At 40.1% G+C, this 72,089-nt stretch overlaps 2 protein-coding genes across 3 annotated transcripts; both read right to left on the reverse strand.

Annotated features, from left to right (window-relative positions):
* Positions 1–2,233: 2,233 nt before the first annotated feature.
* Sdr16c5 (short chain dehydrogenase/reductase family 16C member 5) lies at positions 2,234–21,830 on the reverse strand. 2 transcript variants are annotated; one of them, XM_090338839.1, is made up of 7 exons: positions 21,711–21,830; positions 17,241–17,587; positions 13,106–13,237; positions 9,380–9,479; positions 8,386–8,530; positions 7,335–7,460; positions 2,234–3,595 (listed from the first exon to the last, which is right to left on the reverse strand). In XM_090338839.1, exons 2-7 carry the CDS (start codon positions 17,571–17,573, stop codon positions 3,505–3,507), a joined length of 927 nt encoding a protein of 308 aa, XP_090194965.1. In that variant the 5' UTR covers positions 17,574–17,587; positions 21,711–21,830; the 3' UTR covers positions 2,234–3,504. The 2 variants fall into 2 exon arrangements, with proteins under 2 accessions (XP_090194965.1, XP_090194964.1); XM_090338838.1 differs by having other exon boundaries at positions 21,691–21,830.
* A 16,861-nt stretch (positions 21,831–38,691) lies between these two features.
* On the reverse strand, positions 38,692–51,765 carry LOC150058755 (short-chain dehydrogenase/reductase family 16C member 6-like). The gene is made up of 6 exons (XM_090338638.1): positions 51,445–51,765; positions 49,779–49,910; positions 45,109–45,226; positions 44,601–44,745; positions 40,802–40,927; positions 38,692–38,818 (listed from the first exon to the last, which is right to left on the reverse strand). The coding sequence occupies exons 1-6, from the start codon at positions 51,763–51,765 to the stop codon at positions 38,692–38,694; spliced, it is 969 nt and encodes a 322-aa protein (XP_090194764.1).
* Between the last annotated feature and the right edge of the window lie 20,324 nt (positions 51,766–72,089).

The raw sequence follows: 72,089 nt of genomic DNA on the forward strand, positions 1-72,089 counted from the left end.
TCCAGGATATTGAAACAAAAGCCATATAATGAGTGATTGTTGTCCTTAATGTACTATGTTATCTCTCATCTCTTTTGCTGTCCCTTGGTTATCTCATATTGTTACAGTATCTCACTTTTTTATCTGATATATTGGATTTATTTGTATTTGGTTATTTGAAATTGAATAGGGCAGGGGGGGGGGGAAACCAAGATGGGGGAGGGAGAGGAGGGTAATGGGGACCAAGACATGTGAAAGGGTATCAATATATGTGAATTAATGCACCATCTATCTGGCAAATATCATGTAACCCTTTTATTAATTACAATAAAATATATATAAAAATTTTTTGTTATGGGTGTTTTAAGTTGTTGAAAGGAGTCTATTTTTATGATGATTATCATTTATCTTTTAAAAGAATAGATATGGGATAATTGAGAAAGAATCATGTCAGATATTTTGTGGGGGAACACAGTAATATTCATGTAATGGAAAGCTTGGTTTGGTATGGATGAGTTGTTCATGAATGCACACGAGAACCTTCAATGGATCTGTGAAAATTCCCATAGGCCAGACTGTTGAAAGTAGTCTATCTTTTGAAAACCCCACATGAGCTTGAGATGGATGTGTATTCTTTTATTGTCGGATGGTATATTCTACAGTTTTTAGTTATATCAGCTGATAGTACTGCTGGATGATCTTACTGGTTTTATGGTGATTCTGTTTACGGTTTTTACTTAGCTTATTTCTTATATAGCCCTCTTTCTGTTTAAATGTAGATCCAAATTTCAGAGCTATGTAATTTGCTGTCTTCTAAAGAACTTCTTTGAACATTCGTTGTAAGGTAAGTCTACTGGTGATAAATTCTTTTAGATATTTCTTTAATCTGAGAAAGTATTTTTCCTTTCCCTTTCTTTCTTTTATTTTTTTTTTTTATTTTTATTTTTTTTGCAGTCATGGGGCTTGAACTCTAGGCCTGGGTGCTATCTCTGAGCTCTTCAGCTCAAGGCTAGCACTCTACCATGTTGAGCTACAGCACCACTTCTGGTTTCCTGGTAGTTAATGGGAGGGAGATAAGAGCTTCTCCCTCTCAGCCCTTTCTCTTCTCAGAAGGGAATAACTAAGATGGGAGACCCCCTTTTCTGGCCTGCTTGTGCATTTTTCACTGAGAGCAAAAGGAAGCCTGAACCTCCAAGGTGATGTGTTAGGATGAGGGGCTCTGGCAGATGATTAGGACTCAATTAGAGCATGAGGACAGGCTCCCGATGAGGAATTCTCATCCTGGTTTGATTCTGTCTTTCTCTACATTCCCTGAGAATAAGCTATGTATGGACACAGCAAGAAACTAATTTGTAAGCCATGGAGAGTCCAGGAGAAAATAAACCAGTTAGACCTCTCTCTTGGAACTGTGAGAAATGAATTCTTCCTATATAAAGCACCCACCCTGTGGTATTTGGTTATGGTAGCTCAGAATGACTAAGACAACATCACGATGTTAAAACCACAAGAAAACCAAAACAATAACAAATAAGGTCCCACCTTTCTCCACAAAGAATCTTCCTACTAGCAAGGACTCTGCTTAAATTTTGAGCAACACGGGCAGTGTTTGGTCCTAGGGCTGAGTCTGCTTCTGCACCTCCCCTCCCCCATCCCTGCATCCTTTCAGCCTGGCTTAGGTGCATATCTCCATTATGGCTTCATTAGATTACATTCCAATGTTGGTATTGACACTTGCTCACCAGGATAATTAAACACCTTGTTTTTTTTTTATCACCTTCTAGAATCCTCTAATTTACATGTGGTCTCTTCTCATAGGAACTCTGCTTCAAGTAACTCTGAATTTGTTTAGACAATTTTATAAAACCACAATTGGGTTTCAGGCCTTTGGAGTACCCCAGCTGAGATGCACTCCAATTAGAAATAATTGCTGTTAATGTTATGATGTGCTGATGCCTCCCCCACAACCTTTGTTCTACCAAATCCCTCAAGAGTCTCTTCTTTATTCTTCAACTAAATAGACAGCCCCGGAATGTATGCTCATAGAATCATAATATGGGAGTAATATTGTGCTTCTCTCTTAATTAACCTTGTTAACCAAGGATTTGGGAACTTCATTTGGTTAGTCTAAAAGAGCCTTTGATCTTGGTAACCATCTACCAAGATGCTTCTGGGAAATGAAGTGCCTTAAGTTCTTTGGCATACACCAAATTCCATTTCATTCTGAGTCATGACACAATACCATTGTTTGATGAAATAACGTTTGTGTAGTGTTTATCATGGTGCTGAACAGAGTAAACAGTTACCGTCATTAGCATCATAAGACAAATTTTAAGGCTGAGTGGAAACAAAGGAACAGAAATTACACAGTCAGTGCCCAGTATATTACAGATCCCATACTGGAAGAGACCATTGTTTCCTAAGAGCATCTTATCTTCAACACATCAGAGTCTTGATTCTTTTGGAACACAGTGTCTTCCAAGGCCCCTTATCACAGTATGCTCCCAATCAAAGTAAGAGGGACAAACAGACTGCTGTTTCTCTAACTGGGCAAGTGCCCCCACCAGCCTGGGAAGGAGTTCCAGGGATATGGTAATTAATGTATTTTTCTTAATCTTGCTTTTATAGTTAATCTCCAAAGCATGAAAGCAGTTTGCCAGTTGATTAAACTGTAAGAACACAATTACTCAGAGGTGAGGGCAGCTCTCATGAATACAGATGCGTGAAATTGCTCACGCTGTGGAGAAATACCTCTACACGAAGTCCAACTTGAGCTATTAAGTTCGTACCAACAAGTAACCACGTGAAAGATTAAAGAAATTGACTGGTAGCAGAAAATCTAACTCTATAAAAAGTTCATTTCTAGAGTAAGAAGTAATCATTCTTTGACTTCGTGGTAAACAATGTGATCCCATCTGAGAGTTTGGTGTAAAATCATTGTCAAGCAAAGCTCCCCAATCCGCCTTCAACAAGTGCCAATTGGCACATGCTGAGTACTGAGGATATGGAGGAGCAGTAAGCCTGACGAAGCTGCTCTGGAAAGAAAGGCACAGTGGATGGGCCTTTTACAGCATCAGTGGTCCAGGTCCAAAGTTACCAAAGCTGACAGATGGCAATGAGACATCCAGAGTCCTTTTGGCAAGACTTTCCTCCTTGCAGTAAGGCAAACCGTGCACCCCATTCCCCATACAGGCTCACCCACAGCCCTTCCCATGGCAGTTACCTCCCCAAGAGCCAAAGCCTTAAGACAGCTCATACAAGAAAAGCCCACTTCTCTCTCACATCTGTTGCAAATGGAAATAACAAAAGGGGGCTATCTTTATTATTATTAAAAAACAAACAACCAAAAATGAAAACAAAACTCAACCAAAAAAAAAAAAAGGAGATAGTAGTATTATTTTCAAAGGCATTGGTACTCTAGTCCAGGCAGCAGAATATAAATGGTAGTTATTTTCAGATACATTCTATCTTCTTTGAAGTATGAAGTGGCATTGGGTATCAGGTAATTATTGGCCGTATAACTTGTCTCTAGGTTTTCTTTTTCCCAGTGAAGCCATCCATTGCCTGGAAGATGCCCAGATAGTCACCTATAAGCAGTCCCGTCTTGATGGGTAAGAAACTAGAGAACACAAGAATAAACTGTCTTGGTTATTATTCATGAAAGCAACTTTGACAGCTCAGCTGAAAACTGTGACTTCCTGTCACAGATGAAGTCACTCATTCATGCATGCATCATACATTGTCAGGCTACGACTATGTGCTCCAGGATCACTGGTCTGGTTCCATGCAAGATAAATATGAGAACCCCTTACTTACGGTCTCTCTAGCTCTTCTGGCTCTACTTAAGTTTTTCAATTCACTTCTCATTTCCATTCCCAAAATATCACTCCCTTATTTATCTGGTGACGAGAAGGAATCTTTACATACAGGTTTGGAAGAATATGCATTTTGGCTGCAGTGCTAGCTCAGGAAACTCATTTAGCTTGCACACCTCAGTGTACTCAAATGTAACACAGGGGAATCCATCTTTCTTTCCTGGGGTTTATGTAAGCATGAGATACAATAGTTCCCCAGGCTTTTAGTAAGACAAAACGAAGGCAGTTAATCACCTCCATCTCCACTTGGCCCTCTGAAGGCCACAGATTCTTGGAACCATCAGACAGGGGCCCTCTCATCATGGTGATCTTGACATCAACTCTGACAGTGAGGAAGAGGGCAAGAGGATCTTGTATTCACTGTCCATTTTTGTGGACACATCAGGATTACTGGGTACATCCAGCCCTCCCTAACTTATGGAATCTGTTCAAGTGTTGACTTCTAGGGGAGTCTGCCCAAGTACTACACTTAAACCTTGTTTTTCTCTGAGCCTTCTGAAATTCTCTGTTCTGGTTTTATTTATTCATCTATCTATTTATTTATTGGGATATGCTAGGTCCTAAGGCTTGAGTTCAGGGCCTGGCCACTGTCCCTAAGCTTTTTTTCCTCCACTTGAGCCACAGCTCTATTCCTGGCTTTTTGGTGGTTAACTGGATGGAGATATGAGTCTCATGGAACTTTCTGCTCAGGCTGGTTTCAAACTACAATCCCCAGTTATCAGCCTCCTGAATAGCTAAGATAATAGGCACAAGCCATTGGCATCTGGCTCTGGCCTAGATTTCTTCACAATACTTACAATCCCCGTGTATTTTTTCTCTTGTAATTTTTTTGTGTTTCTTCCTTGCTACTCACCTACCCAAGAAGATAGTTTCCAAAATGACTGGGACTGTTGTTGTGTCTTGTTGTTTGCTGGGACCTCAGATCCCAGGATTGTGAGGGACAAACAGTACTCTCCTGTTTGCTGAATGATTGTTTGATGTGATCTCCTTCTCTAAGCCTCTTCCTGATTCCTCTAGACTTCTCAGGTACTATCTAGCCTTCCCTCCACCATGGCCTAGGATATGGTATGAAATGAAAATAAGAAATTCAGTGTTCGTGTGTGAAAATGGAACTAGCAGGTGACTGACAACTTGAGGGCTGGGTGGGGTTGGAAGTAATGGGAGAGGATGATAGAAAGGGTAATATTGATCAAGGTACATTGTACTCATAAACTGACATATTGGATTGAAACTCCTTTGTTCAATTAGTTAAAGATAATGATCATGTTTACAATAAAAGAACATCCCATGAAAATAACTGTAACCTCCATAGTTATTCAGAGTAGAAAAATTAAGCCTCGTGTATTTGAGTTGGCTTTGTTCTAATACCACTGAGGTAGGGATATACACACTATCCAATAAAAAGAGCACAAACCAAGCTGCACACTAACATATAACTGTCTCTCCATTGTAGAAGAGAAAACTGAGGTTCAAGGAACACAGAGGATGCTGAGTCATAGTATTTGTAAACACCAGGACCAGAACCTTGCATTTGAAACTACTGCCAATGACCCTTTGTCCTGTCTCATGAGGTTTTAGCCAGCCATGCAGTGCTAGATGAAGCCTGGAAAAAGATAGGAAGTGAATGACTTTTGGTTCATTGGGCAAAGTAGATTAGCTAGAGCTTATGAGGAAAGAAACCACCATAGGGCCATGACTATTAGCCACATGGTAATCATGAAGTATAGTGGCCATGGTCAAATCACTGGAGATCAGTTACTGTCATGGGGAATGAAATTATACATGGAGCTGTGGACAACGAGATGAATTCAGATGGGGACGAGACCAGTTTCAATTCACCGTGGGGCAGTGGATTGACAGTGGAATGTGCTTCTTTGTAAAGGAGAAACCTCTACGGGGAAGTAGAAACAGACAGACCTTTCACAGTCTACAGCATGAGCATGGGAACCAGTGGAACAGTTCAGTACCACCATCCCCCAAACCAGGGCAAATGCTCATACGCTACAGCTGATAATTTCCTTTGGGAGAGCACAGAAGGCCAGCAACAGTATTTCTTATACCCCCTACTTATTATTCTGCTGTAAATCAAACTCAGAACCTTAAGCATGTTTGGAAGTGCTCTACCACTGAGCTATAATTCTAGCTCTTTTTCTTCTTTTTCTGTTCTGGTCCAGGACCTTGCTAAACTCAGCACTGTCCCTGAGCTTTTGTGCTAATGCTAGTTCACAGGTCCACTTCTGGCTTTTTTTGGCTCTTGATAGGAGATAAGAGTCTTGTGGATTTCCCTTCCCAAGCTTGTTTTAAACCCTGATTCTCAGATCTTAGCCTGAGTAGCTAGGGTGACAGGGTTGAGCTATTGGTGCCCAGCTTCTAGCATTCTTTCCTTTTCCTTTTCTTTCTTATTCAGTTATTTTTTTCCCCTCTCTTTTTAAGAGATGGGATTTTTTTCCTCTCAAGTTCTCTAATCTTACAAATCAAATTATCTACTTACTGACAACTTTACCTATCTTGAAATTTTTTGAGGTATCTACATGATTGGTTTTGACTTTGAGACTTTGTACTTGAAGAAGTATGGACACAGTACATATTCCAAATGATGTTGATTCTTGCTAGTACTGGGGTTTGAACTCCAGATTACACTTGCTCAGCTGAGGCTCTACCACTTAAGTCATACCTCAGTTTGAGTTTTTGCTAGTTATTCTGGAGATAGAATACCATCTATAAAGACTGTCATGGCTGGTCTCAAATTATAATCTTCTGGACCTCAGACTACCGAGTGGCTAAGATTATAGGTGTGAACTACTGGTTCCTGGCCTAACATGATTGTTTTATGATAGATACAAGGAAAAAAAAAGACAAACAAATGAAAAAACCCATCTTGACTGGGCGCTGGTGGCTCATGCCTGTAATCCTAGCTACTCAGGAGGCTGAGATCTGAGGACTGTGGTTTAAAGCCAGCCCAGGCATGAAAGTCCATGAAACCTTATCTGCAACTAACCGCCAGAAAACCAGAAATTGGGCTGTGGCTCAAGGGGTAGAGCACTAGCCTTGAGCAGAAGAGCTCAGGGACAGCGCCCAGGCCCTGATTTCAAGCCCCATGACTGACAAAAAGAAAGAAAGAACGAAATAAAGAAAGAAAGAATGAAAGAACGAAAGAAAGAACGAAAGAAAACATCTTAAAGTCTTTGCAATCTATCCACAGCTCATTCTGTATGTAAATTCACTTCATTTTGATAATGATGCAATATCTAAAAGGATAAGTGGCGGGCCAACCCCTTTTTCTGGACTCAGGGACCTATTACAGTGCAAATTTGAGACTGTGTCAAGAAACAGGTCCAAATGAATTCACCGTGTATAAAGGTCTTCCTCTCTAAAATTCATCAATTCAACAGACATAAATATTTACTAAGTGGCTATTCCTGGTGGGACCTGAAGGAAGCCATAGACTGGTAAATTGGGCTAGTAATAGAAGCTTATAGTTACCTTTTCAAAAACAACAAGAAGTATAAAAACTTTGGCAAATACAAGTACACCTTTTCTTGCAGGATAGCTTCCACTATCTTTTCTACTGCGTATTCAGGTTCCAGAATTGGTAACAGAGCAGGACACCTAAAATATTAGTAAAAGAACTCAATTTAATAAGAATAATTTTTTCCAAGTTAGGGGTTAAAAGGTTTTAAAATATCACATTTCTTTTTCTTTCACAGCTGATCTCCTTTTAGATTTTACTGCTTTATGATTGGTGTGGTAACAAACATAACAAAATTTGAAGTGGAAAATGATTCTAATTAATACCAGTAATCATCTATGTAAAACCATAGTAAACAAATGGTCAAAATGTTGTAAAGCAAGGCACTGAAATCCAATTTCCTGCCTTTCTCTATGGGGTGCTGAACTGGGCATTTATGTCTGCTAGAGATGCAGCATGTCCCTTGGCCCCCAATGAGATACAATTGGAGGGTCTTTAGAAACTCACTGGCTCATGACTGTAAAACACTCATGTGTATGCTTAGTGTCCTTAGCAGAAGAGCCATGAGAGAAAGCGATAATGTCTCTCTTTTCTCTTACCTCTCCGCTCTTCTAAGTGGGGCAAACAATCATGAGAAGATGGCTTCTACCAGACTCTGGATGTAGGACCGACTCTCAGCCTCCAGAGAGACCATCTCTTGTCTAAGCCACAACAGGGCATGGTATCATGGCATAGAAACCTTAATTAAGCTTTTCTTCAATGATTTTTTGGTCTTCTTGGGACCACCATGAATGGCAGAGAAAAGCAGTGGCCAGAACAGCCTGGGAGATAAATAAGCAGATCTGGGGCTACAGAGTGCTTACTAATTGGACATGTATTGATAAGCGATTTATATTCAACTCAACATTGTAAACATAAACATGCAGAATAAAAATTCTGAAACCATTTAAAATATCAAATGCAATCGAATAAAATATTTTCTAAGCAACTTTTAAGAGAGAACACAATTTAATAGATAGCCAATCATTTTTTACTACATTTCTTTGAAATCAAAAGGATACTTGCCCAGTAGTACAACCTTCAAACATTCCAGTTTTTATAAAAAATGGACATACGATTGTAGTTTTGATACCCGTGTGGTTTTGGACATGTGTTTCTAGAAACATAGATTCGGCAAATCCAAGGGCTGCAAATTTACTTGCACAATAATCTGAAAGAGACAAGTAATGCTAATGTATAAAAGTGTACATGATTTTTATTGCATTCTGCATCCTTATGCTTTGCAGATAATGGACTTTTTTTTTACAGAAACTTCACACTAAGCAAATCTACTGGCTCCTTTTATCCAACAGCCTTGGCAACTGTCAGCACTGTTTTGTCAGGACAGCGTTCAGTGTATGTATATATATGTGCACGTGTATACATGTATGTATATACATGTATGTATATGTATGTGTATACCTGTAGTTTGGCCAGAAAAACCTTTTTCCAAGTGTTTAAAGCAGAAAAGATTGCAGTTGTTAGAGATTAGCACCATTAATAGGACATCAAGTACCTTATGCCAAAAGTACAAAAGAGATACCCTGAGGTTATCTCAGCAATCTCAGGCCTTGATAGGCCTTACTCACACCAACCTCAAAGACTTGTCTGAGAAGTGAGCCAGCACACCCTGCAGACACAGAGCCGTCTAGGGAACTGCTTTCTCAGCTAACCAGTGAGAGTCAAGGTTCAAAGATCCTTCAAAGTGTACCTCTTTGCTATTCTCAAGCCAATAAGTGTCACAAAGGAGATAAAATTGACCCCCCGACTCCTTTTCTGCAGATTTCTTGGAAGAAAGAAGCCTTCTCTAAATTCATACCAAAGACCACTTCATGGAATCTTCAGGAAGAGGAACAATAAACAATGATTCCCAAAGGTACAATCTGGCTTCCTGTAAATTTATTTATCTGACAGGAAATAAAGGTGTCTAACTTACCTTTATTCACTTTTACTTTTAGGGTATTATGCCAACAGTGATTACTCAGACCTTCTACTCAAGATAACAGGGAAGTTCTCTTACCTGCTAGCCCGTTTACTCCAACTAATCCAGCTGAACTTGAAATGCATACCAAATGTCCATGGTTGTTAGCGACCATGGCAGGAAGAAAGGCTTTGTAAGTCTAAGGAGAATAAAGAAAAATATGTAACGTTGAATAGCACATTGTGTGTTCTTTTTAGACATTTCTAGGATTATTGTGATTCAAAACATTGTACTAAGTTCATAAAAGTATCTGCAGGTATTGGGCTATACAAACTTAAAACATGTGGAAGACAACCATTTTAATCTGTTTAATGTGCTAATTTTCCCATATAATTTCTGTATTATTAAACATAATTTATGCAGATTTATGGTTTGCTTCCATTTTGCTTTAGCAACATACTATTCAATGTAGTACAGGAAAATTTTAGGTGTGACAGATACCATCCAAGGAACAATACCAGAACTTAAAGATAAGATAAAGTGTATATTGTTATTGTCTTTTTTCCCAATGCCCTCTGCCTTAATTTCCAATTTTAAAGTTTTCTTCAACACTAGTCACAGGATATCTTGCTATTGGCTCTTGATGAAAAACAGCACTTTGCCCTCAGCTCATCTCTACTTCTTTAAATAATGTTTTATTATTTTAATTGATAACACAGAGTATTTTTTAGGAAGACAGAATGCAGGCTATATCACAGTCCCATAGACCACCTTCATTGGTTTTTGTTGTTGTTGTTTGTTTTGTTTTTTGGTGGTGGTACTGGAGTGTGAATTTAGGGCCTTAGTCTCACCTTGGCTTGCTTGGCTAGTTCTCTACCACATGACCCACAACTCCAGCCTAGCTTGTTGCTGGTTAATTGGAGTCTCCTAGAATTTTCCTTCGGATCTCAGCTTCCTCAGTAGCTAATATTACAGGTGTGAGCACCTGGCTTCACCTTCCCTTTTGTATGAGAACCTGGAAAAAGGAGGTACAGAGAGAGCAAAGAGTTTGGGAGAAGGATGTCTCTAACAACGAAGAAGTGGAAGAAGTGATTAAGCACATATATGGGCAAGGGGGTTAAGAAAACACCTTTCCAGGACCTCTAGGATATAGAAACAAAAGCCATATAATGAGTGATTGTTGTCCTTAACATACTATGTTATCTCTCATCTCTTTTGCTGTCCCTCGGTTATCTCATATTGTTACAGTATCTCACTTTGTTATATGACATATTGGATATATTTGTATTTGGTTATTTGAAATCGGATAGGAAAGGGGGGAAAACAAGATGGGGGTGGGGGAGGAAAATGGGGACCAAGACATGAGAAAGGGTATCAATGTATGTGAATTAATGCACCTTCTATCTGGCAAATATAATGTAACCCTTCTATTAATTACAACAAAAAATATATGAAAAAAAAAGAAAACACCTTTCCAGACACCACACCTTCGTCAGTTGCCTGTTTTGCAGGATTTCAGAGAAAAGTGAAAGATACAAACGAGGGAAAAGAAACAGCACAGAACAATGAAGGATATTCTGCATTCAAAGTTGAGGCTGAGTGCCTCTGCCTCCCCACTGGGTTACTGCCAGTACAAGCTGGAGATCTGCAGTGCTGTGGTTTTTGGATGTTTGGGCAATTAGATCATAAGCAGGGGTCATAAGAACACCGAAACACTTGCCCAGAAAGAATGGACTAAGAGGACAGAAGCCAGAAAAACATCAACTTTTAGTAACAACTTGGACAAGAAAGAGAAGGAAGAAAGGAGACCATGATGGAGACTGGGGGAGAAGAAGGGGAGGAAAAGGATTTGAGTCCCCAGAGTAAAATGTAAAAGTTGACTTACACAGACATATAGCTAGAATGAATTTTTATATACATATGCATTTATAGATATATATATATACACAATGTACATAAAATATAGATTTAAATGTTTCTTTGCATTATTCTTCATACATATTATGTTTCAAAGCACTTTGTGCTTCAGATGCTCATTATATATGCACATCTATCTCTTTGTCTCTCATCTACTTATCTATCACAAGGTAGAGGAGCATATGGGATGAAAAAAATCTTCATAATAATTGCTGTAGCAACCTCAGGCCCACTAAGTTCTTAATCTTTCCAGCCCATTGCCCCCAAACAATACAGGACACCCAAAATACCACCAGAACCATTACACTTTGGGTGAGAACAGGGGACAGAAACGTATAAACTCTAGTTAAAATTTGGAGGCTGTGGAAGGGAGAGTTGGGTGAGCTCAGAAATCTTCAGTGAATATGCCCAGAGGGAAAGAGCTTTGCCTGGGGAGTGAACAGCTGTGAGCTGGAAACAAATAGATCACAAGCTGAAAGAGGAAATGAGAGCTTACATGCATGGTAGGAAGCTGTAAATAGCTAGTGTTGACAAAAGACAGCAGGATTGTCTTCCAGCTTCTTGGAACGGCGCATCACTCTCAAGCACTCTATCACTTGAGCCACAGTTGCACTTCCAGCTTTTTTTAAGTTTATTGGAGATAAGAGTTTCAGACTTTCCTGCCCAGGCTGGCACTGAATCACCACCTTCAGATCTTAGCCTTCTGAGTATTAGGTGTAAGCCACTAGCACTGGCTCACTATGTATTCTTGACTAAATCTTTTCAAATCTATGGCCCCTGAAAAAGACCACTGAACTCTTTTAAGGAATAGTGTGATCCCTTAGTAACTGGGGTGGAGGACCTACTGCAGTATCTTCCAAATCCATGCATGCACAAGTCCTTTACAGAAATGGGTATACATGGGCCAGAAGTATGGCCTAGTGGTAGAGTGCTCACCTAGCAAGCACAAAGCCCTGGGTTCGATTTCTTGGTATCACATGCATAGGAAAAAGCTGGGAAGTGGTGCAGTGGCTCAAGTGGTAGAGTGCTAGCCTTGAAAAAGCCCAAGGACAGTGCTTCGGCCCTGAATTCTAGTCTCAGGACTGGGGAAAAAAATGGTATATAGTACTGGCATATAACCTATGGATATCCTCCCAATACATTTCAATCATGACCACATTAGTCATAATACCTGATATAATTGTAAATGCTATTAAAAGAGTCAATATATTATTTAGTGACGTTGATAAGGAAAAAAGTCTACATATGTTCCATACAATTATTATTATTTTTTTTGGCAGCACTGCGTTTTTGAATTTAAGCCTCTTATTTGCTAAACAGGCACTTTACCATCTGAGCCATGTCTGCAGCCCTAAATTGTACTTTTGATCTGTGAGCAGCTGGATCCAGGGATGTGGAACCTACACATAGAGAGAACTGCCTTTATATATGAGCCACCCTCGACAGTCTCTGATATTTGTCAGTAGTTGATAAATGGCACCACTATGAGGGCTGTAGAACTGCTTACGCTGAAGATTAAGTTGGATCAAGAGAAGAACACTGAAGCTAGATGTGGTGGCCCTCAGCACTCATGAGGCTGAGGCAGGAAGATCTGAAGTTAGAGGCTAACATGGGCTACATAATGAAATCCTGTTTCAAAAGACAAGATGAGTATGAGGAGAGAGGAAGGGGAGGAAGGGGGAAGGAGAGGAGGAGACATACACAAATGGCTGGACTAGGAGAACCCAAAATTAAAAGTGGTAGAGCACTTGCCTAGCTTGTATGTGGTCTTGCATTCTGTGTCCAGTACAACATACAGAACTCCAAGTTAACTTTAACTAGAGGCTGAAAATGTTGTTAAATAGCAAAAGGAAAAACCTAAAAATATCACAGTAAAGTTTCTATTTATTATAACAAGAAAAAAATTACCCATAAATGTGCTTTAAAATTCACTTCGAATGATTTCTCCATAAGCTCATCTGGGCAGTCAAGGAACTTTCTGCCTGTTACAATACCAGCGTTGTTGATAAGGATGGAAACGTCCCCAACATCTTTTCTAACCTGTGTGAGTAACAAGGGAGAAACCACTAAAGTAGTAATTCTTTCTAAGATCTAGGTTTTATTTTCAAATAGTCATACATACATTTTTATCCTTAACACAGGTTGAACTCATATACTCCAAAAGCCCATTGTTTTGTATCCTAGGGAGTGTACAGCTCCCTAGAGATTCAGTTAGATGCTTTCCTTTTAGATCAGATGGTTGTAATGCTAAAATGTTACTTTCCTTTCATCCTTACAGCTATCCTTGTACATTACAGTTAGTAACTTTGTTCAGTGTTCTAAATTAATAGCATATCATTTTAATCAATGTGGAAACATATGATAACATTATAACCATATAGAGAACAGAGATTAGGATCTAGCCCATATAGAGATGGGGCAGAGCTAGGAACAGAGGGAGGGTACCACACATTTTAAACACACAGCACAGATTAGAATCTGCCAGTCTTGGATTTCTCAATAGGCTGGTTTTGTTTTCCCTTTACTTCAGCCCATTAGGCAGAAGATCTAAGAGTTCTCCTTGTTGCTGTAATACCAACTATATGGGTATGCAATACTTTTATGTATGAAAGACACATTCCGGTGTAACGCTGAATCTTTCCCCAAGATTGTGTAATCTTGGCTCTTACGTCACAAGCAGCCAAGATCCTTTCCAGGCTTGATGACAGGAAGGGTGCTATGCCCACTGCAGCTGCAACATTCCCCGAAGTGGCTCACCATAGTCCCATGGTACCCTCCAGCTGTATGCCACTGTAGTGTGACACAAGAACGGATCATCTTCTCATCTGCTGTGTGGCAGGCCTGGGTTGGAGTATTATAGTACACATGTGTTTAAGGCATTTCTATTAGCCAACTGGGTCTGAAGGCTGGGATGATCTCAGGAGAACTTCACATTTCATGCTGCTGTTTTCAGATTAAAAAGCCCTGGAAATAATTAAAGTCTGACTTGGCAACTGGCTATTTCATTAAACCTAACTTGAGGGTAGAAACAAGAAATAGTCTGACCAGAAGCAAAATCAAACAGCAGTATTGGAGTTTGTGAAGATATGGCTCAGAGTCAGGGATGGAAAAGCCAGAGGCTAACACTGAAGACAACTAAATAGGCTAACCCAGTAAAATAAACTAGTAGCAATGTATTCCTTAGGGTTATATTTAAGACAGAATACAACAAGTTCTAGTTCATTTTTTTTTCTCTGAATCTACTATTCCTCTCACTGTAAGAATGAGCCCATGGGTGCCAGGGTCTCACACATGTAATCCTGTTACTCAGGAGGCTGAGATCTGAGGACTGTGGTTCAAAGCCAGCCTGGTCAGGAAAGTCTATGAAACTTAGTGCAAACTCCAAGACTTCCCCCCACCCCCTCCCCAAAAAAGGAATAATCCATGATACTTTTCACAAAACTCACACATAAATTCTCAGTGTTTATTAGACAGGATCTCTCTATAATACACACACTATGAAACTCAGAACATTCTAGAAAACCCATGGATTCTCACATATGTCAGTATCTAACTCTAAACTTCATGGTAATGGATAGCAGGAAACATCTGCTTGTCTCAGTGACCACAGAGATCATGTCCCCGGACATCTGGACGTGTGCTAAGCCAAACTGACTCTGAACTGCTTCGTCTAAGGGGCTTTGTCATGAGACAGGATTCTTCCACATGCTGCCTCAAGGACAAATAACATTGACTTAGCTTCAGTCTACTCTTATGGGACTGCACAAAATAACCTCTCACCCAGGGTGTGGTGCTAGACTTTTCATGATCCAGACACAATCTGGCCAAGTTAGCAAAGCCTCAGCCGAGACCAAAATAGGTATACTACTCTAAAGATGTCTTTTCTTGGTTACTCTCCTAGGGGAAATTTAGAAAAAAGAATTCTGTGTATGTTCTTGTGATCAGAATGAGAAGTAGAAAAAGTGGGCTCACAGTGAGGAAGAACCGGATTCTCCCGAGTTCCAAGAGCATATCCTTAATCATCTCCAAGATCTCAAAGCAATAAAAGCTGAGTGATCAGCTGGTCATATGATTTGCTTGACTGTTCTAGAAACCAAGTAGGTGGGATAGGAATAAATCACAGATCTAGAGCAGAGGGAGGCAGTTATCTATAGAGTATTCTATAGTCTTTTGCCTAGCACACAAAGGTGATTGGATATATACCAGGGACTACTGATAACTGGCTGGAGAGGTTATTTGTGGACAGTGTAAGTCAAATGTGTTGAATGATGGGTTCTTCACATGTAAAGTGCTGAGGCTGGAAGAGACTCCTAATGCAAACCTGTAAGATCCGGTCAGGTGTGGAGCTCTAGGCTGTCCTGAGCAGCTTATAATTGGAGCTGATGGTAACAACTATGTGTAATGGAAGGACAACCTCCTCTGGATGGGATTTGCAAATCTTCCCACTTGGAGGTGAGCAAGTAGTAAAACCTGATCCTATGGTAAGATCTGGTCAGGTGTGGAGCTGTAGGCTGTCCTGAGCAGCTTATAATTGGAGCTGATGGTAAGAACTATGTGTAATAGAAGGACAAAAACTCCTCTGGATGGGATTTGCAAATCTTCCCACTTGGAGGTGAGTAAGTAGTAAAACCTGATCCTAGTGGTATCTGAAATGGTGGAAGAACTTTGTAAAGGGTGGTAGCTTGTGGTAGGCTGGTTCTTCCCTGTGCATTAAGTAGAGCAAGCCAAGTGGCCCAGTACAGTAGTATGTGACATAGCACTATTGTGAGGGCACAGAAATACCTACGAAGATGAAGGATGTATCTATGTGAGCGAAGAATCTCCTCACCATCGACATCCTGGAAGTTAGGTTTCCTGAAAAAGTCTTTGTATGTATGTCTGTATAATTGCTAAAGAAACCAATGCATTTATGAGTTTAGGATGAACAGTCTGATTTGCTTATGATTATTTATTAAAAGTACAGATTTAAATGGTGGTTTGGAGTAAATATAGACTAGATTTTAAATCAAATTAACTATAGGCACAAATCCTGGCTGAATCACACACTAAATGGGTAACCCTAGGTAGAGTATTCAATGTTTCTTTTCTTTTCTTTGCCTCCTTCCTTCATTCCCCTTTTCCCTCCCTCTCTTGCTCCCTCCCTTTTTTTCTTTTTCTTTTTCTTTTTTTTTTTTTTTGCCAGTCCTGGGGCTGGAACTCAGGGTCTTGCACTGTCCTTGACCTTATTTCTGTTTAAGGCTGGAGCTTGACCTGTTAAGACACAGCACCACTTCCAGCTTTTTCTGCATATGTGGTACCAAGCAGCAGAAGCCAGGGCTTTGTACATGCTAGGCAAGCACTTTACCACTAGGTCACAGTCCTGGTCGTCAATGTTTCTTTTTTGTGTGCTAGGACTGGGGTTTGAACTCAGAGCCTGGTCCTCACTTACTGGGTTGGTGATCTTACTGCTTGGGGACACACCTCCAGCTCAGCTTTTGGCTGGTTATTTTGGAGATGGAATTTAGCAGACTGCTCTGTTGGGGCTCACCTTGAACTGTGATCCTCTGGATTTCAGCCTCCTGAGTAGCTAGGATTCTAGGTGTGAGCCACTAGTCCCTAGATCAAAAGTAGTTTCATAATCTTTAAAATGGTTTCCCACTTCATTCTCTATCAATAGTACAATGCGGGTCAAGACCATCAGAACAGAGCAGTGATTAGCATAACTTAGAGAAGTCCACAAAGTCAAGGCCAACTGTAGCTTTGCTACTGATTAAGGAGGCTGCACATGACAGCCCTAAGCCTCAGTGTGCTTCTTCATGAAAAGGGAACAGCGATGTTTGACTGTACAGTGTCATATGCTATGATACAATCCACATAGGATATTTAGAATATCCATGTATATAGGGTAAAAATTCAAACATTCTATTTCACATTCCCCTACCATATGAAGATACAGGTCACTGGCGATAGAAAGGCAAATAGACAATAGATACTGATGTTTGCCAAAGTATGTGCATAGGGAACCCATCAAAGTAAGACCAAGTAAGTGTCCAGTAAGTCTTACCTGTTCAGCCACTTTGTACACCTCTTCCTTTAGGCTGCAATCACAGGTGTAGGTATGTACTCTGGTGGCTCCAGCTTCCTGAGCCATCTGGCATGTCTTTTCATTCCCCTCTGCATTCACATCCCAGAGGACAAGCACAGACCCAAGGCGGGCAAATTGCAAGGCTAAGAGCCTTCCCAGTCCACTTCCAGCACCTGTGATAAGCACTATTTCACCAGCAACATTCTTCCGGGGCTTTGGGATTAAAGTAAACACCAGGGCCTCCAGAACACTGAATAGTGATTTCCCTAAGAAAACAAGCAATTCCTTCACTGATTTCAAGTTGGCAGACATATTCTGGCTGTTACCTATAAAGCAAGAGAAAGCTTGCTTAGTTATTACATGGACTTGTACTTCTGAAGTACTGAGAGTAACTGGGATGAGATCTAAAGACATGTCACCGGGACTGGGAGACTCTCAAGGAGCACATCTCGCCCATTATCTCATGCTGCCTCAAGTTCTGCATGGATCTGCACTCCCCACTATGAGTGATATGAGACAGAAATGTTTGCTAATCTGTAACTGTAACCACCATACACAAATGGATTCATTCATGATTTCTTTCAAGTTAACTTTTCTCTATATAACTAGAAGACCTATGGCGTGAATTACATATTCAAAGTCTTGGCCATATCATGGTGTTTATGATTTAACTGCTACCTTTCTGGCTTTTATTTTTAATTTTTTTTAAAGGTACTAGGATTGAGCCTTTGTGTTTATTAGGTAGGTGCTCTACCACATTAGCCAAGCCTCTACCATCTCTGGATTTTACTTTTTGCCCACTATGGTTCTTTAAGTTTGCATTGTGAGTAAAATCTCAAAAAAAGAGGAAGTTATAAAATTTTGTTTGTAAATAAATGTTTTTGAGGCCATGTGCTAAATGGATGCGTCCTTAGCACTGTAAGTCATCATGCCAGACCTCTGGTGGCCAACTCCCCATCACTATCAACTGAAGAAAGGATAGAGAGCGACTCCTGACCTCCCTGACTTGGACAAGCTGTGAGAATGTGCTATGGCCCTGGCTCAGAATCACTTTGTAGATGCCATTGTGTTTGTCAGATTCACAGTGTTGCTCACTGAGAAGGCACCTAACAGGTTTTCCTAGAATAAGAAAATGCTTCATGCTTCTTATTACCTCTTGCTGTCATTACTTACACTTTAGTGAGAGTAAATTCATAGGATGCTAAGAAAGAAGGGAAGGCAAGTTTTATTTTCTCAGGATGAGAAGATCTGCTTAGCCGAAGGTACACTATTTAGGGAGTAAAGAGCTTCCTTTTATGGAGACGTTTGGATGAGGGCTTAGGGACCGGGATATGAAAGGAGAGGAATAAGGCAGCAGTAAGTCTTCACTTTATGGCAGCTCTTCACCATGAATGGCCAGATTCATCTATAGAAGTGCATGGCATATAGCCACATCCTTGGGAAATGCCAATTGATGTCACTTAGGCTTGATTCTGGATTATTCTGCAGATAAGCCTGACAATTAGAAAAATTCTGTATATGACCTGTCCAGGGTCTTCTGTGCTCATGAATGTAGCATCCACTTGGCTCAATCATTACAATTACTGATTCATTATGATTACTGAGCTCAAACTGCAGGTATTTCTACACTGGGTCCTGAAGCTGAGGGAGCAGCAGCTTTTCATCATCTATGGCCTGATGAACAAACTGGCCTAGTTGAAGAGGCAGAATGCAAAGGGATGACTACATCATTATAGGCCATAGTGGCACAAAATGCATGGAATATGTTGTGGGGCTGCAGATTAGGTTATAGGGAAAGGGGTTATGGAAAGACCATCCAGACTGGGACTAGGGAGAAAGCAACCTTTCAACAGACAGGAAATGATGAACAGCATGAATTCGAGGAGACTGGCAGTAGTTTTTCTGTCAGGGGGACAAGATAGTTCTAGACTCATGGTTGTTTCGCTCTGTATGTCCAGTGCTATCTAGGGAATAAGACTGGGGTTGGGTGGCCTGAGATTTCTAGTGAAATCAAGGGTGTTCTCTGCTGTGATGCACTGAGCTTCATTATGCTCTCGAGGCATGATGGAACTCTTTGACAACTTTGCTCTGACTTATTTCCACAGAACAGTTCTGGATGGCTGATTGAGCATCTCAGGCTTCTCATAGTATATACTTGAGGGGACAGGAGGCTTGCCAGGCTATAGAGCAGGGTGCACAGTGAAAAGGTGCCCCAGATACCTTCCATACACAAGCAGCCAGGGCACTGTCAGCACTTCCTTCTGTTAGAAAATTTATACTGAAGCTGGGTGTGGTGGCTCATTTCCTGTAATTCTAGTTATTCTGGAAGGTTGTATCAAGAGGATCAAAGTTCCGGGCCATCCCAGACAAAAATGTTTTGATATTCCATTTAAAGAATTCATTTTGCTAGCATCAGTAGCTGGGTAGGTAGCATATATATATTCAGCTTCAAGGGAGAAAAAAAAATCTCATCTCACCAGAAAAGCATGGACATGGCGGTATGTGCCTCTTATCTCAACAAAAGGTATAAAACCAAAGAAGCTCATAGTCCAGGCAAAAAGTGACTTTTTTTTTTTGCCAGTCCAGGGGCTTGAACTCAGGGCGTGGGCACAGTCACTGAGCTTTTTTTGCTCAAGGCACACAGCAGCACTTCTGACTTTTTCTGTGGATGTAGTACTGAGGAATTGAACCCAGGGCTTCATGCATGCTAGGCAAGTACTCTACCACTAAGCCACATTCCCAGCTGAGACCTATCTTAAAAGTCATCAGAACAGAAAGGGCTGGAAGCACAGCGCAAATGGTAGAGAGCCTACCTAACAAGTGTAAAGCCTTAGTTTAAACCCTAGCACCAATGACAACAACAAAATCCACATCAGATGACCCCAAAATCCTCTATCCCATTTCAGGCACCCCATTATATGGGTCTAGGCTAGGACAAGATAAGAGGTCTACTCAGTAGCTCCAGCCTTGTGGTGATGCCAACAGTTTCATTTTTGACCTGAGATGCAAACTCTTAGTGTCCTGGCATTCTAGACTTCAATACGCCAATCTCTCAATGCCAATGACACTAGACCCAGAACAGGTGCATAATCTGTTTTAGCAGATGCTTCCTAGTCAAGAGGAGCTTGGCAGCATGAAGTGGTCCCCATCTGGCATTGCAGAATATGCCTTACACACACAGGAGGTGATGTCTAAAGATTGAAGTCTGAGATAGAATTCTGCAGCTGTCAGTGATTTTTCTCTGCAACTGTGGTAAACATCTTGGTACTTTTTCTTTCTCTAAAAAAGTGTAGAGTGCTTGCCTAGCATGCATGAAGCCCTGGGTTTGATTCCTTGGTACTACATACCCAGAAAAAGCCAGAAGTGGCACTGTGGCTCAAGTGGTATTACACTGGCCTTGAGAAAGCTCAAGGACAGTGCCCAGGCCCTGAGTTCAAGCCCCAGGATTGGCAAAAAAAATACTTATTCAATACACAGGCACTGTGGGAGTCAGCAAGGGCCAAGTATGAGGTGCATTATATTGTCACACTAGCACATGTAAAACACACAAACCAATTAGGAAAAAGGATAGTGAGGCATTGCCTTGCACAAAGCCCTCTCCAGGTGCATGGGAACTGGACAAGGGGGAGGAGCTGGCTGGACTGCTGCTCCTTAATAGGCTACACCTCATCTCCCAGACTTGCTCCCCAGGTGGCACAACCATAACGTGGATGCTTTGCTAGAACAGTGCCCAGCCTGTAGCCATACACAGCCTAATAATTATCCGTTACAACTATGATGTGTATTTGGGCTAGCATATGAATGAATGATTCCTGGCTAGACCATTGAAAGATGGTTCTACAGAAAGCTAAAGCAATGCATATTTCTATTTTTTATTGTAAAGGCCATTTGAGGAAGTCACAGCGTCTTGAATGTAATCAGGCTGAGGATGTGATTGGTGGTTCTCACCCTATAGTCTACCAGTCCAAAAGCTGAGCTAATTCAATGCCGGTGTAAGCAAGCACCACCTGCTTCCCAGGCCAGCAGTGCCCAGGACTGCAATTCTGTCCTGCCAAAGTCACCCGGGGAAAGGGAGTAGATGGAGATAGAGGACAGACAAACTGACAGCCCCAAACGGCTGCATTTCGGGAGGTGCATGCAAGAGACCAGACTTGGTGCAAGCAAGCAAGCAACTGGACTGCAAAGGCGGACTCTTCCGCCTCCATCTAGGGAGGTTCCAGGCTCTCGGCTGTGGATGGGGATGGCGCGGGTAGCTCAGCCCCGCAGGGGGTCGGGCTCGCGGGGGCCCTAGAGCCTAGGCCTGGCAAAAGCCACGGCGACGCAGTCCCAGCCCGGGGTGGGGGCCCAACCCGGAAGCGGCTGCCACTCCCCGGCGCGCCGGGCACGCTCAGGACGGGGTCCTCCGGAGCGCAAGACCCCAGCAACTCACCTCGGACACACCGCCCTTACCGTCCGCCTCGGAGGAGCCGACCCGGTCCGCTTCGGGAATCCGTGTTCTGGAACCGGAAGGTCAGCGAGAACCTAGTATTTTTCCCGCCGCCCACCAGAGCCCGAGTCCAAAGCGGCGGCGGGGCGGGGCGGGGCGGGGCGGGGCGGGGCGGGGCGAACGGGGGGCGGGGCGGGGAAGTGGGCGTGGCCACCGCCACGTCCTGGGCGTGGCGACGACAGCAGCCTTCTTTTGCTTTTCCGCAGATGGAAATTGGATTGTGGAGGGTGGGTGCCCTTGAATTGTTTTGTTTTTAAACTTGTTTTGATTGTTATTTTAAAGGTCATGTACAGAGCGGTTACAGTTACATAAGTTGGGTAGTGAGTACATTTCTTTTTGGACAATGTCAGCCTATCCCTGGCTCTCCTAGTTTTTCCCCCTCCCATCCCCACCCACAAGTTGTATAGTTCACGTTCAACATAGTGTCTAGTTTTCTGTATTCCCCAGCACCCTCCCAAAGACAGCAAGACAAACAGGCAAGACAAAAAGAAAACCAAAACAGCAGCAAAGGAAAAATAAACAAAAAATTTGGTTACCTTTTCCTGGAGTTCATTTCCATAAATATTATTTGTATGATCAGATGTACTGGAGCCTTTGTGTTCCATTCCTAAGACTAGCAAATTTCATATTAGTTTGCGATTCCCCATGTTCAAACTGCACCCAAGATTATTAAATCATCATTTCTGAGTTGGAAGGGATCCAGATATTGACATTAGAAAAGTTCTTGGCCTCGGTTGCTAAGCCTAGCATGAAATTCCTGGGATCCCTAGCATTGGGGGGAAAAATCTGAAAAAATAAAAAGAATCCTGGAGTTCATGAGCAGGGAGGGACCATGTCACACCTGTGCAGAGCCAGGCATGACCCAGTGGGGGTAGGATTGAGGATGCACTGCTGCTGCATGTAATGGAGCCATATGTGCAGAGGTCTTGGCTTTTGAAGAACTTATCTCCCCCCCCCCAGCCCAATCTTTTTTTTTCATATGCATTTAAAGATGGAATAGGAAGGATTGACTCCTGTCTTATTCCCCCAGGTCAAGCAAAACACCAGGTGTACTCTCAGGAGCTTGTCCATAAGTAGGTCACGCAGACCTTGGCTTAGTGAAAGCCCTTTCACCCAGGCCCAGTATTACATTTTCTGCCTGGCCAAGGGCACTGCCCTTATCCCCCAAAAGACCATCGCCTATTTTTTTTTAAATTTTCTGCTCCCTTGCTATTATCCATATAAGCCAGACCCCGAGATAGCCCTGTATACAACCTCTATACCCAGGGAAAAATCTGTGACCCTTGCTGGTAATAAACAGTCCTAGCTTGTTGAAGATCAAGTCTCATCTATTCCTTTTCATTTCTCCTCCATTTTCCTAACATATGGTGATTAAGACCCTGGAGAGGAAAAGTGCCAGGGTAACGGGGACCACTCCTGAGAGGCCACCAACCTCCTGGCTGCCTCTCATCAAGCCTTTGGCTTTCCCTCCACTCTCCCAGGCAGCTCTTCACCCAGAGCACAGACCCCCTGTGTTTCTTTCTCCTCCATTTTCCTAATCTAAGTGTGCTCTAGTGTCTCCGTGATGTTCCGATGGCAGCAGGAATTAGGAAAAAAAAAAAAAAAAGACAACTACCAACCCCTTCTTGGTCTCCTCTATGAGCCCAATCTTTTTATATATCGAAAGATGGAATATTTAAAGATTGACTCCTGCCTTATTCTTCCAGGTCAAGCAAAACACCAGGTGTGTGCCCACATGCTTGCCTTGGTCAGGTAACTTTGACCTTGCTTTAGCCAAAAGCCCCCTTATACCACTCTGGGCCTGGCAATGCCAAGGGTACCTTGACACTGCCTTGACATTGACCTCATAGCCTATTTTTTTTTAAGTTTTTTCTATTTTGTCAGGGTTACTGTTACATTCATAAGGAAAAGACTACATCATTTCTTGAACATTGTTACCCTTTTGCCATAGTTTATTTCCCCTACTTTCTCTCTCCCTACCCCCTTCCAAGTTGTAAAGTCATTTCCAACATATTACCCTGTGAATATCGCTGTTACACTAGTTCACCCTTTGTCCTTGCTTCATCATCTTGTTTTTCCCCTTTCCTTCCCTAATTCAAATAAACAAATAAAAATCTGGCACCAAAGTCAGGTACAGTAATAATAGGGGATAAAACATAAGGGAAAAAAGAACAAAAGATGAAAGAAATAATTTCACATAGTACATTAAAAACAGCAACCACAAAGATAAACCTCTTGCTTCCATATCCTGGAGTTCATTTCACTTAACATCATCCTATGTGGTCATATGTACATTGTGCTATTGTGCTATTGTGACCCTTTGCTAGGAAAATCCTAGATGTGTACTAATTATTATAAATGGGGAAAACCATGGAGCCTATGTTTCTTTGGGTCTGCTTACTTCGCTTAATATGTCACCCCCCCAAAAAAAAAACCCTTTGCATTTGTTTAAGAATAGTGCATGTCATTCTTTCTGATGGCAACATAGAATTACATTGTGTATAAGTACCACATCTTGATTCATTCATCTACTGAGGGGCATCTGGGTTGGTTCCATATCTTAGTAAATAGTAAATAGTGCTGCAATGAATATCCTTGGGCTAGTAGCTTTAGAATGTCTTTGTTTCTGGACGATTGGGTAAATGCCCAGGAGTGGTATTGCTGGGTCATAGGGGAGCTCTATATTTAGTCTTTTGTGGAACCTCCATGCTGCTTTCCACAGTGGCTGAACAAGTGTATAGGACCATCAACAATGTAGTAGAGATCCCTTCTGATATAGCCTAATTTTTTTAATTTTCTGCTTCCTTCTTAGGATGCATATAAGTCAGCCCCCAAGTCCAGCCCTGTGTACAACATCCATACCCATGGGAAATCCTGTGATGCTTGCTGGCAATAAACAGTTCTAGCCTATTGAAGACTGAGTCTTATCTATTCTTTTTCAGTTTTCCATTTTCCTAACAGGTTATTGTTAATATAAGGAAGCTTGAAGCTTCATCAATCTGAAAGCTGAGACAGGATTTTTTTTTTTTTTGCTGGTCCTGGGGTTTGAACTCAGGGCCTGAGCGCTGTCCTTGGGCTTTCTCAAAGTTATAGCTCTACCACTTGAGCTACAGTATCATTTCTGGATTTTTCTATGTATGTGGTACCAGATCTTTGTGAATGTTAGGCAAGCACTGTGCCATGAGGCCAAACTCCTGGTCAAAAGAAGCTTTTGTGATCAAGGCAAGAAGTGGACAGTTTGTGGTGGGAAAGTTTTAATGACCTAATTAACATGAAAAAATGATATTACCCACATTCTCAATTTCTTGGCCCTTAGGGCCCAAGAAACCCATATTAGAAAGCTAATCACCTTTAAGATTAACAGGTATTTTGAGAGAGAAGCATGTCTTCAGATGATGGTGTAAATTATGCATCTCTTGAGAAAGTATATTGATAATGAATTAGAAAGCTATATATACTCTTTGGCCCAATTCATGTGTACCATGTGACTTTACCAAAGCACTAGGTGTCATTGGTTACCCACAGGAAAAGAAAATGGGGGCCCAAGGTAGGAAAGAACTTTTCACCTCTTCAAAATGTGGTTTATATTCTGGAAGTAAAAATCCTTTGTCATGAACTTGTTTTTTACTAGTCCTGAGACTTGAACTCAGGCCTGGGCACTGCTCTTGGGCTTTCTTGAGGCTAGCACTTTACCACATGAGCCACAGTACCACTTCCAGCTTTTCTGGGCTTTGTGCATGCTAGGCAAGCACTCTACCACTAGGACTCGCTCCTGGCCCCTTGTCATGAATTTATAAGGAGTGTATTCAGATGGAATCCCTTATATCTATCTTCATATTCAGGCTTATCAAGGCTAAGGGAAATGCTCTTTGCGTAACTTGGATTTTGGAGATGTAGTGGCAAATTAAATATAGGTATGATTGAAAATTTTAAATGACATTTTAATCATAGACATTAAAAGCATTGAAAATGCTTCTTCCTTGTCCTCACATTTTCATTTACTTGAGCAGTAGAAATCTGGGTTTTCTTTTTTCTTTTATTCTGTTGGGGCTTTAATTATATTTTTTAAAACTTTCCTTCAAGCATATATCCATTGAAATGAGAAAGGTATAAAAATGTAACTTAATACCGAACAGTTTGAGAGAGGGGGGGAGGGAAAGAAAGAGAGAAAGAGAAAGAGTGGGAGGGAAGGTATGACTGATCACTGACAAGGGCTTGGCAAGCAGGTAGATCTTATTCCCAGCAATCAGAGCCAAAGATCCCGTAAGCTAAACACACCCAGGGAAGGCATTGCAACAAAATGAATCATTCTTTTGAACAGAAACCTAAAGAAACACCCATTTACTAAACAAAACAAAGAGTGAAAATGGGACATTGGGCACCCAGATAGAACAAACAATAATTTTTATTAATGAACTATTTAAATTTTGAAGAAAACCTGGGATTTTTCTTGTAATTTGAGACAATGCAAGACAACTCAGAAAGTATGAAGTCCTGATGTGTCTAAATAAATCATATAAACCTCTGTAGGGTAAAAAGCAGAATGCTAACAGGCCAGTAGAAAATATTTTTGTATTCAAAATTGGCCATTTGTCACTGGCCATAATATATAGCATCTCCATAATCTTACACTTTGAGTAAGATTGGGTAAAAAAATACACAAATAATTCACAAATACATAAAATAATAAAAGCTTCTGAAAAGATGCTAAATTTCATTGTATTTAGAAGTTATATTGGAAAGCATTGTATGTTTTCTCCTCCATCAAAATCCACATATTAAGAAGTTACAGGGCTGGGAGTGTAGCCAAGTGGTAGTGTGCTTGACTAGTGTGCTTGGTAGGGTGCATAAAGCCTTAAGTTTGATTCCTCGGTACCACATACACAGAAAAAGCCAGAAGTGGCACTGTGACTCAAATGGTAGAGCACTAGGTCCTGAGTTCAAGTCTGGCACTGAGTTCAAGTCCTCAGCACTGGCAAAAAAAAAAAAAAGATTACATAACCCAGTTGTTGGTAGCTCACACCTGTCATTCCGGCTCTTCAGGTGGCTGAGATTCAATAGTTCAAGGATTAAAGCCTACCTAGGCAGAAAAATGTCTCTCACTAGCCAGAAACTAGCCCAACCTGTGGAATTACTCAAGTGATGGGGAAGTAACCATAAGCAAACAAGAGAAGTGAGCATGAAGCCCCGTACAGTTCAAGTCTTCCTTCCAAAAATAAGTACATTAGAATCCAGAACTGTTACCACATCCTCTAATGTAAAAGTGTAAACTGGTATGTCCTTTATGGACAGTTGCTGTCATAACTTCGGAGTGTTAGTTCACAGGCAGGAACCAGTCTTGTGGAAATATGGATTTGCAGGAAGAAAAGTCTCTCTCTCTCTCTCTCTCTCTCTCTCTCTCTCTCTCTCTCTCTCTCTCTCTCTCTCTCTCTCTCTCTCTCTCTTTCAGGGGCATCTGGGTTGATTATGTATCTTGGCTATGGTAAACAATGCTGCAAAGAATGTCATTGTGCTAGTAGCTTTAGTGAAGGCTGGTTGTGGATAAAAGTCCAGGAGTAGAATTGCTGGGTCATATGAAGTGAAGTAAGGCAGACCTAAAGAAACATAAGTTGCATGGTTTCCCTCATTTGGAATAATTAGAATGTGTCTATAAATCTGCAAATAAACACAATGAATAGTATAAGACAAGAAATTATAGTTGGACAGAATAAACTGAACCAGACTCTAAACATTCACACAGTGAAGTCAGAGGAGGATATTCTTTTTTTTTCTTTTTTACTTTATGGATTTAGTCTTTATTTTTTTTTAAATTTTATTGTCAGGGTGATATATAGAAGGGTTACAGTTACATTCATAAGGATGTGAGTACATCACTTTTTGAACATAGTTATCCTTTCCCATGTCTTTCTCCCACTCCCCCTGACCCAGGTTGTAAAGTTCATTTCCAACATACTGTCCTGTGAATATCACTGTTACACTGGTTTACCTTTTGTCCTTTGTCTCATTGTCTTGTTTTTCCCCTTCTCTTCCCTAATTTGAAAAACAAATACATGTATATATAATATACCAGGTACCAAAGGCAGGTGCAGTAACAACAGGGGATAAACCATAAGAAAAAAAAAGAGAAAAGAAATAACTTCACACAGTCCATTAAAAACAACAACCACAAAGATAAACCTCTTGTTTCCCTATCCTGGAGTTCATTTTACTTAGCATCATCCTAAATAGCAAAGGAGGATATTCTTAGGAGAGGATCACAGGGCTCAATAGCTATGTGCATATGATCATATGAAATGGTGCTTATTAAAATGAAGTCCAAGAAATGGAAACAAGTTTTATTTTTTTACTTTTTGTGCTTCTTTCTATTTTTTCCTTTTTGCCATTATTTGTGACTTCTGTGCATTTTGTCCTGAATGTAAGTTTATCTGATTTGGGAAGGGGGAGGGGAAGCACAGAAATGGTGAGATTGAGGGCGAATTAATTCAACAGTGATTCTCACTAGACACCATGTTTAAAATAAACTATTCAACTTGTGGGGGGAAGGGGGCTGAGTGGGAAGAAAATGGACAAAATGAGGGAGGGAGTGATACTATTCAAAAAGAAATATACTCATTACCTGGCTTATGTAACTGTCACCTCTCTGTACCACTTTACAATAAAAATAAAAATGAAAAAGAATTTCATTGAAGCTTGTTTTCAAGAACAAAGGAGCAGGAGGGGACTTAAACACACATCTATTTTGTTGACCATGAGTTAGTCATGTAATAGAATTCTATAAAGCCAATAAGAAGAAAGAAGCTTGCACTGTGCTCAGTGGAGGGAAAGATATCCAGGTAAGTGTGGTAAGTGAAAACAAAAGAATTATTCCACTAAATTAAATGTGTGATTCTATTGTGTGTAGGCATTACAGATGGAGATAACACACACTGCACAGTTGACAGTGGTTTCCTCTGGGGCCCGTGGCAGGGTGAGGGGGTGGGGGTGGGGCTCGGTGAGGAGAGACTTCCTGTGGTATGAGATTTGTTTCTATATTGTTTGATGTTTTACAAATGTCAAGCATTATTTTTATAACATTAAAAATACCTGTTATTGTTACAGTATCTTACCTTGTTATCTGATATATTGTATATTTGTTTATTTGTTCATTTGAAATAGGATAGGGAAGGGGGAAAACAAGATGAGGGCAGGGGGAGGGGGAGGGAAATGGGGACAAAAACATGAGAAGGGGTAGCAATGTTTGTGAAGTAATGCAGCTTCTGTCTGGTGAATATAATGTAACCCTTCTATTAATTACAATAAAAATTTTTTTAAAATACCTGTAAAAATAAAATATGTCCTAGCTACTCAGGAGGCTGGAGGATCATGATTTCAAGAATCCACCTCTAATTAACCTGAACAATGCAGACCTGGAGTTGAATACTAGCAAGAAATTCAAGCAAGTGAGAGATCCTGAGTTTAAGCCTACATATTAGCAGAAGCAAACCAAACAAAATGACAATAACAAAACATAAATGCATACCTTCTGTTGTTAAAAGATTCATTTTAAAGGGCATATTATCTTTGGGGATTTCTTTGTAAAATAGTGGAAAAAGTGTAGTCATCAGATGATGTATTCAAATACATCAGTTTTGCCAAAAAGTATTGTTGGTAGAAGGACATGATTGGATTCTTAGAAACATTGAAATAAGTATACTGGGTCTAAAAGAAACCATCTTGGCCGCATAGTGCATGATAGAGAATTAAGTTACCTGGGGCCATTTTGTCTTATGGTAGAGGTAGGGAAACCCCGCCCCAAATGATAGACATACCTGAATTTCTAGAGGCAGGGGCAAGGACTTGGACAATAGGTTACTGGACCTGCCAATCCTGTTTCATGAATTTGTGAGACCCTCCAAGCTGTATGTGACCCTGTTTCCTGAGCAGGACTCCACTGAGGCCTGGACCAGCTCAGGTGCCATTTTGTTTCTTGGCTCTCCTCCAGTCACCATGGTGTCTCACTTGCGCACTCCATTGGAATTGATCTGGTTTGTTGGTGTTTTTCTTTTGGCTCTTTCTTTGCTTTGCTAACTTCATAGCTCAGTTTTATAACAGTGTTAGGTGTATTCAAGGCTACAAGTTTTCTGGGGACGTGTGTGTACCTGTGGTTGCCAGCTTTCTAATAAAGACTCCTGATTTCACTTCTCAACATGTGGCTCCTCTGTTTTTCATGACTGAATTCCCATATAACAGTTGAGTGGTGAAAAGACTCATTTGCTTGTTCTAGGACAAAAAGAAAATGTTAGCTGGAACAGGAGTAGGAAACAGACAAGCCTGAGTCATAAGAAAGAGGAGGCTGAACAAAGAAAATAGGTAATGGATGAGGTGAGGAGGCACCAGTATTTGCTACCTAGTTGGTAGTAAGTATTCACATGACAAAGAAATGCAGACATTTCAGTAAACTAGGACTCACGTTCATGCAAGACAATGAGAGAACGAGGCACATGATTATGCTTCCCTACGTACGACATTGCTCAGCACTCCTGGGCAGGAAGCCAGACACTCATTTCGCTTCTCACTGAGAAGACAAGGACAGATTGTCTGGTGTTCTTCTACTTATTTCTAGATCTTTATCATTGCTAGCAAACTCTTTTCCCTCCTGAATAATCACAGCATGAATGACATGGTTAGGAATTTATGTAGATCTGACCTAGATTATTGTCCAAAGGTTGCCAAAATCATGTTGGAAGAAAATTCAAATAGAACTAGCGTGTCCAGCAATGTCCACGAAAGGTGGCTCTTCCTTTTCCTTTTTTTCTGAGATGTCTTTTCCCCTGGGCTTCTGTCTTTGATAGACCTACGACTAAAGTGAACTATAGATAGAATTATCTCCAGGAAGAATTACTGAGGATGAGAGTGATGAGCAAGATGGCCATTCTCTTCTTTCTCTCTTAAAGTTTCATTGTGATGTGATTTCAAGTTGTAAAATCCACCCATTGTAAGTTTACCACATCTGGGCTTTAACAAATGTACACACGTGTATATTAACATAATCCAGAGTTTGATTGGATTTTATCACACTAATATACTTTGTTGGGAGCATTATTTAACTAAATATTTGTCTTAAAGTTGGAAAGTAAAGGTAACATAAATAATAGATATTCTATAAGTAGTAAAGATTCTAGTCCTAGGCACATATGATAACAGACATGTGGTTAGGTATTTTCCAAGGGTTTTTTTCCCCTCCTTTTTCATTCTTCACTTAAATCTAAGGTGAGGAGTTTATTTTTCCAGTGTCTATCTCTAGTACCCTCTCCTAGATACCCTTGACTTCCTAATTCAGTCTTTTCACTATACTTCCTGTGATTCTGGCTTCCTGTGGATTTTTTTTTAAGTCTATCTTCTTGAGTTTTACAGGCTGCTAAAGTTTGAATATGTTTCCTAGAAGTCCATGTGAAGTTATCCCCAGATTCATATATTGATGATGTTTGTTGGTGGGGTCATCAGAATTAGATGTAGTATTGAGGGAGTAGTGGACTCACAAGAAGTGGAAAAGAGGCCTGAACACAGGTGCTTTCTTGTTCTTTCCTTGGGCTAAGTTGCAGCAAGAAGCCCTCCTCAAATGCTGATGCCATCTTCTCAGACCTCTCAGTATGAAGAACGTGGGAAATTTCTCTCCTTTATAATTCAAGTCAGTGTATTCTATTACAAAACAGCAGAAAATGCATATGAATCCCAGGCTTCCTATTTTTATCCCTTCTTTCATTGTATGATCACCTAGGACCATCATTATAACCTTGTCTGAGACCTCCCACCTGTTCATAAACACCACTACAAGACAGGCTTAAAGGCTCAGGACTTTTCTTTTCTTTCTTTCTTTTTTTTTGAGGGGGGGGTGGGGTAGGGGTGGGGCAGTCCCATACTTGGGGGGATTGGGTGGGGGTGGGGCAGTCCCGTACTTGAACTCAGGGCCTGAGCACTGTCCTTGGGTTTCTCAAGGCTGGAGCTCTACCACCTGAGCCACAGTTCCACTTCCAGCTTTTTCTATGCTTGTGGTATCAAGGAATGGAACCTGAGTTTTGGTTAATGCTAAGCAAGCACTCTATTGCTAGGCCAAACTCCCAGCCCTTCAGGATTTTTTTGTTTGTGCCAGTACCGGAGCTTGAAATCAGGCCCTCACGCTCTCCCTTGGCTTTCTCACTCAAGGCTGAGACTATCATTTGAGCTACAAATACAGGATTTTTTTTGCTGGTTAATTGGAGATAAATGGGAGTCTCTTAGATTTGTCTATCTGGGCTGAATTTGAACCAGGATCCTCCAAATTCAGCCTCCTGTATACCTAAGATTATAAGGCTGAGCCATTGGCTCAGCCCTGGCTAGGGCTCTGGCTTTCTTATTGCTGAGGATTTCGTTTGGATCTTACTTTCTCCAAATATTCATCCAATTCTTTTAAAATGATATAAAAATTGTCCAAAATTTTCAGATCCACAACTGAAGATTTTCTCTGAACATGTGGTTATCTATGTATCAAGCCATGGAACTCATTAATTTGTCCATTGAAATGTTTCAAAAATAGGTTGCATTTAAAAATAAAATACAGGGGCCAGGAGTTTGGCCTAGCAGTAAGAGCGCTTGCCTTGCATGCATGAAAACCTGGGTTTGATTCCTTGGTACCACATACATAGAAAAACCCGGAAGTGGTGCTATGGCTCAAGTGGTAGAGCTGTAGCCTTGAGAAAGCCCAAGGACAGTGCTCAAACCCTGAGTTCAAGCCCTAGGACTGGCAAAAGTATATAAATAAATAAAATACAAAATATGCCCAGAGTCTCTAGGCTGGGTGTACATGAATGGCAGATATGTTATACTCTCATGCACAGCCGGATACATGAAGACTTCCAAGATGGCAGACAGAATGGATCCTTAAGAGAAATTGATTCCCAGATCTTTAAATTCCTTGTGCGTTCTGTGTGAAACAGACCTGCCTGGGAATTACCCGTGATCAACACAACTCAGCTCTCCTGCTCAACCTTGTCCTAGTCTACAAAATGTGGGCAAAAGTTGGCTAAGTCACAAATGTATAGTTCCAAAAGAAGAAATCAATGATGGTGAAAGCCAAATCAGATGTATTGCAAAGTGCTTTTGAGGGCAGTGCATTTCTTCATCCACGTGGGAGGCTCATCACATGCCCGCTCTTAGAGCAAGAGGGAGGTGAGATTGCTGTCATGGTTAAGCATGAGTTCCACATCAGAGACAAACATTTTCTAACAGTAAGTGCATGATTGTTTAGACATTGAAGACTAGTGTTGGTGCTTTTGATGACAGGGCAGACCATCTGATCGGTTAAAGGAGCTAATACACAGCTTCAAGCATAGGATGAAAAATAGTTGTGAATTATATGCAGACTATAGTGGGAAGCACACCTTTCCAGTTGCTTTATGATTTAAAAAGTTACAAGTGACAAAAAAAACCCCTTGTTTTAGGATTAATCAATTTGGAATGCTATTGCCACATGTCGTTTTTTCTTCCTTTAATGTTTTTTTTTGGTCTTTTTATTGCCTTTACAATTAGTTTAGTCTTTTTTTTATGATTTTGGTAATTTCAATAATGAATTCTGAAATTTATAGCTCTTAATCTGTATATATATTTTCTGGTACTGGGGCTTGAACTCAGGTCTTCACATTCTTGCCTGTTTTTTTCGCTCAAAGCTGGCCCTCAATTACCTGGGACACCAGTCCAATTTTGAGTTTTTACTGGCTAGTTGGAGAAGAATCTCACAGATTTATTTGCCCAGGCTGGCTTCAAACCAAGATCCTCAGTCTGAATATGTAGGAGCACACGTATGAGCCACGAGCATCCAATTTTAATTTGTAAAAAAAATTAGCACTGCTGGGATCCAGTGGCATATCTCTGGGATCCTGATGACTGAAGAAATGATCATAAATCACAAGTACCAAGTAGTCATTTCACCCTTATCTTTAGTGGCTAAGGTGGAACCAGTTATTCAAAGATATTGTATCCTAGTTCTACAGAGGAATGGCATTTGACTATGGAAAGGAATGGACTGTTGACAGACACTTGTGGTTGACTCTCACAAACATAATGTTGACCTGAAGAATGACACATGCAAATGTATTCTATAGTATTCCATGTACATAAAGCTCAACCCTGGCCAAACAAAGTTATGAAGTCATGGCTGAGAGAGGATGCCAAGAAGTATTTGAGATTTCTGTAGGGTCCTCCTTTAGATCAGAACAATGGCTACACTCTCTTGTTCACTATGTAAAACTCATCTACTTAGGTGTATTTATTGGTGGGCATACATATAGATGTTTACTTTTCTGAATTATGTTTTAAAGATCATTTTAAAAAAAGGACATTACTTTGTTGAATGGCAACTCCTTTGTGCAACTACTTAAAGATAATAAAAAGTATCAAAACAGTAAAAATACATGGTTCTTGTGATCAAAAGACAACTGTGAAAACTGAATTAAGTTTTTGAATTAATTAATTCATTCATGATATTGGAGATTGATTTAGGACTTTGTTCACTGAACAAGGACCTTGTACCTATTAGGCAAGCCCTCCACTACTTAGCTACATCCCCTGAATTTTCTTTTATCTTTTATCATTGTCGATAAGGTTGGTGATATTCAGGTGACCATTCTGCCACTTGAAATATTATTTAGCTATAACATATGTGGGTAATATGGCTTCTTAAAGATTCATGTCCCTCTGAAGCCCTTCAGGTATAGGCTGTCAGTGCTACATAGGTGTAATTGTGTTGGAATTCTTACCTAACCAACTTGCACCTGAACTCTGTTTCTTGGGACATCTCTGATTTCTGGCAGGATGGAGGAAGAATTTGATAATACTGTGGGAGGATTTCTTGCCTAATCGTGAAGGTCTGTTCTTGGTACAGAGCCCTTGAACTTTCTCTGTGGGCCTGAGCCAGCTGTCCAGAAAGACACCCAAGCACCTGGGACCACACCTTCGGCAGAGGTGCACGGTGTGTTGTGTGGGGTATGAGCCTGTGTAGATAGACAGCTCCATCCTTACTCCAGTCACTCACTAGGGAGTGACCCCCACCCATTCCTGTCCTTCTCACCTTTTCCCCAGGCCATTCACCCTCCCCACAGTGGCTACAGTGGAGTATCCTGCTTGTACTAGGAATCTCCAGTGCCAAATGGAATTTCCTACCTTGATATTTGATCCTACAAACCTTTAATGATAGCTTCATATTCATTCATTGAGAGCATATGCATAGTTACATTTCAAATTACGATTTCTGTGTATGTTATGACTATGTTCACAATTTTAAAAACTAATAGTATTCGTAACATAACATGACTTAGAGTTGTCGTAAGAGAAAGTCTGTCCCTTCAAGTCATCTGGATGAAGATCTCCATATCCCAAAGTGTGATCAAGGACATAGTTCTCTGCCAGGATTAATGGCCACTATACCTGACCTCTCTCTTGTCTTGTGAAGTCGTTCTTTGCCCTCTCTGTCTGTCTCTACCCATATGCCAATCTCAGATAAATCTGGAACTCAGCCTTACTTCTTGAAATAAGTTTGCTCAGGGAAGTGAAGTCTGGACATGGAAAGGGTGTTAGCTTTTCAACACCCTGATGTTGAGGCAGTCAAATTAAAAGCAGAATGATTTCTCTTGACTCACGATTTCAGAGATCACAGTCTGTGGTTGGTTGGCAGTCTGGTTGCCGTGAGTTGGAAACTTTTTCTCTATCACATTCTCCTGACAGGTCATTCTGCCTCATCACAGCTCCTCAAACAATGCGACCAAGTAACTGGGCCTAACAGCATGTACCATCCAAATTTTCATGAGGAATAAACTATGATAATGCAAAAAAATGGCTTACCATAACATGTGTGCATATGTGAGTTGTGTGTGAATGTGTGTGCGCGCGTGTGCGTGTGTGTGTGTGTGTGTGTGTGTGTGTGTGTGTGTGTGTGTGTGTACCAGTCCTGGGTCTTGAACTCAGGCCCTGGGTGCTGTCCCTGAGATTTTTGCTCAAGCTAACACTTTACCACTTGGGCCACAACTCCACTTTTAGCATTTTGATAGTTACTAGAGAAAAGTCTTACAGACTTTCCTGCCTGGGTTGGCTTCTAAGTGTGATCCTCAGATCTGTCTCCTGAATAGAAGTAGGGCTGTGGCTCAAGGGGTAGGGTGGGGCTTGAACTCAGTTTGGGTGCCATCCCTGAGCTCTTCAGCTCAAGGGTACCACCCTACCCCTGGGCCTGGGCATTGTTCCTGAGCTCTTCAGCTCAAGGCTACTGCTCTACCCCTTGAACTAAGCCCCACTTCCTGTTTTCTAGAGGTTAATTAGAGATAAGAGTCTCAGGTCCTTGTGTGCCCGGGCTGGCTTTGAACCTTGATGCTAAGATCTCAGCCTCTTGAGTAGCCAGGATGACAACAAAAGCATTAAGCAAAGCAAACCACACTAGTGGGATCATCAAGGGTAACCATTCTCTATAGCAAAACTTTCCTGGGACCAAACAGCATGACACAGGGGTAGGGTAGTAGCCTTGAGCCGAAGAGCTCAAGGACAGTGCCCAGGCCAAGTTCAATCTCCATGACCCACCCTTTTCCCCTCCCCTCCCACAACACATCAAGGGTTCCGAGTCTGGCTTAAGTGGTGAAGTCCTTGGCAAAGAGAAAGGCCTCAATGCAAACCCCCAATACTTGAAATGTCAATGTGATCTGTTAAGGTGGCATACACCTATAATCCTAAGTACTTGGGAGACAGAGGCAGGAAGATTGCAAGTTCAAGGCCAGCCTGGGTTATATAGACCCTATATCAAAAAGAAAAAAAAAGAAAAAGAGAAGAAAGTAATAACTAGTGTACACAGTCACCTGGGAATATAGTTGGTCCTTACTTTGGGGATAGGTGGGTGGAGGAAAGGCAGCACTGGAGCTTGAACCTAGGACTTCATGCAAGTGCTCTACCACTTTATTAGCCACATCTCCATTTTAGCGACTTTTCAGCTACTTTCATTCAGGCTGGCCTTGACAATCCTCCTGTCTTCCTCCTGTAATAGGGCTTGTCACATCTCACTGCCTTAGAGTTTACTCATAGCTTCTGCAACTATATATTGCTTTTGTGACTCCATCTTAAAGAAAGGTCTGCACCTCTGCCAATGAGACTACTTTCTTATGATTTGACATTTAAAGATACATGTATCCATTGTCCATTGTTTCGTTGTCTCCAGGTAATGATCATAGAAATTGTAGAAACAAGTCATGTTGCCCTGGCTTAAGGCTTGCTATACAGCATTGTTTTCACTTCTGTAACTTCACAGTTGGCTTGCACCTGCAGGAAAGAGCTATTAGGGACTTTCTAACCCTGAGCAAACACGGATGGAAACCTTTGCTTAAAATCAGCCTTGAGAATAGGTTTGCTGCTGCACTTGGGGAGTCCTGAAGCTCCAGTGTTGTTGCCGGCTGGCTAATAAATACTTTCTATTGGCTGTACTCTTTCCCTGTGGCCTGTCCTGATGCTCTTCCCCACAATACACCTGAGTTGCAAGGATTCTAGGCAAGTACCACTAGATATAGCAGCCTGGTAGACTGGCAATTCTGAAAGGGTCAGCAATTTTGATTTTCTTTTTGTCTGTCATGGGGCTTGAAGTCAGGGTCTGGGCACTATCCCAGAGCTCTTTTTGCTCAAGGCTATCACTTAGAAGCTACAGCCCCATTTCTGGTTTTCTGGTGGTTAATTGGAGATAAGAGTCTCATGGACTTTGCTGGCTGGGCTGGCTTTGAAACATGATCTTCAGATCTCAGCCTCCTGAGTAGCTAGGATTACAGGCGTGAACCATCAGCATCTGACTTCAGCAATTCTTTTTTTTCATATATTTTTTATTGTAATTAATAGAAGGGTCACATTATATTCACCAGATAGAAGGTGCACTACTTCACATACATTGATACCCTTTCTCATGTTTTGGTTCCCATTTCCCTCCCTCCACCCCTTCCCCTCATCTTGTTTTCCCCCCTTCCCTATCCAATTTCAAATAACCAAATACACATTTATCCGATATATCAGATAACAAAGTGAAATACTGTAACAATATGAGATAACCAAGAGACAGCAAAAGAGATGAGAGATAACATAGTACATTAAGGACAACAATCACTCATTATATGGCTTTTGTTTCTATATCCTAGAGATCCTTTCATTTAGGGTCACACTGTATGGCCTTATGTATTTAGGTTTTGCTCTATTGAAAGTCTCTGCTAGGAGAGCCCAAGGTTTCTACTGATTAGGACAAATGAGGGAAACCATTGAGCCTATGTTCCTTTGGGTCTGGCTTACTTCACTTAATATGATTTTTTTCTAAGTCTTTCCATTTCCTTACAAATAGGGCGATGTTGTTCTTTCTGACAGCAGCATAGAATTCCATTGTGTATAAATACCACATCTTGTTGATCCACTCATCAACTGAGGGACATCTGGCTTGGTTCCATATCTTTGCTATGGTAAATAGTGCTGCAATGAACATCATTGTGCTAGTGCATTTAGTATGCCCTTGTTTCTGGACGGTTGGGTAAATGCCAAGTAGTGGAATTGCTGGGTCATAGGGGAGCTCTATGTTTAGTCTTTTGAGGAACTGTCATACTGCTTTCCATAGTGGTTGAACGAGTTTGCACCCCCACCAACAGTGTAGTAGGGATCCCTCCAGGCCACATCCCCTCCAGCATCTGTTGTTATTAGTTTTCCTGATCCTGGCCATTCTAACTGGAGTGAGGTGGAATCTTAGAGTTGTTTTGATTTGCATTTCTTTTATGACCAGGGATGTCGAGCATTTCTTCATGTGTCTATAGGCCATTTTTGTTTCTTCTTCAGAGAATGACTTCTGCAATTCTTTATGTGCTTTCAGAGTTAGGAGGAATTCCAAATAGTTAATCGTTTAATATTTTTATTTGATTACCACTTTTGAAGCTTGAGCTATTGGTGTTTCTCCCCAGTTTCAGGTTGAAGTGTATTTGGTTTCATATGCCCTTTGAAAGCAGCCATGAAAGCCTCCCCTCCAAAGTACTTACATAGGGCAAGTGTCATTTTTGGAGCCATTATGCTAGAGAAAAACAGAGAAAAACTTACAATCAGTCAAAGTGATGGCTTCTTCTGAGAAGAAGATTGAGTTCACACTCGATCTGTTTTGTGTGGCACTTATGGGAAGAATCACAGAGGGTGCTACTGTGTCACAGCTGAGAGCCACAGGGTCCTCAACCCCAATGACAATTGCTTTTGACATCACTTTAGAATCATTTGTGGTCTTGACAGTCCAATTGGCCCCTAATTTTCTGCATATACTTTTACTTATAGACTAAGAGACAGTAGTGAAAACTAGGAAGAAAACCAGACCATTTAAGAAGACTACATATAGGCTAATAATGAGGAAGCAATTCCAAACCATAGTTTTAAATGTGTCATTGACTAGTTCAATATGCGCCTGAAATGTAGAATCCTTGCATCAGTTCCTGATGCAAGGATTGCTGATCATTTCTGCTTACTTCAGCCTTGTTCTTTTCAACCCAACTTGTTACACATGTTTTCCATGCTTATTATATGTTAGAGCCTATTCTTGGCAGGAACAGGAAGAAGGAGACATTCAGAAAATTTATTCTTCCCTCAGAGAACATGCAGTATGGCTAGTTACCTGTGTCTTGGTTGATAGGGAAGGTAAGGACAAGTATGATGGGTTCATGTGCTGAGGGCCTTTCTCAGGCCAGCTACAGATGGATAGAACAGAGTATATGATGTTTCTTCCAATTTAAGGTATGTGAGGTACACAGAAAAAAATGAATTTCGTTGTGTAAACATTATGCAAAACCACATGGTCATGATGCAAATGATATGCAGAATAGCCCCAAGTCTGAACATATCTAAAATCTAAAACACTTCTGGCCTTAAGTATTTTGGGTCAGGGAAGGCAATCTGTATGTATAGTAGGGGAGGAAGATATGCTAATATGAAAAGTTCCAACTCTATAAGCAGGATGGAAACTTGGGTTTGAAACTTTATTCCAGTATATTTTACTATTTAGCCATGCAAAAATTACTAATTATTTTTAGATCTTGGGTTTTCTTAAATGAATATTATTCATGTGAGGCTTTTAGTACAGTATATACTCCATAAAGGTTACATGTGAACCTGGGCAGAATTTTCCCACACATACTCCACATCTCATTGTATGGGCTTCTAGGAAGTTAAATAAAATGTTGATTTTTTTTTTGGCCAGTTATGGGGCTTGAACTTAGAGTCTGGGTGCTATCACTGAGCTCTTTTCTTAAGGCTAGTGCTCTATCACTTTGACTCACAATTCTACTACCGGTTTTCCAGTAGTTAATTGGAGATAAGAGTATGATAACTTTTCCTGCATCAGCTGGCCTTGAACCCCATTACTTTGTTCTCAGCCTCCTGAGGAGCTAGGATTACAGGTGTGAGCCACAGTGCCAGGCTGAAATGTTGAATTTTTGACAAATAATGTTTAGTATTCTTTCCAGAAACACATAGACTTAAAAAAATCCTGCATTAATAAATTAAATAATTGCTTAAAACCAAAAGGATTTTGTGTGGTGGATCCTGCCTGTAATCATAGCACTTTGGAGGCTGAAGCAGGAGGACTGTGAGTTTGAAGCCTGCCTATGCCACATAGTGAGGTTGACGCCAGCACAACTGGTTACACAGCACAGTCCTCCAAATCAAAACAAGGCAACTTCCCCCAAACAAGACCCAAAGCAAATATCAAGTAAAACAAAATCACCAATAAAACAAAAACAATCCCTAAACAGCAACCTAAAACCCCAAACCTTCCAAAGAATTTGTGTTATTTGTTTTGTTTCTATGTTGGATCACTGAGGCCTTGCTCTGCAAGGTCTAAATAGTCACTAAGTTTGCCAAGATTTGAAGTTGCCAAGACCACTATTAATATGCCTATATATTACCCTTCACTATCAAGTTCTTCCTTCTATCCTTAAAAAAGCAGCAGTTATAGCAGTGATTAGAGAGTTTGTTCATAACTAACCCAAAGAATATTTAATCATTTTTAACTTACTATTTAAGATGCAATAGAACACTTGCAAACTTGGGTAAAATGCAATAAACTTTTTCCTCTAAAATAGCATCTATAATCTTTTGGGCTACATACTTCGGTTCCAGTATAGGTAACAGGAGAGGGAACCTGAAATGATAAAAATTACATTATAAAAGTACCTGAAATGACAAAAATTACATTATTTTTGTTATCATGAGCACTGATTGTCACACAGAGATAAGTGATTGCAATATGGACCTGTAAACTGAACCAAAATTAGTGGATATTATTGGTCTGTATTTTACATTCCCCTTGTGATATTTTTCTGGTTTTAGCATCAAGGTAATATTACCCTCATCAAGAGAGTTGTAAAATGTTCAGTCCTTATCTAATTTTGGAAGAGTTTTCAAAAAATTGATATTTAATCCCTTTTCAGATGTCAAATAGATTTTCTCAGGAAGTTGTCTGGATATGGAATTATTTTTAGGTTACTAGTTGAACATTTCATTTCTAGTTTTGATTTCCTTTGCAAGTAGTTTGACTCAGGCCTATGGACCTTCAAACTTTTCCATTTCATCAAAGTCAAGTTTTTTGTTCTATGAATATTCATATTTGTTATATCCCATACCTCCAGCAGTGTCTCTTTATTCTCGTTTACTAATTGGACTATTTTCTTTTCCTTTTTTGTTTTTCATTCTATCTGAAGTTTCATTAATTTTGTCAATCTTCTCAAAGAATTAGATTTTAGATGTATTGATTTGTCTTTAGATTTTCACTATTTACTTATATGTTAGAATGTACATCATTTGTTCCTTCTTATATTATAGCCAGCCTTTAAACCTTCTCTGATCCCTTCTCCCCTCCCCCCCCCAGGTTGCTAAATGGTTGTGCTTTTCTTTCCAGTAGTCTGTTCACTGGTCTTATCCAAGTAAACTCAGGTGCTGGGGCAGAGATTGAGAGATGGCTGTCTCAGTATGACTTTGATCTCCATTTGGTAGAGGGTGGAGGCTTAAACTTCCACCTGTATTATGAGGGTGATAACTTTTTTCTGACTATCTCATCCAAATGGACTCTGTTAATACAGATATGAACCTTGGCGGTGGATGTTAGGAACAAGTGCTGCCATCTAGCTGCCACCACCATCTCAAATAGGCTTTCTATAGTTCAGAGGCTGGAAGGCTGTTGGTATGAATGCTCTAACTTATAATTCAACTTTTTTTTTGTGGTCAATCATGGTGCTTGATCTCTGGGCCTGGACATTGTCCCTGAGCTCTTTAGCTCAAGGCTACCCCTTGAGCCACAGCACCACTTCTGGTTTTCTAGTACTTAATTGGAGATAAGAGTCTCATGGTCTCACAGTCTCATGGCTGGCTTTGAATTGGGATTCTCAGATCTCAGCCTCCTGAGTAGCTAGGATTACAGGTGTGAGCCACTACACATGTCTTAACTGGAGATTTTATAGCTACAATCTGTTCTAGAAAAAAAGAATTGATCTCTTCACCACGGGCCTCTCTCCAGATCTTCCCTAACCAATGGGAATTGGATAAGGAGGCAGCACAACATGGATCGTGTTACTCACTCATTATCGGCCTTCTACTACATAAAGCTGATGGGATCTTCCAGTGCCTACCTGCAGTCGAGCTTCACAGAGTGGCTTTTCCACCCTTGAGAGCTCAGGGGAAGTAGAAGAGTAATTTCGTTGCCGTGTTCATTGAAATGGTTATCCCAGAAGGCATGGGTGCAGTACTGAGTTCAAATGCCATGGCTTCCCAGTGCCCTGTGAGTTCACACAGGTTTTGCTGAATAAGGTTTCTTGATTTTGGTACACTCGTTGATAAATCTCCAGAGATTTTAAATGATTGTAAAATTTGACCTGGTCAGTATCTACCTAGAGAGTCTCTTTGGTAGAAAAATTTCCCTCAAAATCTTACCACCTTGAGGCCAGGAGCGTGGCCTAGTGGTAGAGTGCTTGCCTAGCAGGCACCAAACCTTGGGTTAGATTCCTTGGTACCACAGAAAAAGCCAGAGTGGTGTTGTTTTTCAAGTAGCGGAGCACTAGCCTTTGAGAGAGCCCAAGGGCAATGCCCAGGCCCTGAGTGCAAGCCCCAGGACGGGCAAACACAAAAATCTTACCACCTATTTTTGGAAATTTGTTTAATTTCATAGCTTCAGTGGACTCTAATGCTTCATTGTCTTTTGCCAGCTTTTGTGTTGGTTCTTAATCTTTCCTATACATGTGGCTGATACATATCGTGGATCATGTCAGGTCATTTCATTTTTTTGCCAGTCCTAGGGCTTGAACTCAGGGCCTGAGCACTGTTCTTGGGCTTTCTCAAGGCTAGAGCTCTACCACTTGAGCCACAGCACCACCTCTGTTTTTTTCTATGTATATGGTACTGAGGAATCAAATCCAGATTTTCGTGCATGCTAGGCAAGCACTCTACCACTGGGTCAAACTCCCCGCCCTGTCAGGTCATTTTCTAACCATTGAAATAATCACACCAGTCCTCTTATTAAATATATACTTTCAATATACTCTAATTTTTGTAAAAATCACTCGTACACCATTTATATTTTATTTTAAACTTTTTTAGACAAACTTAACACATGTAAAATATCCCTTTGCAATACTTTCCTGAATAGATTAGTCTTAAAATATTTTATCTTTGGTGATATTTGTGTTGCTTTTCAAGAAAAGAAAATGATCAGCTCTCTGGGAACTGGTGGCTCATGTTTGCATGTTTGTAATCCTAGCTACTCAGGAGGCTGAGATCTGGGGACCATAGTTCTAAGCCAGCCTTGGCAGAAAAGCCTCCTGAAACTCTTATCTCCAGTTAACCACACAAAAACTGGAAGTGGAGCTGTGGATCAAGGTGGTAGAACTCACACCTTGCTGTAAAGAGCTCAGGGGCAGTGTGCAGGCCCTGAGTTCATTACATACACACACATAAAGATCAGCTCCACAAGGCTAAATATTTGAAAAAGTTTTCTTTATCAGACTATTATGTTTTTCTCTTCAGATTAGTATTTCAGTTATATTTTCAGCACAAAACCGTGCAATTATACTATTATCTTTAAATACATTTTAACTTTATTTGCATTGAAAAAAATTAGTTACTTTGCGACAGATTTTGTTAGTGCAACAGCCTCCTTGCCATACCTTAGTATTCCCATCTCCTAGGCAACACTGGGCTCATTTAGTGAGGTAGTAAATAATCAGCTTCCACCCCTCTTTATCTTGAGATGGCCCTGTTTGGTGGCAGCTAATCCCTTTAGAGTGACTTTTTGGCCTGGGTAGCTTCAAGACTCCTTATCTACTATGTGGATAGGTGTCATAAATCTTATCTGCCATGATGAAATCCTAGTCCAGCACTTCCATACCAGGTCCCAGTCTCCTAGGATTCCTGCCCCCCCTTAGATGATAAGTAATTGCCTCAGAATAAAACAGGCACCTTTTCTCCCTGTGTGAATTGGCTTTGTCAGTGTCTTTGCTGACAGTAAACTTCTCTTTGTTCTATGTGATAGTGCCTGTGAGGCTTTCAGGGTTGGAGCTTACAAGTTATATAATGTAACTCTGGTTGACCTGAAATCATAGTCCAGGTTGGCCTTAACTACAGGTCCCCTGGCCTCAGACTCCTGCGTGTGTTGGGATTATAAAACACCTGGCTCATATATAACTTGTTTTTATTTGACCAGATGAGGCATTCAATTATTTCTTTAATTTTACTGTTGGTATTTCAAGCCTCCAAAATGACAGATGACAATTGGAATGTACTAGAAAAGTATTAGAAGAGTAAAGATTACTAAAGAGTTTACTTACCTGCTTACGCAACCATCAAACATTCCAGTTCTGATAAGAAAGGGACAAATAATGGTAGTTTTAATATTAGCTTTCTCGAGCAGATTTAATTCAAAGAAGAGGGACTCAGTCAAACCAAAGGCTGCAAATTTAGTTGCAGAATAATCTGAAACAGAGTGGGGAGTTGTTATAACAGAGCTCTGTAAATTATTTTTTTTTGAAATCTTCTTTTATTTCTCTGGCTTAAAGTCATTCATGGGGCCAAATGCCCTCTCTTATGTCTCCCTTCTATATATTGAATGAAAAGGTAGGAATCATCTCATTCCTTCTTAACAGAAGAACACTGAGCCAATAGATATATTCTTTTCTTGCTTACAGAGGAAAATACCCTTCCTTACATTGCTGTTATAGATAGTATTATAGAAAGGAAAACTGACATTATAAATAGAGCTAAATGTTCTCCTTGGTGCAGGAAGAGCTTCTGTCTATCTAATTTCTGGGTCCTGTCAATGGAGGAAACCAAAAGCACATTGAATAAAGTACTTACCTGATAATCCACTAAATCCTGCTACTCCTGCTACACTTGAAATACAGACCAAGTGACCATGGTTAGCTTTAACCATGGCGGGAAGGAAGGCTTTGCAAGTCTAAAAGACATAAGCACACAGTGTCAGTATTTCATTATCTACTTTTAATAAATTTTATTAATTCATTTAACAAATATTGAACCCCTATTATATATTTCTGTGATACTACAAAAGATAAGAACTGTACCGGCTACTTTCAGCATTCCTTTTCCATGACTATAAAACCAAAATGATTCCTGTCATCATGTTGTCAACTATGTCATTTTGATGTCATCTCATACAAGAAGAGTTCAGTAAAATTTTAACAATGATCATCTTCAACTTACAAGATATTTACTTTTTTTCTTTTTAGTTGGTAGTCGGGCTTGATCTCATAGCCTAGATGCTGTCCCTGAGATTTTTTGCTCAAAGCTAGAGCTCTATTACTTGGGGTAGTTAATTGGAGTTAAAGAGTCTCATGAACTTTTTTATTTTGCCAGGCCAGCTTTGAACTGTCTCAGATCTCAGCCTCTGGAGTAATTAGGAGTAGAAGAGTGAGCTACTGGCTCCTGGCTGGCAACTTTTTCTTTCTTTTTTTTTTGCCAGTCCTGGGCTTGAGCTCAGGGCTGAGCACTGTCCTTGGACTTTCTCAAGGCTAGAGCTCTACCACTTGAGCCTCAGCACCACTTCCGGCTTTTTTCTATGTATATAGTACCTAGGAATTGAACCCAGGTCTTCGTGCATGCTAGGCAAAGCACTCTACCACTAGGCCAAATTCCCAGCCCCTAAAGGATATTTTGAAGTTGAATTGATCATAGAAATATCATTCATGCACACCAGATGTATATTTACAGCTAAAGAGAAGTGAAAGGAATATAAATAAGTGCTGAGTTAGCAATTACTTGACGAGGTATTTTGACTTGTATTTTTAGCACCTTGGAAATTAACAGGGAATACATGTGGATTCAGATATACACATTACCCATAATCAAAGTAAAATGTGAGCAAGGCAAACTTAGTAAACAATGCTTGTGCATCTCTGGGGAGGGGTCTTTTTGTTTTTTGTTTTTTTGGTTTTATCACCTGTGAGATAATTTCAATGATGTTTCAAAGCCACTTGATTTTATCGCTACATTCATATGAACTGAAAAACGTAATGGAAGAACCTAGTAAATAAACTTCTTGTGCTTTTTCTCACTGGCTTATGAGTCAGAAAGGTTATTCCTGTTTCTACAATACATTTCAGGTGATGCAGAATACAAGGATGTATTCAGTTAATTGAATTGCAACCAATGGTGGCTTTCCTATGTTAATGATTGATGGTGGTAAACTTGAGGCACTTCTACAAGCTTTCAATGTTTTTTCCTTGATAATCTTTTAACATTGCAGTAATTGTGTTGCTCTGAATTATTTGCTAATAGTTTCAAGATTTGGGGACTATATCAAGTTGGATAAATCTGTAAGAAATATTTACTTATCCATATGTTTTTAAAAAACTTAAAATTCAGAGTCATCCATGGCAGTTCTGACTTGTTTTTGTAAAGCTTCAATGGCAAGTTCAATGTTGAATAGACTACTGTTTTTTTCTTTTCTTTTTGCAAGGCTTGGGTGCTGTTCCTGAGTTCTTTTTGCTCAAGGTTAGAGTTCTATCACTTGAGCCACAGCACCACCTCCAACTTAAAAAAATTATTGTAATTAATAGAAAGGTTACATTATATTCACCAGATAGATGGCACATTTCTTAACAATCATTGTTACCCCTTCTCACGTTTTTGTCTCCATTTCCTTTCCCCACTCCCTTCCCTCATCTTGTTTTCCCCCCTTCCGCATCCTATTTCAAATAAACAAATAAACATATATACAATATATCAGATAACATCCACTTCCAACTTTTTATTGGTTAATTGGAGGTAAGCATCTCATAGCCTTTCTGTCTAGGCTGGCTTTCAAACTTAGTCCTCAGATCTCAACCTCCTGAATACCTAGCATTACAGGCAAGAGCCACCAGTCCCAACTTATTTTGGCACTTCTTAAGTGACAGAACTATCTAAACTAATGCCTTAACTCAATATTCATGATGTGGCCATTAGCAGGAAGAGGGATGCTAGAAGAAGATAAAGTAGTTTTAGTTTCTCCATGTTTCTTAACTAGTTCAGCCTGATTTTAGGACCTCCCATCAGGAAATGTGGAAGAAAATTATCAAATATAAAAAAATTGGCATTTTCCTGGGGAAGTGTATTAATTTATATATTTCATTAGCTATTTGTATGCATGAATAGAAAGACTCAGATGGTTTGTCCATGTTTTCATTGAAATAATTAGCCAAATCCTCATAATGGACTCATTGGTATGGATTTTTCAGTGTGAGATGACATTTATGTGATAAGCATATGGCTACATAAAAGCTTATCTCATGTATGATTGAAAAGAAGTGAATTTACTGTATAGTCATTTTTTGATATCAGAGAGGGGATTAGTTCCAGGATCCTTTTCCTCATACCACAATCCAAGGATACTCAAGTTTTTAAAACAAATTGATGAACTATTTGCATAGAAACAGCATCCATTCTCCTGGATGTTTTAAATCAACTTAAACGAACATCATGTACAATACAATACCAGTGCTCTGCCAAGAGTTGTATTGTATTAGGAAATAATTGCAAGTTTAATCTGATGAATGTAACTGTAACGCCTCTATACATTACCCTGATAAGAAAATGCAATTTTACAAAAGAAAAAATAATAATTACAAGTTCAGTACAGATACAATTAGTTTTTTAAGGGTTATCAATTTGCAATTGATTTAATCAGTGACTGCTGATCATGAACTCGGTAGGGCTGGATTATAGAATCATTGAGGGCCACTTAATATGGTTGATGTTCTGCTATTTAACGTGTATTAATTCTGCTATTAATGTGTATAACGAGTCTATGAGGAAGCTTTTTGTCTTTCTCCTTGATTGAATTCTTTATTTAGTATGATATACGTATGCAAGCTGACATGAAGGTCTTTTTGAATGGTAAGAACAAGGCTTTCTTTTGTCCAGGATGTAATTAAAGAGCTTCAGCAAGCAACCAAAGTAGTGGTGTGTTCCATTTAAGAATAAATGTAGGGCAAGCCTACTCTTGAATAATGGTTATGGTTAATAGGTGGAACTGATATCTACAAGCTATTTCCCCAGGGAACTGAAGCCATATATGTTCTGTAGCTCACGGCCTCTCCTCCTGACTCATGGTTAGTAAGAGAGGCCTTGCCTGGCAGGCCAGGCACTATAGCTGATTTGAGAGAAGAAACTTTTTCACCAGAAGTACTGTAAGCAAAACCTGTGCAGACATAGTTCCTGAGTTTGCGTCAGTAGCATAGATAAGAAATATCATATCCCCCAGTACAGTTTTTTTTGTTTTTGTTTTTTGGTCTAAGAGAGACATGAACTTGGTATCCAATTTGCTCATTGGCTGGTGTTCTACCATTTGAGCCAAGCCTCCAACCTGTAGCCTCCCCAATTCTAGCGGTAAGTGGAGATTCCACAATTTTCAGCTAGAAGTCAATTCTCTGACTTGAGCTGTCACTCACAAGCATGTGTCCAAATGTGCTGATATAGACTAAGAAGGCTTGTGTGACACACAGTTTTACTGTTAACTGTATAAATGATTAAAAACCAGCAACTGAAGCAACACACAATATACAAGTAGACCCGTGACACCGAAACGGCTGACAAATGTGAGGAAACTCCTTTGTGAAGCAAGAGAAACAAGAGAAAGAACAGCTTGGAGAAGGGGCTCTAGGGTTTAATCAGAAACTTGGGAGGATCCAATGTGTGCAGAGACAGATGGAGAATATTTCCATTGTCAAAGTCAGTTCTCTTTGTTGTTATTATTTTTAGTTATTTTGTAATTAGAAATTATCTTTAAGAAGTTGTACAATGGGATTCTGAATCGCATGAACAATGCTGTTTAGCTACTCCACACCAGGGGAGACTACTCCTAAGACATAACTCCGAATTTCCCTTCTGCAAAGAATCTTTCCTCTCTCCCTTCTTCCCTTTATAACACTGGGCCACCAGTTAGCAGGTACTTTATCTTGAGGAATTTGTTTGGATAGTTTGGACTTTTGTTAGCTTATCTGTAGCATGAGAATAAAGAGTACCACGGCTATATATGCCGCTGACAACAGCCAGGTGCAGAGGAAGCACGCAATATACATTGGCTATATTTCCTCTTGCCTTCTTTTCCTTTCTACCTCTGCTGGTCGCATGTACACAGACCACCACCATCTTAAGAACAGGCCCTCCCTTTGTAGAAACTCCTGTTTCACTCACAGCTAAGTTAAAACTCTAACGAACAGTTGCTGGACTATTTCAAGTTGCATTAACGTAGGAAGATTTCTGGACTAATTTAATTAAAATCTTGGGAGCAAAGTGGAATGGGTAGAGAAAAGGGAATTCCTTGCAGATTTGAACAGGAAAAGGCAAACTCTGTGTGACAGGGTGATACATAGCTAGAATGAGCTCCCGACTGTCTAATGGTAGAAAATTTTCCCATTGGTATATGGATACATTGGGCAGTTAGCCGTTTACAGAAATGTGTGAGGTTTATTTTCGTACCCATGGAAAATCAAACAAGAAAGATTTACCCAGAAATGAGAGATGGTATTGACGGCAAAAATTTTTTCTATCATGTCATCCGGTGTGTCAAGAAAGACCTTGCCTGTTACAATGCCGGCATTGTTAATGAGTATGGTTACATCGCCAACTTCTTCTCTCACCTGGCCAGAAATGAGGCAAACACACAATCAGTTGAGGTGGTGTGTTTAGATATTTACTTTTCTCAATCACTCCTCCTAACATTGTATTTGGGTTCAGACATGCAGAGCATAATAAGGGGTTCTCACACTCTGGCTTGCTATATAACCATTATTGTTTTCAGTTAACAGAAATCAAGGACAAGCCCCCAATACTAGAGCACCCTGGAATTATTCGGATGAACTAGTTATAAACCAGTTTGCACACTGAGTGTTCTTTCCTGTGGGAAACACAATGAAGTCATGTGACCCTGGTACACACACTTGGTGTGCCACAGGGCCCCCTGTGCTTCTCTTGGTGGTCCTGCTGCCTGTGCTATGCTCTCCCCAGGAGGCTGTGAGTACAGCAAAGCAGTGAGGTTCTGTCCTGGTCTTCTCTTGATTTGCACATGGCACCGTCTTCACATAATTTGTGGCTGAAGCTTTCTCAGGTTGATAGAGTACATGACAACTACACAATCTTAGCTCTTATTCTTAGACTATTTATCTGGCCCTCTCTCCCTTCTTTCTTTCTTCGGCATGAAATTCAGAATAGATGCCAGTGGATTAAACCTAACAGGAAATTTGCCTTAAAAATGGGCTCACTGCTCGGTACCAAGGGCTAACTATACAAGAGGCTGAGATCTGAGGATTATGGACTGAAGACAACCCAGCAGGGAAGCATGTGAGATTCTTGTCTGTATCCACAAAAAGCCAAAAGTGGAGCTGTGGTTCAAGTGGTACAGTGTTAGCCATGAACAAAACAGCTCAGCACTTACGCCTTGAGTTCAAACCCCGGGATGGGTATGCACACACACACACACACATGCACACACGTAAGTGTTAATTGCTTTTACCCTATGCTCCATAGTTTGTTTTCAGAATTTGATGATTATACTGTTATCATGATTTTCTCTTTCTCTTTCTTTCTTTCTTTCTTTCTTTCTTTCTTTCTTTCTTTCTTTCTTTCTTTCTCTTCCTTCCTTTTCCCTCCCTCCCTCCCTCCCTTCTTTCCTTCCTTCCTTTCTTCTTTTTGCCTATCTTTGTTTTTTTTCTTTTTTTCCCTCTCTCTCTTCCTCCCTTCCTCCCTCCATTCCTTCCTTTTTTTCTTCCTTCATTCTTTTCCTGTCTCTTTCTTTGCTGATACTGGCGTTTGAACTCTGGGCCTGGACCCTGTCTCTTAGGCTTTTTTGCTCAAGGCTGTGTTCTACCACTTGAGCCATAGCTTCACTTCTGGTTTTTTGTAGTTAATTGGAGAGAGGGGTCTCATGTTCTTTCCTGCCTGGATTGCCTTCAAACTATAATTCTCAGATATCAGCCTCTTGAGAAGCTAAAATTATAAGCATTATGTAAATTGAATATATAATATATTAATTATAAATTATACATGTGAATCACTGGTGCCCAGCTGAGAAGACATGCAAAATAAAGATGAAGAGATGTTGGGGGAAGCTTCTGACATCCTATTTTTGTAAAAGTGAGTATGAGATGCAGTATTTTGGGGCATCAGTCAGCTTACCTGAGCAGCAACTTGGTAGACCTCTTGCCTTTTGCTGCAGTCACAGGTATAGGCAAAGACATTCACACCACCTTTCTCTTTGACCAGTCTACATGTCTCCATATTGCCTTCTTCATTAATATCCCAAAGAACTACAGTGGCTTTCAAGGTGGCAAAATGGATGGCCAATTGTCTCCCAAGTCCACTTCCACCTCCTGTTATAAGGACAATCTCTCCAGCCACATTCTTTCTTTTCGGGGGAATTATCTTAAAAACGAAAGCTTCTACAAAGTAGTATAGACATTTTCCAAATAAAACGGTGGTTTCCACTATTATATCCATGCTGAGTAAAGAAAGCAACAGTTTGTAAATAAAATGGTAGGTAGAAAGTAGTAAAGTCATTCCATTACACTTGCAGTCCAAATGAATCATTTCGTAGGGCAAATTATCTTTTTTCACGATAAAATAGTTATTAGAAAACTTATATGCAGTGGGGTTAAAGTTTCATTAAGCCAGGTAATGAGAACATTTCTTTTGGGACAATGTCACCTCTTCTTTCACTCTCACTCACTTTTCCCCTCTCATCCCTGTCCATTTTCAACATAGTGTCTACTGAGAGTCAATTCATATTTAAGATGCTATTTCTCCAAGGTATGTCTACAGCGATATAAGCTTATATATCTATAGGTATATCTCTATATGAGGTTTAGCAACACTTGCTAAAACTCATATTTTTAAATAGTGTCATCATTGATAATGGAATGTTTTCAAATTAATACTTCCCTTTTTATAAGGTACTTTGTTACACTTGATCTAACTAACTTATTTCTGGATCACAGATCTCCAGGATATCTTTATAGATAAAGGGCATCAAATCTTTGTGCCTTGATCCAATCTGCTTGTGGGGTGAATAAGCAAAACTTTTAGATTCCCAGCCTTTATTCATAATATGAATACATGGGATCATCTTATATCTAACAGGAATTTAACTTGTATTAGGCAAATTTTAATAATGTAAAAGTAACATGTTACACATATACTCTTCAGCTATTTTCATCTGCATCCTACAGTGTGTAATTGTAGGGAAGTTTAATTTGAAATATGTAATGATTGTTAATCTGATAATGAGAACACTGAAATAGATTCTGAGCAGTCTTCATTTAAAGTCACACAGTCAGTTACTAAAATAGACAAGATTAGGATCAAGAACAGAAGTCATTTTAGTGTAAGTTCTGGTCCCTTGACCTTACAATGCATCTTTCTTAAAAATGATGGTGTTCTTTTGTGGAGCTGCCTATTGGAAAAATAGACTTTTGCAATTGATAATACTTGCTTGATTTTTTTGTGATTAAATTCTGTTAGACTTGAACATTCTTACACAATAATTTTATGCAAATATATACAAAATCTATTTAGAACAGACTAGAGTCATTCAAGGAAAACAATCACTACCACTATGAGATTGAAAATGATAGTTGGAATAATGGTATTTCATTACCATTGTTATTAGTATTATGTGTGTCTTTCCATATGCCAGGTAATTCTGAGTACTTATGTGTATCTAGTGAGGACAGGACTTCCCCATTGGAGTTGAGAGAAGAGGCACTAAGAAGCTAAATAAACAGCTCATCATCATAGTGGTATAGAAGTCCAATTTACATCATGACTTCATAGTCCACTCCAAGCTCTTAAATACTGTAATTAATATGGTACTTCATCAAGGAGTTGAGTCTATAAAAAGAATTCTCTTATGTAAGTGGTTAAAAAAGAAAAAAAGAATGAAGGAGAAAGAAAGAGAAAGAAAGAAAGGAAAGAAGAAGAGAGGAAAGAAGGAAAGGAAGAAAGAAAGAAAGAGAGAAAGAAAGAAAAAAAAGAGGCCAGGTGTCAATGGCTCATGCCTGCTAGAGCCAGAAGCAGAGCTGTGGCTAGCCTCGAAACCAAACCAAACCAAACCAAAACAGAACAAAAACAAAAAACTCAACATCAGGGACCTTAGTCCACGTCCCAGAGGGGCACTAGGAAATTGTTTACTTGAGCGTTTTGTCTTCCTTTAGTCAGGGATTAAGTATGAGGTGCCCCTGGAGCAGCAGGGAGGGCATCAAAACTTCTAGTCCTTGTTATTAGCCCATCCTGCAAGAGATGGGCTAATAATTGAGATAAAAAATATAGAGGAGCTTCCTCTCTACCCCTCAAAACAAATACTAATGTTGGTTTCAGAAGCGAAGAAAGGTTAGGTTCCATATACTGGATGTTGAATTTCAACCATGCTAAGTTACCATCTCTTCCCTTGAGGACAAATGTCTAGTTCTGAAGCCTAGTAAGTAAACACTGGGCTGCTCCGTGGTAAGTAGTGAAGTTCTGACATAGAGGCCTTAGTCTGGGCTTGTTTCATTAACAAAGAGTCTGATTCTTCATAGAGGAGAAAAAATAGACAGAGGATTGCATTTGAATTTTTCCAGAAGGCTATGTTTAAAATGAGGGAAAGGAAAAGTTGTATTGAAGTAAGGAAATTGCATTAGCCCATTTGAATTTAAGAACACTGGTTCTATTCTGGAAGATTTCATCCTTATGAAATTTTAGAGACTTCCACTTACCTTAGTGTTCTTTAAGAGTTAACATAGATTTCAAGTTTCCAAATAGGAAAGAGAGCTAGCTTTAGAAAAATTTGCTTGTATTTCAAGCTTATAAAGACTTTTCTGGGTCAGGCACATCCTTCAGTTACATAATGTAATCTCTCAGCAAGGAAATGAAAGCATATCTTATCATCTACTAAAAACAAATACAGGACTGATGGGGAAGGTATTCTGGGCCAAATAATTTTTATGTGGACAGATAGTAAGGAAAATGTTTTCCACCTATCTTCTCTGTATAAGAAAGTTATATGACTTTGTTTTAAAAGAAATTCAAATAGCTTCTAATGATAATTATTAAAGCTTAGCAATATATTGGTCTATTTATCTGTCAATCATCTATCCCTATCTATCTATCTATCTATCTATCTATCTATCTATCTATCTCTCTCTCTCTCTCTCTCTCTATATATATATATATATATATATATATAATCATCTATCTTTCTGTCTGTGTGTGTGCCAGTTCTGGAGCCTGAACTCAGAGTTATGAATTCTTGGTGCTCTACCATCTGAACTATACCTTCACTTAAGCATTTTGATGGTTAGTTGGAGATAAAAATCTTGGGAATTTTTCTGCTGGGCTTGCTTCAAACCATGACCTTTAGAACTTAGCATGCTGAGTAGCTAGGAGTACAGGCGAAAGCTTCCAGTGTCTAGCAATTTTTTAGCAAATTTTATTCATGCTTGGGAACCACTTAGAGGACAAAGTATTTACAATTTTTGCATCGTGTGTTGTCTACATAAGCACTAAATAAAGAGACCACTAAAGGCATTTCATTTTGGAACAAAGGAGCAAAATATATTTGAACTATAATAGTGCTCATCAGAAAGATGGTTGCTCCCAAGAGAGTATGTTGGCACACCTATGGAATGCTAGGTTGAAAAAGTTGATCCAGTACCAAACAGGGTGGTTTCCATGCCTTAGTTTTATTTAAAGCCAGACTAGCACTGTAAGAATGAGGGTCATGTGGAGACATATCTTGCCAATGGCTGCATCATTTAAAATTAAAAGTATGATTGGAATCTCAAGTTTGATTCCAGAAATCCTCTTCCTCTGACCACTGTTCAAGGAACTTCCCTGAATAATTTAGGTAATTGATCTTTGAATCCCAAGAAATTTCCTTCCACTTTTAGGCATATGCTACATGCTCTGGGCTCAAAGATCCTTTCTGTGAACGTAGTTAGTTAGCATTAATCACACAAATCTTTATAAGCAGAATGAATAGGATTCAGATGTGCAAGCTTGGATTCAAGGGCTAGCCCTGTTGCTAGTCAGTGGACACCTTCCCAAATCTTCCTTTACCTTCACTGACGTGAGCATACCATGTACTTCCAAGGATACCATACAGGGTCAAATAAAAAAAATGAAATAAGCAGTTTGAAAATTGTAATGTGCTAGAAACCGTTAGTTTTTGTCTCTTGCACAAAAGCCCCTTTGACGATGACAGTTTGCATCCACAGAGACGTTCACCTTGGAAGTCTGGGAAGCTTTCCTTTGTGGTTAGGGCTCTGTCTCAGTCATGGAACTGCTGAATGGGACTTTTAAGAAGGGTTTGCACTTTGAACCAGAGATAATTGAACTCACATTCTCAATGTGTGCTGTGGGTAAGTGTGAGAACGCCTTGAGAGGCCAAACACAGGCACTCCTACACCTGTACACTGGAACATACATGCTCTTCATTCCCCTCAGAATTCTCTCCTTTCACCTTTTGGCACATATTCTCCTCAATCTCACAGAAACTGTAAAAGCAAAATAAAGGCATTTAAAAAAAGAAGAATAAAAAGCTGGGAGCTGGTGACTCACATCTGATGATCCTAGCTCATGTCTGTCAGTCTTATATCTTCAGTCAGCCAGCAGAAAGCCAGAAGTAGAGTTGTGACTCAAGTGGCAGCACACCAGTCTTGAGTGAAAAAGCCAAGAAAAATGTGAGTCTCTGCGTCCAGGTCTAATTATGGACACCCACGAAAACAAAATAAGAAGACAAAGAAAGGGAATGGAGACACTGGTATTGAGAACTGGATAACTTTGTGCACCTATTTATGCTTAAAGAAACAGAACCTGAGAAACTAAAAGATCTACTCTTAGAGCAGATGATATAGGTATCCTTCTAGAGACAAAGAGAGCTTGAGCAAAGTTAGAAGGTGGGTCTTAAGTGACTTTGGTTGTACTTGTTATTGTACGCTTTTTGATGCCTGGATGACAAATATCGTGCTGTCAGGTATGAAAGTTGACCTATGCTCTGGAGTTCACAATGGTGTACTATGGGCTGGCAGTGTTGCCTGGTGGTAGCGTGCTTGCCTAGCATGCATGAAGCCCAGGGTTCAATTCCTTGGTACCATGTACATAGAAATAGCTGGCAGTGCTGCTGTGGCTTAAGTGGTAGAGCACTAGCCTTGAGCACAGGGAGGCTCAGGAACAGTGCCCAGTCCCTGAGTTCGAGGACCAGGACTGATCAAACAAACAAACAATGATGTAATGCATGACACCATTTAGGAGTTTCAAACTACCAAAGTGACCTGGAGTGGGCATGTGTCCTGTAAGAGTGTGTTTTATGGATGCAATCATGCTACTATCAGCAGTCTTCCCATGAATCTCTGACATCTTTATTTCTCCAAGGGAACATAAACTCCTTAGTTCAGATGGGAAGAAGTGAAATACAGTTGCTGAATTGTTGCAAGTATTTGTATGGTTAGGATATATCATTGTCTCCCCATTTTTATTATGAGAGATTTCCAGAACATAGAAAACACAAGGAGATGGCACATCAATATTTGAAGAATCTACACAGACATCAAACAACTTTTACCATGTTCTCTTTCTCTGTCTCTGAACCACTACGAATCAGACACTGTGATATTGTAGTGAGCATATCTCAGAACTCATCCCCTAAGAAGAAAGTTATGTTATTCAACTAACATAAAGTTATTACAGTTAACAAAATTTTATACCACTGTCTAATGGGAACTTAGGTTCCCATTTGCAAAGAGTCAGTAAAAACACATGCTTTGCATTTAATTATGAAGTTGTTTTTAACATCCTCTTGTCTAGAACAACTCTGTTCCATTCTGAAAAAAAAAACCCAACAACTTATATATCAGTAATTTTTTGAAAAGCCCAGGTCAGTGGTTATTGTAGAATGCTTTATATACTCTATTTGTCTGATTTCTTTTCGCATAGTATTTTTTAACTGGACTGCCATTTACTGTATCTTCTGCAAACTCCAAGTTAGATATAGAGATTTGCCTATATTCAGGTTAATTTTTTCTTGTGCCAGTACTAGGGCTTTAACTTAGGGTCTTATGATCTTGCTTCACATTTTTACTCAAGGCTGAAATTCTACCACTTGAGTTGCAACTCACTTGTGGCTTTTGGCTGGTTAATTGGAAATAAATGTCTCAGATTTTCCTGACTGGGGTGACTTCAAACTGGCATCCTTAAACACTCAGGCTCCTGAGTAGCTATGTCAAACATTTTTTGTCAGGAAAGAGTCATAATATTATTGAGTATTTCACTGCAACTTGTCAGGTCTAGTATCAGCTATTCCACTATTAGTTATGTCAAATCCAGTTCTAGAAGGCAGCAACCACAGCTTTTCCTATTATACAGGCACAATTTCCCAAGAAATTGGGGATGACACAGGTACCAAGCGACTATCAATCTTTCACATAATCATTCCTTAAACTATAGATTTTGTGTTTTAGACTAGTTTTAAGGTGAGAGACAAACCAAGCAGAAAATTTCCTGTCTATCACCAGATTTACAATCCAAGCACTTTTTGCTTTAGTATGCTTTTCAGACAGTGTCTTGTGCTTTTGTCCAGGCTAGCGTCCAATCACAATGCTTCCCAAGTGACTATGATTATAGACATGAATGATAGTACACCTGGCCCAGTGACATATAATTTCTATATATTTCTTTCTAAAGTGGCATGCAAGGAACTTAATAGAGAGAAAGTATGCTGTTAAGAAAATTGGTAGGCTCCCTCTATATGGCTCAAGAGCCAGGTTAGTAAGTGAGAAAAAAATAACATTTCCCGTTCCTCATGCAGGAAATAGGTGCTAAATCTTTCCAGGTGATTTTGCTTTTGTTTGTATATGTGTGTCAGTTATGAGGCTTGAATTCTGGGAGAGTGGGCATCGTCCCTGAGCTTTTCTTATAAAAAGTTAGCTCTCTGCCACTTGAGTCACAGATTCACTTTCAGCTTTTTTTTTTCTAATTAATTGGAGTTAGGAGTCTGATAGACTTTTGTGCCCAGGCTGGCTTCAAACCATGATCCTTGCATCTCAGTCTCTTGAGTAACTAGGATAATAGCCGTGACTCACCAAAACCCAGCTTATCATATAATTTTAAAGATTCTTTATCATTCTATACTTACCGATTTAATACTCTGTCTTTTCCTAATAGTTTAGACATAAAACATTCTACTCAAAGTCTCCTGTGTTGAAGGCTTAGTTGCCAGATGCCTATGTTATTAGAGATGATCGGAGCATGAAGGTACCAAATTCATCCATGGGTTATTCCAGGGATGAAGTCATAACTAAATGCGTTGCTAGGAGGTGGGACCTAATTGGAGAAAGTAAGCCATGAGAGCATGCCTTTGTAAGGTAAATGTTGTCACTGCCCCCACCCCCTGCTTCCTGGTCACCAAGAAGTGAACAGCTTTGCTGCAACACGTGCTTCCTACCATGATGTTCTGACATCCTTTGCTTAAAGCGAAGGAATCTACCATCCATGGATCTCTGAAACAGTGAGCCAAGCAAATCTTTCCATAAGTTGTTTTTTTTTTTCTCTCTCTCATTGGACTGGCCTAATTCTCTCTGTCTTGTTTGAACCCGATGAGAGTTGTGCTGAAAAAAATCACAGTTGCTTCTCTATTAACACAGCCATGTGCTGCTTTATGACAGACAGTTCAGTCAACATGAGCCACAGATTCAACGATGTTCCTAAAATAGTATAATAGAACTAGAAATTTCCTATTGACTAGTGATGTCACAGCTTTTATAACTTCATGGCAAAAAGTAATTACTCGTGTGTGGTAGAGTTGGAGTAAACAAATCTGCTGTCTTTCCAGTTATGGAAACCATGACAGTACAATCATGTACACCACATCATGCAGCATATTGAATAGTGATTGCCTTGGTTTATGTGTTTAGGTACTGTGTTTTCATCATTTCTCTAAGATTACAAGGCCGTGGTGAGTAGGTAGGTCTCATACTGAGAGCTGCTTTCAACATCGATTTGCCTCTTTCCTTGATTGCATCAAGTCACCACATCAAATGGTTGACTATATGTCAGGTTCTGCACATGGTGACTTTCTCACAGGGATGAAATATCCTAATGATGCCTTTCCTGTGGCTAAATCAGGAACGATTGTATTTTTTGAATTGGGGAAATAAGGATACAAGATTAGCTCATTGGACTACTTCTTTTGAAGTAGTCACGGATCTTTTTTTTTTTTTTTTTTTTTTTTATTTTTTTGCCAGTCCTGGGCTTGAGCTCAGGGCCTGAGAACTGTCCTTGGATTTTCTCAAGGCTAGAGCTCTACCACTTGAGCCTCAGCACCACTTCCGGCTTTTTTTTTTTTCTATGTATGTGGTACCGAGGAATCGAACCCGGGTCTTCATGCATGCTAGGCAGGCACTTTAACCACTAGGCCAAACTCCCGGCCCCAGTCACGGATCTTTAAATATAGAGTGGTTTGGAATTTTCCTAAAGTCGTCTGGATTCCAAGACTTCTGTCCTTCCAGTTTGTCTTCTAGCCTATGGTTTTCTCCTCAGACCTACAGTGTAGCTACTACTTTTCAAACACTGCATTTGAAAGACAATAAAGGAAGATAAAAAGGATGAAGATCATTTTCCATAAATTCTGATTATGTTGCTTCTTCATGTATCTCCATGGATGCTGCTATCTGCAGAGGAAGCTGACAAATATTATCTTAGAGGTGGGCATATTGCCTCTCCTGAAAAATTAGCATTGTGTTACTAGGGAAGAGGGGATAGCATTCTGGGACAATTGGCTTAGGATAAAAGTTCCTATCTTCCTGTTATTAATTCTTCGTAGAGTTGTCTTGATTCCCATTGAATTCAACCTTCTTTTCTCTCTTCTAATAAAATTTAGTGTGACAGTCTAAGTATGTATACATGTCTGCGCATACATGCCTAAATGCATCCATGTACACAAATATATTTTATGTATGTAGATGAGGCCCTCATACACATAAAATATACTGCTTATGTATATACATAAAGTATATATATAAATGCATATAATTACTTATGTATAAACACATGTCTTTGCACATTTTTTCATAGCCTTCTGCAAATTCCCTAGGAGATTTGGAATTAATCCTGGAAAGAAGGTATACGAGTCAGAGCCAATGAATACCGAGCTACTAAATTAGACCGGACTTTCTCCTGCATTATCCAAGAATGGTTCTGTTAAGCACAGTGTTGGGTGTTCTTCCACAGGGTTTTTCAGTAACCACTGAATTCTCACTATGAGCTAGTGCTCTCTATCATCATTTTGTTTTCTGTTGTAATTGTGAATATCAAGTCCCTATGTGTTAACTACAGAGGTATGGTCCTTGGGGAACCCATTGCCTAGACCCAAAAGAGGCCTGACCTTAATGTGTACCCTGGCCACTATTGATTAGATAGGTAAACACACAGGTGGAAGAACTAATAGCATTCTCCTGTCTCTTCTTAATTCCTTTGTTCATGGCAGTTTGTGTTCAAGACCCATTCCTATCAAGAAACTATTTTCACCACAGGTGACCATTATCCTCAATTAATCAAATCATTCCTCTGTTCTACAAAACTGAAGGTACCCTGTCTGGACCACTACATCTGGATGGAAGGCTCTTCATCAAACCTTAAAAATAATTGAAGAAGGGAAACAGAGGAGAAGTAACAGGAGCATATTTATTAAGGCAAAACAAAGTGAAAGTATATTCTCAAGACTGGAAAGTGGATATATTTGACATCGAAGCATCTTCCATGCATTTCTAAAGATTTTGTGCTTATATTGGGATCTCTAGGTATGGGTGTGACCAGTCCTAGAACCTGAATTAGGTATAATTAACTTCCCTCACACTAAACAGGTGTTTTAGACTTTTCATGGTCAGACTGAAATTGCCACAGAACTTGGGTAAGTGGCAATTTTGCTCAACTGATGTTAGTGACAAAGGTATAAGGTCACCAAGCAGTTGGTAACACAACTGGGATTTCTGCTTTTGCTTGCTGTAGGGCTGCAGCTGGTCAACAGGACACAGGTGCGTGTGATAATGTTATCAGCAATGGCCATTGTTCACAGCCACTGGATTTCCTAACTGCCTATCTAACCCTTAGGCTGCTTTCATTATCAATCACATACCTTTGTCCCACAGAGCCATGATGGCCACAAAAATACCACTTAATTTTCCTACGTGGAATTTTCTCTGCTCTCAAGCCTCCATTTCTTTTAGGGGAAGATCATTGATTATATTACCACCTTCAAGTTATTCCATATATAGTCTAGACCAAAGCCTAGTCTCTTTTAAACAGATAGTCATTTCAGACTCTTGTATCTTGCTCAGACCATTGAGCTGCAATAGGTCAGCAGGAAGTAGAATAAGTCTTCTAAATGGTTGAACTTTTTCCACCACCCCACCTCTGTTTTTGATGCTGGTGATGGGATTTAAACTCATGGTCTGGCTGCTGTCTCTAAGGTTTTTTGCATAAGGCCAACACTCTACTATCTGAGCCACAGGTCCACTTCAGGCTTTTTTTCAGTGCTTACTGTGAGTGTCAAGGACTATTCTGCCCAGATTGTTTTTGAACTTCAATCCTCAAATCTCAGCCACTTGTATAGCCACTTTCAGCTTTTTGGTAGTTAATTGAAGATAAGAATCTCACAGACTTTCCTGTCCTGGTTGGCTTCAAACTACAATCCTCAAATCTCAGCCTCCAGAGTAGCTAGGATTACAGGCGTGCACCACCAAGCCCTGGCTACTTCTTGTGTTTTGATAGTTAATAAAGACAAGAGTCTCATAGACTGTTCTGCCTGGGCTGGCTTTGAACCGTGCTCCTCAGATCTTGACCTCCTGAATGGTTAGGATTAAGCCACCAGCTGGTAAGCCAACAGTGCCTAGGTTTTCCATGTTTCTTAATTCTGACATACCATTCTTTTTATTCTCTGTGATGTCTACACAGTGAAATCTCTAGCTAGACTCTCTACTATATTCTTTGCACCTGGCATCAATTTCTTTACTCTCCTCTGAATTCCCTCTGGACTTTTCTCTCAAAAGATGGTTGTAATGTTCTTTCTGTGTGGAAAGCCCATCCTGCTCATATCACTTCATGGTCCTCCTTTTCTTGTCTGAGTCACTCCTCCCAGCTCATCACAAGGGAGCTAGAGAAAGCCCTGAAGCTTGTTGTTACCCCCATTGCCTTCAAAGGTTTGTTTTGCAAAACCATGATTTTTAACTCTTTCTCTTTAAACAATACGTTAACATTCCTTTCACTTGGCCAATTCATTTCAGACCCAGACGATTTTCCTGAAGAGCAAAACGTTCATACTTTTATCTTCAGATTTTGTCCTTTCAAACAATTGTTTTCTTTGTTTTTTTGTTTGTTTGCCAGTCCCAGGGCATGAACTCAGGGCCTGAGCACTGTCCTTGGGCTTTTTCCTCAAGGCTAGCACTCTACCACTTGAACCACCAGATCACTTCTGGCTTTTTGTGTGTATGTGGTACCGAGGAATTGAACCCAGGTCTTTGTGCATGCTAGGCAAGCACTCTTCCATGAGGCGAAACTCCCAGCCCGCAATTGTTTTCTTGTAGGGCAAAAACTTATTAACATGCAAAATTCTTTCTTACTAAAAGTATGTTCTCTTATTTAGAACCTTCTTTATATCTCCCCAACTCCTATATCTTACTTACTGATGCCTTCTCCTTCTTCTTCTCCTCTTCCTCCTCCTCCTCTTCCTTCTCCCCCCTCCCTTTTTTTTTTATCTTTTCTGATCCTGAGGCTTGAACTCAGGGTCTGGGTGCTTTCTCTGAGCCTTTTTGCTCAAAGCTATAGCCCTACTTCTGCTTTTTTGTATGTTGAATTGTAGGTAAAAGTCTCAAGGACTTTCCTGTCCAGGCTAACTTTCAACAGTGATCCTCAGATTTCAGCCTCTTGAATAAGTAGGATTATAGGCGTGAGCCACAGGCACTCTGTCTTTTTATTTATTTTTTTAACCAAACTTTTTTTTCTGAGAAATGAAAGAAATATCTTCTTCCTCCATCCACACATAGTTAAAGGCCTTATACAGATGGTACTACCACTTGATTTTAAAAGGCCCCCTTACACATTTACTTCCCTGATTTTTCACATTTTATTTAGGGCTGGCTGGCAAATATAGCAAACTGCAGAATGACCTTCACCAGCAAAAGTACCTTAGTATTAGCAAATGAAAAGTAGAAGGGAGAGAAAGTACACAAAGCACTCTAAATTTTCATTATGTGTGCTGAAATTTTACTTAGAATACAAAAGGCAAATTGTGGGTAATTACTTGGTCTTTCTATATGCAGAAGAGAAGAGGAATGAGCTTCATTGAAGCTTTCCTTCAACCCCTATTACCACAGCCTTCAGAAGGCAAGAGTCTAAAATAAAGGCTATTTCTTTGAATTTTATCTTTTGTTGTTGTTGTTGTTTATGTGGTACCAAGGAATCAGACACTGGGCCTTAGGCATGCTAGACAAGCTCTCTATCACTAAGCCACATTCCTAGCCCCAAAAGGATTCTTGTACATACATTTTGTATGTGTAAAGGCTTACAAAGGAATAAAAGCATCTGAGACAGGGATGAGTGTCTTCAAGCTTTGCTACACATTGCCAAGTTGCAAAAAGACATTTCCTTTTGCCTTAGGTACTTCTTAATACTAGGTGGTGTCAAGTACTTTGACGTTTTGAAGTCAATTGAGTAGAATGAAATTTCCCTGGGATTAAATTTGTACATCCTGGTTTTCAGGGAGATCAGGCATCTTTGCTAAGTGTTTATTTGCCTGTTGCATTTCTGTCTCTGTCGCTTGCCTATTTAGCATTTGGTCATCTTTTTTTAAAACTGGCCAAGTACTGCTCCTTTGCATATAGTAAGGAACCAGAAAGCTGGGGCTGAACACATGAGAGTCACTTAGCATTTTTTCTTCCTTGTAGATGATTCTAGGACAGGGCCCTTCATAGCTTTAGTTGCACCTGGTCAATAGCAACCCTTTCTGACTTAATCCTAGCTACCTTGAAGGCCGAGGGAAGTCCTATTTTTAGTCACTTTGACTTGCATGTGAGACAGGGTCTGGTTGGTGGCTGTCACTTTTGTGGGCATTCTTTACACTAATACCCAGACTTTCTATAGTTCAAATAAACACTCTTATGTGAGGCCTCTTGGAGATACTGCCTGAGTGATCTAGAGCCATCATGGCTCCTTAGAAGGTTGAGATAACTTGATCTTGGCTTATCCAGAATCTAGTCTCATCTTTCATCCTTTGACCTAATCTCATTTACCTCTCTGGTTGATAACCTGAGTGGTTTCAGGGCCAAAAGCTAAGTTACTCCTAATGATTGGGACTGACTGTCCCAAAACAAAAAGAAATAGGTTACAGGCTGGCAAAAGATCAGGTGATACATGAGACAAGCCAATAATAAATCATGTCTTGTGGCCAGGAGTATAGCCTAGTGGTAGAGTGCTTGCCTAATATGCACAAAGCCCTGGATTTGATTCCTCAGTACCACATACACTGAAAAAGCCAGAAGTAGTGCTGTGGCTCAAGGGGTAGAGTGCTAGCTTTGAGAAAGCTCAAGGACAGCGCCCCCCAGGGCTGGCAAAAAGTAAAAACAACAAAAAAATAAAGAAATAATTTATCCTCAAAGCCTCTAGTCATAAAAGAAATGACAGAACAAAACACTTCATGTTCTGACAAACCAGCCATTGTCCTGCAGGGAGATGTCTCATTGCTTTGAGGCAAAAATAATTGCATCATTCTTCCTCAACCATGAAAACAGAGTAGAAAAATCGACATGGAATGAACTGAGAAAAGTAAATGTGCAACCATCCGAATAAAGACTGGCTTCCAGGATTGAAGGAGGAAAAAATAAAGCACCTGAATCAAAAGAGGAGACTCCTTGACTTCCCTGACATGGTTCCTTAAAAGATGCTCCCAGATTTGGGTCACGAGATCTGAAAGCCAGAAAGTTCTTGGTTTTGTCAGAGAAAGAGTTCAATTCAAATTCAATTCAATTCAAATACTAGATGATTTAATCAGGAATCCGAACTAGATCTTCTTCACCTGGGAAGATTGATGTGTTTTGCTAATCTGTGGCATTTCATAAGGTAGATGTACAGGATTTATTTATTAGTTTATTAATGGATGAATTAAGGTGCCTGTTATTCAAAAAATACATAAAACCTGATACTTAAAGTCAGGTAGACAAAAGTTGACATTCGACTTAACTATCACAGTTTTATATACTTAATGAAAAGCTTATGTGAAATTGTGGTTTTCTTTAGCTTCTGGAAGTCATTGTTTAAGAAAGTTATTACTTCAAGGTTCTAAATAGTATAGTAAATTAAGGATACTTCGATATTATTTGTTCTAGTCCCAGAATTTTGACATGAATCTAAAGTCAATAGTTAGTTGCTCACTGTGACCTCAGATTTGTTAATAATGTGTACAGGTGACCAGTAGAACAAAAGATTTCAGACCATTGTGAAATTTCCTTATTATTTCATCATTTAAAGTGTTTAAAACAGAATAGTTATAGGTTTAATTAAACAATGTATTTCATTTGAATTAGTGAGACTAAAATACTGATAATAGCAGAGAACTACAAATAAATCATATTAAGTCAAGTAAGCCAGACCCTAAGAAACATAGGCTCCATGTTTTCCCTTACTTGTAATAATTAGTATGAGTCGAGGATTTTCCTAGCAGAGGAGTGCAATAGCTCAAAAACTTTGTGCATATGGCCATATAGAGTTAGAGAAACAAGAGGTTCATTCTTGTGATTGTTGTTTTACTAATGTAGAATGTGGAGTTGTTTCTTTACTCTTTATTGTTGTTGTTGTTTCCCTTATGGTTTATTGTCTGTTGTTGCTGTATCTGTACATACTTTTACCTTTAGATTTTGTCCTTTCATTCCATTTTCAAACAATTATATTCTTTTTTGTTTGTTGTTTGTTTGCCAAGCCTGGAGCTTGAACTCAGGGCCTGAGCACTGTCCTTGGGCTTTGTCCTCAAGGCTAGCACTCTACCACTTAAGCTACAGCATCACTTCCAGCCTTTTTCTGTGTATGTGGTACTGAGGAATTGACCCAGGTCTTCTTGCATGCTAGGCAAGCACTCTACCATGAGGCCAAACTCCCAGCCCACAATTGTGTAGGAACGTAGGTCCTATCTCTGGGTAACCCTTGTAACATATGCATGACTGTCCTCAGATCCCAGTTTCATGTTAGTGAGTCCAGGAGGGGCAGTGTGGTAAAAGTCAATCTCATTGGAGTATGTTTACAAATGATATCTTTATTTTGCTTTCACAAGTGTTTGATTCCTAGAGTTGTGCTGTGTATAAAATGACAATAGAAATATTATGGATATTACTACAAGGAAGCAATCTCAAATTTCTAATATATAAAAAGACGGTCTTGTGTTGTGATCAGGGAGAAAACCTCTTGTATGTTTTATTAAAGTAGATTAGATTTACAGTTCTTTTTTAAACTACAAATACTTTTTAAATTGTATTGTCAGAGTAATGTATAGAGGGGTTACAGTTACATTCGTAAAACAGTGAGTACATTACTTCTTAAACACTGTTACACCTTCCCATGTCTTCTTCCACTTTTCCTTCCCTCACTCCCTCCCAAGTTGTAAAGTTCCTTTCCAACATATTGTCTTATGAATATCACTGTTACACTGGTTCAATCTTTGACCTTTGTCCCTTCCCTGATTCAAATAAACAAATAAATGTATATACAGTACATTAGAAATTTCAGACCACTTCCTTGTAGTAATATCCATAATATCACTATTGTCACAGCAATGTTGGTGAGTGGCTTTGCCTGTATCTTGGTTCTTAACTACCTTTTCCTCTCCTTTACTCCAAGTATGCAAAAAAAGTCCTGGTTGTCTTCCCGATGTGGACTTTTCTTTGTCCATTTCCTTCAAGGGAGGGGAGAGGCCTGCTCCAATCTGAGGGCAGTGGTAGTAGACTTAGCTCAGAATCTTGCTATTTGGTTCTGGAAGAAGTAAGGAAGCTGCCTCTACTAGATACTAGATTCACAACCTGTGACCCATCACTTCAGCTCCTGTTAGTGAAGTGTTTACTTTGTTTCATGCCTGCACATAGATGATTTCTGAGCATAAATGTGTCTTTTTGTGTGTGTGGGGGCCAGTCCTGGGGCTTGAACTCAGGGCCTGGGCACTGTTTCTGAGTGTTTCTTGCTCAAGGCTAGTGATCTAGCACTTGAGCCACCACTCCACTTCTGGATGTCTGGTAGTTAAGCAGAGATATGAGTGTCACAGACTGTTTGGGCTGGTTTTGAATCAGAATCCTCAGATTCTGATTCCATAGATCCTTCTATGTAACTAAGAATTGCAGGTGTGCACTTGGCTCTAAATGTGTCTTTTTTATTTGTTTATTTTGTTTTGCTAGTCCTGGGGCTTGAACTCAGAGCCTGGACACTGTCCTCAAGGCTAGCACTCTACCCTTGAGGCACAGTACTACTTCCAAGAATTTCTGTGTATGTGGTACCAAGGAATCAAATCCAGGTCTTTGGGCTTGCTATGCAAGCAAATCTACCACGAGATCATACTCCTGGCCCTAAATGTGTCTTTTAAATAACAACCATTTGCTTTTTTAGGCCTGTCCACTGGCACAGATAAACAAGTCAAAAATAGTTATAAAATGAAACAGATATTATAACAAGAAAGCAACGGTAAACTCTCAAATTAAAAAAAAGTGTGTTCTGCAAGAGCTCTAATGAAAGAGGCTGGCTAGACAGGACTGTCTTTCTGTCCTTTCATGCTATGGGAAAGTCAACTTACTTGACTCAAATTGAATCAAGCATTCTGAAACCTAAGCTTTTGCAGCTTGTATTTGCATCTTCCTCCCTGTTATTTTTCTAGCTTGACACGTAGATGAGGAAAGTCCCCAAGTTTTCCTTCCAGAGATTTCCAAGGCAGAGAGTAAGAAGGGACTTGGTCCTGTAGGGTGGAGAAGAGAGGGTGGAGCCTAGTATCTGAAGGGAGAACCTGACTTCTTATAGGTGTAGGAAGTGAGTCTTGACATGACTCAGTCATTTAAATGGGGAATAGCCTAAACCCTTCACCTTGCTGAGGAAAGTTCTAAGAGAGCCTACCCAGTTCTATTTATGCCAGGGAGATGGAAATCACTTGGCCCAGGGAGGGTCACTTAACACCAGTGATGTGCAAACCAGAGAAGAAGATGCTCACCCAGCATTTTGCTAGCTATCAAACAAGTCGTCAGCGGGGCCCTGCTATCAGTCAATAGCCACAGTGATGGATAGGTCTGTGTAGAGTTTGAAAAGGAGATGAAGATTCCTTGAGGATATTTTGTACTTTAAGAAATCCATGCAGTTGGTGGGTATAAGGCAATTCACCACAGTGCAGAAAGCCATTCAGACACATCTGAATATGTGAAAAATAGCTGAAATGGTCAGGGGACACACAGAATCATGTACACAGTAATTAGGAAAGTGTGGATTAAAATAGGATGGCTCATATTAAAAAACCATTGATCACACGATGTGTTGGCACATACAATGCAGGTATGAATTCAGATTAGTACCAACTCTTAGGGCACTGCTAGGCATTACAAACTACAAATTCGAGTTAAATATTAGTAATTTATTTTTGCTAGTCTTGGGGCTTGAACTCACAGTCTTGGCATTGCCCTTGAGATTTCTCAAGGCTAGAGCTCTACCACTTGGGCCACAGCACCACTTCTGGCTTTTTCTGTGTATGTGGTACTAAGGAATCGAATCCAAGGCTTAATGAATGATAGGCAAGCACTTTGCCACTAGGCCACACTCCCAGCCCAATATTGGTAAATTTTATGATCAGGAAAATCTTCTTCAAGGAATGCATCATGTGTTCTATGAGACGTGATCAAGGGTATTTATGTAGGTTATTAATTGCAGTAGCTAAAATATACAAATAACCCAAGCAGAATTAGTATTGAAATTGAGCTTATAGCATTTTCACATAATGGAATACCATATAGTAATGAAAAGAATCAATCAACCTAAGTCACAACATAGGTGAATTTCACAATTAAAATACTTTTCCAAGTTACATGGGAAAGAAATCAAACTTCTATTTATATGAAATTAAAAAAACAAACAAACCAATGTCTGGTTTTGAAGCCAGGGGAGCGGTTTCCTCAGTGAATGAGGGGCTATAAAGTGTAGAGATGCTGGTTGGAATTGTCAGGGTGGACGCTGGTACATGGATGAGTGCTGTACTTTGGAAGTTGAATGTTCTCAAATGTTCATGTGTCAAGGGCTGGGTTTCTGAGTGGCATTACTTGGATATGGGAAGACTTTTTGGAGGCAGGATCTACTAGGAGGTCCTTAAGTCCCTGGGCTATTCTTGAACCATGATATTCCTGATTTCTATCTCCCAAATAGCAAAGATGACAATCAGGCTTGTCCCCAAACTCAGATGTTTTTGAAAAGTGCAAAATGACAGCTATGTAATATCTTCTCTCCTGGAGATTGAGGAGAGCGTAAAACATCAATGTGTCAGATAGTGATGCTTATATATATGAGCATTTCGTACCACTCACTTACTCAATTTGTGTTGTATCCAGTGGGCATAAACTCACAGCCCCTTGATGAACCTCCAAGAAGCTTCATTCCTGCCATAACCCACAGTGGATGCTTCCCATCCCTAATCCACTGGGCTCATCTAGGGGCACCCCACTCCCCCTACCCTCCCCCTACCCTCCCCCAACACTCCCCCTAAACTCCCCCTCTCCCCCCCCCCCTTATCTCTGTCTGGAGTACTCTTGCACCAGATATTCATGCAACCCACTTCATTTATGTGGTGAGGCAAGGGTGCTATAAACATTTCAGGAAGAGATCAAAACAAATATAATTATCCTCCTCTCTTGTTCCTAAGAAGAAAAGTATAACTTGGTTTTGGTAACACTTTATTTCACACCTCTTTTTTTTTTTGTCAGTACTAGGATTTGAATTCAGGGAGTTGAACTGTGCTTGGTTCAATTTTTTTTTCTTTTTTCTCCCCCTCCTCCTCCTCCTCCTCCTCCTCCTCCTCCTCCTCCTCCTCCTCCTCCTCCTCCTCCTCCTCCTCCTCCTCCTCCTCCTCTTTCTTTTTTGGTGTCAGTTCTGGGGCTTGCACTCTGGGCCCGTGCTCTGTCTCTGAACTTTTTGCTCAAGGCTAGTGCTCTACCACTTGAGCCACAGTTCTAACTTCAGGATCTCACCGGCTTAAAACTACCTGGGTTTATTTGAACAATTATCTTCAGATCTCAGCTTCCCGAGTAGCTAGGATTACAGGCATAAGCCACTGATGCCTTAGGGGTTTTTTCATTTTTAACAAGAGTGTTTTAGATTCACAGCAAAATTGGGGAGGAGATACAGAGACTTGCCTTCTACTCCTGCCTTCTACTCCTTCCTTGCCCCACATGGGTGTCACCCCAACTTCACTGATTTTCAAACGCAGCAGTGGTACTCATTGGACACTGCTGAAAACTAACTGTACAACTTACGGGTGGGGACAGGAAAGGAAAATGCAGAGAGCAAAGGAAGGGGTGACATTGTTTAAAAAGAAATATATTCTTCTGTACTACGGGTCATATTAAGGGGGAAAGCAAGGCAGGAAGGACAGCTCTGGGTCATACCAGTCGCTGGCTTTTCAGGCTGGCGGCAGAACTCACATGTTATTAGCTCTCAGAAGGAACCCAGACCCGACTCAGACTCCTAGGTGAGGCTGGGGAGATCCAGGTGAATGAAGAGACAGCCCAGGTAGTAGGGAGAGAAAGGAATGGAGCAGCAGCGCCCTCTGAAGGTTGTGTGGCTCTTTCTTCTCTATTTTTCTCTGTAAGTTTTCTCAAGAGCCCTTTTAAAAATGAATTCTTTAAAAATGGATTCTTTTTACTCTATAAACTAGGCACGGTCTAGTCATAGCTCCAGTCCTTAGGCAGATTGTGAAGCACACACAAGCGCTGCTATCTGCCTTGAAAATAGCAACCTAGATGATCTTGGGTAAATGCTGCAAATGGCGAAGTCTGAAGAGTTTTTTAAAAAGCAAGCAAAATTCTAGTGATGGTTTTTTTAGATTGAAGCCCAGGGAGCGCTGAGGTATCTGGAGACTGAGAGAAGCCTACACATCACCTTCAAGTGTGTGTGTGTGTGTGTGTGTGTGTGTGTGTGTGTGTGTGTGTGTGTGTGTGTCTAATGCAGATGGGAAGGAAGAGCTGTCTAGTCTACTTGTCCTTTCCCAGTTTCACCACCAAGCTCCTCTCCTCTTGTTCCTTCTGGAAGAGTTTTAGACCATCCCCTAAGTTCCTGGCTCTGTCTGGGATCTGAGATGATGCAGATGCATCACAGTACAATGACACTGGTGTGGCTGCTGGCAGAGGTGACAACTGGTGAAACAGAGATGCAGACAGTTGTCTGTGAACCACTCAGGGTACTCATCCCTGACTACCAGCTCACCACAAATGAACAAGAGTTCCTGTGAAAAGAGCTGTCTGTGTTCACTTTGAACTATCATCTGTTCATGAAACTGTGAGCTTATGTTATTTTCTTGAACATATTGTAGAGGATGGGTATGTAGACGTGTGGTATTCTTGTAAAATAACGACTTTATTATAGAAAAAAGGCACAGAGCCTTTTTCCCCTTTACTTTTGGGGTAATTTAGACTGGGTTCCTGCTTCTGAAGCTTGGGAATTCTTTGCTGTAGTTAAGAGAATTGTGTTAATGACTTTCCCTTTTCTTTTTGCAAAGTATCAGCTCCTACATTTCTCAAATCTGA

This window comes from Megascapheus bottae, chromosome 9, assembly GCF_031878675.1.
Source record: "Megascapheus bottae isolate mThoBot1 chromosome 9, mThoBot2.hap1, whole genome shotgun sequence".
NCBI lineage: Eukaryota > Metazoa > Chordata > Mammalia > Rodentia > Geomyidae > Megascapheus > Megascapheus bottae.

Coding starts and splice junctions, on each gene's coding strand:
- Sdr16c5 (XM_090338839.1), bottom strand. CDS start 17,573: ATGTCTGCCAACTTGAAATCAGTGAAGGAATTGCTTGTTTTCTTAGGG. Junction 13,238..17,240: donor TGTACAAAGTGGCTGAACAG/GTAAGACTTACT, acceptor TTACTCACACAG/GTTAGAAAAGATGTTGGGGA. Junction 3,596..7,334: donor TTCTTGTTGTTTTTGAAAAG/GTAACTATAAGC, acceptor TGTGTTCTCTAG/TTTCTTACCCATCAAGACGG.
- LOC150058755 (XM_090338638.1), bottom strand. CDS start 51,765: ATGGATATAATAGTGGAAACCACCGTTTTATTTGGAAAATGTCTATAC. Junction 44,746..45,108: donor AGGTAAGTACTTTATTCAAT/GTGCTTTTGGTT, acceptor ACTCTGTTTCAG/ATTATTCTGCAACTAAATTT. Junction 38,819..40,801: donor GTTCTATTGCATCTTAAATA/GTAAGTTAAAAA, acceptor GTTTTTCTCTAG/CATAATGGCTCCAAAAATGA.